Here is a 71,016-nt window from a genome sequence, read left to right on the forward strand (position 1 = left end):
TTCCTTCTTAATTTATTTTCGAAATCTTCACCTTTTTTACAATACTTTACTTTCTTTGAAGTTCTATAATATGTGGCCTTTATCTCGAATTCATATAGTATGCCTAAATAAACTTTTAATTTTTTTAAATGCAGATCCTTTGTACGAGGTAGATTATTTTACCATTAAAATAACACACGGTGGTTTAATGAAACTCAAGCCTACAAGGCATTATGTTGGGGGCAGAATGAACTTTATTGACTATGTCAATGGGGATGAACTAAAGTTGTCGATATTCAAATCTATGGCTGAATTATGCGGTTATGGGAATGACTCGGTAACTTTTTGGCACAAGCCCGAGAGGCTAAGTGACAAAATGAGGCTAGTTTCAACTGATAAGGAAGCCGCCGTTGTTGCAAAAAATTAGGGTAGTTGATGTGTACTTTGAACATTTGGATTCGTATATAGAAATGGGTATTGAGAATGCTATATATGAGGGACAAAGCAATTCAAGGAATGATAATCATGTTATTGTTGAAGAATATCAAAAAGAAGTTGGAGGTGAAAATTCTTCAAGTAGTGAAGATTTTGAAGATTCAGAAAATGACTTGTTAGATGAAAATAATTTATCAGAAAAAATTAGAAATGAAAAGCATAGATATGAGGTTAGTGAATAGCTACAGAGAAAGTTGAATGTTGAAGATGGGGAGTCGGACTGCTGCAAGTCTGATGACACGTTGAGCTTACAAAGTGATTCGGATACCGAAAGTTTAAACTTTCCAAAGTTCAACCCCAAAACAGAAAGTCCATTGTTAGATAAACAAAAAGATTTGATTGAAGCATTTAATGAGGTGTTGCTATTTGTTAGTCACAGATTTTGTATGAGACATTTGCATAATAACTTTAAGAGGGCGGGATTTAGTGGTATCTCGTTGAAGAATGCACTTTGGAAAGCCGCAAGGGCATCAACAGATAAGTGGTTTAATACTTGCATGGTTGAGATTTTTGATTTAGACTCTGAAGCTGCTAATTGGTTCCGAGACAAATTACCAAGTGAATGGTCTAGATCTCACTTTTCTGAAAATGCAAAATCTGATATCCTACTTAATAACATGTGTGAAAGTTTTAATGGAATGATCCTCGAAGCTAGAGACAAGCCAATAATGACTCTATTGGAAAAGATAAGGTATTTACTTATGGCTAGAATGGAGGCAAATAGAGATAAGGCTGCCAGGTGGGATATTGGTGATATATGTCCTAGGATTAAGGATATATTGCATAAAAATCAAGCGGGTGCTGCGGAGTTCATTCCTAGAAAATCTAATGAGTGAAACTACGAGATTATAGGGGCAAGCATACATGATAAGTGGGCTGTGGACTTGCTAAACAAAATATGCAGTTGTAGGAAATGAGATCTGACAGGAATTCCTTGCAAGCATGTCATTGCTGCAATTTAGGCTAAAAAAGATGACATTAATTCCTATGTTCATGATTCCTACAAGGTGGAAACATATAGAAGGGTCTATGACTTTGCTATTCTTCCTATGAATGGTCAGCATATGTGGCCTAAGTCCAGCAACGTGCCTCCTTTGCCTCCACAACTAGTAAGAACAAGCACAAAAAGAAGAAAGCAAAAACTAAGGAGAAAAGAACAAGATGAAGTACGAGCAAGTAGAACTAAAATGAAAAGAAAGCAGAATTCCTTGCTTTGTAGCTTATGTCATAATGCTGGTCACAATAAAAGAACATGCAAATTTAATATTGTTCAGCCAGATTCCCAAGTTGATGAGTCTTCATCTTATGCTCCTGCCTCGTCAACTCGTGCAAAGCTTCCGGTATCAATAACTTACAATTGAATTCTGTTTATTAAGTTATTATAATATGAACGAGTAATAGTACCATATATTTTGTTTGCATGTAAGAAGAGGACATGTGGCGCATGAACATATGCAATGTGCTCAAGAATTTGATTCTTAACATGACTGAAGTTCTGATATTGTTGCTGCTGAAATATTGGTATTTTGTTGCTGAAACGGTGATATTTTGCTGTTGAAATGCTGGAATGAGTACTTTTGCCGCTGAAATGCCGAATTTTTGCTGTTGACATGCTGATTTTCGCTGCTGAAATGCTGATATTTTTGCTGTTGAAATGCTGGAATGCTGTATTTTTCCCGCTGAAATACTGATTTTTGTTGCTGAAATGCTGATTTTGCTGCTGAAATGCTGTTTTTTGCTGCTGAAATGCTGATTTTGCTGCGGAAAAGCAGATTTTGGCTGCTGAAATGCTGATAGCTTTGCACTTTGAATGCTTTTTTACTGCTAGAATGTTGGTTTTGTAGTTGAAATGCTGATTTTGGGTGCTAAAATGCTGATAGCTTTGAACTTTGAATGTTTTTTTACTTATAGAATGCTGATTTTAGCTGTTGGAGTGCTGATTTTTGCTGCTGAAGTGCTGATACCTTTGCAGTTTGAAGGCTTTTTTATCATTGAAATGTTGTCCATGATAAAGATTATTTTTGTTGTTGCAAAAAATTATTTTTCTTCTGTTAAATACTCCAATTCTGCTGAATCTGTTTCTTTTCTTCCTTTTTTTATAAAGAACATTCTGTTAGTTTTTTAACTAAAGTTATTTTAGGTTTCTGTTAGTGAGAATTTTTAACTGAAGTTATAATTTTCTGTTAGTGAGAGTAAAAGTGCTCAAGTTTTGTAAACTTAAAGGACAAATAGTGCTAAGGGTTATATTAAGAGGACAAAGTTAAGCCTACCCCTAAAAATAAGGGATAATTTTGGCTAAAAACTAGAAAACATTTTCCTTGGCACCAAACACACCCAAAGTGAGGAATAGTAACTAGTAAGATGTGATACTGGAAGTACAGTGTCAAGATAAAATCGAGACCCATCATTGTTTAAGAAGTTAGTAATATGAACTTGAGGATTCCATTGTTTTTTGCCTACATCAAGATTGTCATAAAAGAGGACGACTTAGCTACATCTGAGTTTATACTAGTAGTACTACTGTTACTAACGTTTTGCCTTTTTTTTTTGACCTCTCTCTGCGTATGAGTCACGAAAAATTACCAGACTTTTCACTTCAATCATAACTATCCCAGGCCCCAGCATTTAACTAAGCAACAAGGTTCACATACTAGTTGCTTCTCAATAATTTCATGCATTATTCCCTTTCAGCATTGAAGTGCTCTTTGGTTTTCTCCACTCCATTTCTTCTTGATCTGGGAATTCAATAAAGGAGCTTTCTTGGAATAATTGAATCTACAAATCCTTTTTGTTATTGCTCAATTAATGGCTTATGCTTCCGTTGTTTCTCTTGCTCAAACTGCAGACCAACTCAGTTCCAGAATCCCAGGTTTGCTTTCTGACCCAACAATAGAATCGCTAGCCGGATCTCTTGAATATTTCAAAGGCTTTCTTGATGATAGTAGCAAGAGAAGTTATCACCAAGAAAAAGTCACTTTTTGGTTAGAAAGTTTAAACATGTACTAAATGAAGCTGAAGATATTATTGAACTAAATATTTGTGAAATTCATGAAAGGGGAAGTTTGAGTGGTATTGAAAAAGCAAGTGAAGATTTACTAGCAAGTTTACTACCAGTAGTACAGCAAATTGAGTAATAAGGAAAGAGTTGGTGCTGAGTCTTGAGACTTGCACTAGCCATGGCCATGGCATTGAACCTGCTGATGATCATTTCAAGACTCGGGAATCCATGCTTGGAAGTCCGTCTAGAAGTAGTTTTAAGACAAATGCTGTTGTGGGTCTTGATGATGATTTGGAAAAGATCATAGAAAGACTACTTGGGTCCTCATCCGAGAGAGAAGTTATTGCAATTACAGGTAAGGTTAATTTGATGTATGATCATTGAACTTTACCCACTATAATAGTAAAGTCACAAAACTAAATTTTGGTCATGATAAAATTATTATTTTACCCACTATAATAACAGTCACTAAACTATTTTTTGTCACATTAAAGTAACTACATTTAGCCACTGTAACAGTAAAGTTACCTTGACGGCTAGGTTTTGTTCTTATAGTAGGTAAAATTTAGTGATTATGTTCAATTATTTTAATGTGACAAAAGCATTGGCGAAGCCGGGAATTTTCCCAAGCCTATTCAAACTTTAAAAAGGTGGACAAAAATTCCCCGATAAAGGGTGTTTAATATATGTTATATACCTCTAAAACTTAATATTTTACCTATATATACAATATAATTTTTCTGCGAATTGACCACCCTTGATAGGCTGTAGCTTCGCCCGTACAAAAGTAGTTTTGTGACTATTGTTATAGTGAGTAAAGATAAGTGACTTTACTTTTAGTGGGTAAAGTTCAACTATTTTATTTTTGAAATGGACAAAGTTTAGCAACCATCTGTGAACCCTTACAGGTATGGGTGGTATTGGCAAAACGACACTTGCTAAAAAAGCTTATGATCATCTTCAAGTTAGGTCTCGCTTTGACATTCATGCGTGGGTTACAGTATCTCGAGAGTATGAAATGAGAAGATTGTTGTTAAGTCTCGTCTGTTGCATTCCAGGCATGGCCGATAAATTTCTAGAGAAGACTGAGGATGAATTAGCAGAGTTGTTATATAGAAAACTAAAGGATCGAAGATATCTGATTGTCGTTGATGATATTTGGAGTACCAAAGTTTGGGATAATGTAACAAGATGTTTTCCAGATGACAACAATGGGAGTCAAATCATATTAACAAGTATGCTTAAGGATGTGGCTGCTTATGCTAATCCTGATAGCCCTTTGCATGAGATGGGGGTATTAAGTTTAGATGATAGTTGGAAATTACTTTCTATTAAGGTTTTTGGGGCAAATGATGTTTGTCCTTCTGAATTGGAGGATAATGGGAAGCAAATAGCAGAAAAATGTGGTGGACTTCCTTTGGCAATTCTTGTGGTTGCAGGATATCTTTCTGAAACTGCTAGGAGAAGAGAAAGTTGGATTATTGTTGCCAAAACTGTAAGTTCAGTTGTTGCTAATGATCCTGATAAATGCCTAAGAGTGCTTGGTATGAGTTACAATTACCTACCAAACCACCTCAAGCCATGCTTCCTCTCTATGGGAGCTTTTCCCGAAGACTTTGAAATAAAAACTCGGACTTTGATCCAAGTTTGGGTTGCTGAAGGGTTTCTAAAAGCCGAAAGGCTCAAGAGCTTGGAAAAAGTTGCAGAAGAGTGTTTGGAGGATCTTAGTAGTAGAAATCTGATAATGATAAGAAAGAGGAGGTTTAACAGCGAGATCAGAAGTTGTGGCATACATGATTTGTTGAGGAACTTGAGCTTAAGAGAAGCTGAAAAAGAGAAGTCTCTGCATGTGACATCAATTCATTATGTCTCAAACTTTCTAGCTCAAAGGCATGAGCGTCGTGGCTTTAACTTTCTTTCCGACATTTCTCTGGATGATTCTAGTGAGTTATCATCTCAAGTTGTTCGATTGATGTTTTTCTGGGGTAAACTATTAATACATGCTCCGCCTCATAGGAAAATGTCCTTATTCACAAGCTTCAAACTTATCAGAGTGCTGTCTATTTTTTCTCATTTGTTTTCTTCGTTCCCAGTTGAGATAACACGGCTAATTCATCTGAGGTACCTTTGGATTCGATCAAATGGTAATCTTCCTGCATCAGTGTCTCAGCTTTATCATCTGCAAACATTGGTGCTTCAACAGACGGAATTATTTTATATGTACAAAACTTTAATTTTGCCTCGGGAGATCTGGAACATGACACAGCTGAGGCGTCTGCGTCTACTGAGTAGAAACTATTTGTCTAAGCCTAAAAGAACTGATGAGGGAGCAACAGAGAGTGTTTTGGGGCTAAGAAATCTAGAGGAACTTTCTCATTTATGTTTAGCTAGTTGTACAGAGGAAGTCTTTTCATGCCTGTGAGCACGTGATTTTTGCCTTACGAAAAACTACTCCAAAATAAATCAAAATAAATTTCTTTTACTGTGTAATTTCTGAATTTGCGTGATGATAAAATTTGTTTATGTACGTAAAATGTTTGCTTTGTCATAATAAATCAAAAAATAAAATAAAATACATATTGCATGCATATAGGATTTAATTATACATTTAAGAGATAATTTAATTAAAATCACAAAAATATGCGTTTGTTCTAATTTTAATGTTTCATTGTGTGATTGATGTTTTGACTATGTGTTAAATAATTGTTATGAAGTAATTAATATTTTTGTGTAAGGTTAAAAAATTGTTTTATAATTTTTATTAGGATTTTTTTTATTAGAAAATATATGTAATTGTGAAAGAATATTGGACCTGGATTAAAATCCAGGCCCAAGTGAACTAATTACCCCAACAGCCTAAACCAAATTACCCCCTTTTTAGCCCAGGTCCGGTCCAGTCCGAAGAGAGTCAATACGACAGCGTTTAGTCATGGCTCAGCATGGACCGTTTGATCAAATCCAATCAACGGACGAGATCTTCTACCCTTACCCGAAACCCGTAACCCGACCCTTTGACCCAATACAGGCCGACCCTGAACTTAGACCAAACGATGTCGTTCGGATTAGTGGATTAATCCTGGCCCTTAATCTTACTTGATCGGACGGATAACATCAGTCCACCCCAACCCTATATAAATCCCAAACCCTTACCCCGACCCCTAACTAAACACCCCCCCATCCTCTCCTGTTCATCATCTTCTCAAACAGACCCCTAACCCTAGCCGCCCCTATTCCCCTTCGCCTGAAACCCGGCGGCATCAACGCCGCCGGTCACCAAAGTAACACCCCAGAACCCCCTGAGCCTCCTCTATCCAAATATGTTATCTGCTTGGTTCGAATCTCCCTGAAGGTTCTCGAATCTTCATTTGAAGATTCAAGCCAAGTTCAGATCTAAACCAAACAACACCTAGTTAACACCATAGCTTCCCCTAGTCATCCTGAGTATGGATCTGTTGGTTGTTTGGATCGAATCAGTTCTGAACTTCTCGAATCTTCTTTTGAAGATTCGGACCAAACAAGGACGAACTCAGATCCATTTCAAACTAACACCAAATGACCCCTAGGCTACCCTCACCCTTATATCATGTTTGATTCCTTTCGAATCTAACCAGAAATGATTAGGTCCCAAATCGAACCTTCAGGAAACCTAGAAATACCAAACTTCTGGATTTTTATCCAAATTGATTAAAGGATTGAGGTTTAATCGACCTTAGTCGAAGTATTTTCAGTGGAAAATACTTCGACTAAGGTCTGTTTGATTTCAAACAAAAAGTCCAAATCCAAGTTGAGTTCGAGTCGGAATAAAATTGAAGATTCGAAGGTATTTTTCTATTTATTTTTTTGTATTATACGTGTATTTTTGTGTTTGTTCTAGTCTGTGTCAATAGCTTTTTAATTTTTCATATTTGTTTTGATCAATTCTGTCATTTCTGTCTACTTAATCCGAATGTGAATTGTTTCTGTTGGTTGTGATTGTTTACAATGTGTGTAATCGACTCGATTAGGTTCGTCGATTAGTTATATTACGAATTTTTCATTTCTGAAAATGTTAACTAAAACAGTCTGCTTCTATTGTTTTAGACTAATTATTGACAAATGTTGTAAATAGTCAATTGATTAATGCTCGTCAATTAAATCATGATTGTTTGTGAATCAGTGAATTCAAATGTATGTTGTATATGTTATTGTCTGAACATTAAAGTTTCAGGGCATTGTCAGTATTGACAATGATCCTGTGTGTGTTTGATCTTGGTTTAATGTTAAGTCCAGTCTGAATTGTTATGATAATTTCAGAAATATGCTGTTATGATGTTAGTTCTGAATTCAGTATAATATTGCTGTAATATCAAGTTTGAATTCAAGTTTACAAAAGTTGTTCAAATACAATTGTGTTAGGAGGTTAATAGGATTGGTTATAGCTGTAAATCAGAAAGATAATTAAGTTTATACAGATTTTAGAATCTGTTTTACAGAAGGTTCTGATTTTTCAGTAATGACATCAGGATTTCAGGGGCATTTCTGGGAATGAAACAGTAAAAACAGGGTGTTAGTGCTAGTGTATTATAATGTAATGTTAGTGACTATTAGTTAATGATACTAATGGGGAACAAGGGATAATGGAATGCTGGAAATCAGGAAAAGTTCACTTAATGGGATTTAAAGTAGTAAAAGCAGATTTTAATAGAATTTTTCTGTTTTTAAAAGATATAAGGGGTCCAAGAAGCACTTAAATTGCTTAGGACCAGCCCTGTATAAATACAGGAGCTGGACAAACAGTTAAGGGGGAGAGTTTCTTTTCAGAAAATAAAGGCAGTTTTTCAGAGAAAGAGAGTTAGAGAAGATTTTAAGAAAGAAAAAGAAAAGGAGAAGGAAGAGATTTTTAGGATTAAGATTCTAAAAAAAAAGAAAAAAAAAGAACTCAGATTCTGTTTAAAAAGGAAAGAGAGGAAGAAAACAGAAAGAGAAATAGAAAAGAGAACATTCGCACACACACACACAATCTGAAACAGAAAAAATCAGAAATAAGGAATCCACAACAGAAAGAAACTAAAATCTGAAATGCATTCTTTCTGGAATCTGTCCGTTGTTTGCCTGTGAATGTTATTCAGAAAATCTGAAATTTCCTTAAGTCTCTGTCACTGTTCATCTGGGTCAACGGGTCTTGTTCAGGCTTGTTGTGTTATTGGTATATTCTACTGATTTTGTTATTGCTGCTACTGCTGAAATTTACTCCTCCTACCTTCATTTTCAGGTACATGTCTTTTAAATTTTATGTTGGAAAGAGATTCAACATGACAAATAAATAGAGTTTGAATTGTAATACTGTCTTCTACTCATTTGAGTTCTTTAGTTGAAAATTTCAGCTTTGGTTTCATGTTGGTTAACCAGTAGTGAGTTCGACTCGATGGCTACAAGTTAACTGTTTTATTTTTGAAATTCATATAAAACTTTGTAATAATGTTATTCATGTCAAATTTCATTAGTTTAGTTATCTATGAGTTGTGTAAATAGGAAGCCTGCAGAAAGTTGGCTTTATTTACATTTTTTGCGGTATTGTTAGATAGGTATAGCATAATATGGAAATATCAAGGAAAATATGCTATCAGTTTATTTTGTTAGATAATTAATTGTTGTTTAAAGCTAGATAATGATTGATTGCAATTAGCTATCTTTTGGCATAACATTGGTTGTGTTCATAATCCACAGTTGAAAGACGAGTTAGTATAGTCCATTATGTTTATGATGTCAAATATGGTAAGTAATATTGTATGCAATATTCATTTTTATTTAGTCAATTAGACTTGTTCTCTTTCTTAATAATAAAAGGGTTTATGAACTTATACGATGTAAAAGTTAATGGTTGTAATAATTCATATAGATCTAGAATCAAATGGGTTTGAATTATATATATAACTCAATCATAGGCATAATTAATTAAGTTAATTAGGCCTATTAGATTAAAAGCAAGCATATAAGAATGAAAAGAGATGTATAAGCATAAATTGCCACACTTCATATCAATGATAATTAGAAGTAGAATTTGCATTAAGTAAATAATGAAAATTCTCGGAAAATATTTCCTTCCTTTATGAATCATTTATTTTCAGTTTCATATGCAATTTATTCTTTGGCATATATATATATATGTCATATTTGTTTAAAAATAGTATTAATCATATTTTTATTCTGTTCTTTGAATTTGAATAGTCTTGGATAAACATGTTATATACGGAAATTATAATCAATGGGCAACATTCAAAAATTGTGAATTCTTTTTCAAGAATTAAGGATATCTAAAAATGAAGATTTCTCATAATGTAATAAAACAATTTATGGAAAAATCCCTAATATCATTACAAAAATGTCGCGCAATTAGGGATACGTTCGCGTACCCTGATTATATTTTTAAAAGCTAAATTCGAATTATGCGTACGCGCAATTTCGAACGAATATTTAATAAAAAGGATTTTTCCCGAGGACGTTAAATTAATTTCATAAAAACCCGAGATGTGCGGTTCACTATTTAAGAAAAACAAATATTCTTGATTCGACACAATTTCGAAAAAATGATTGTTTAATAAATATATTATCAAAAGTTATCGTGTACACGTACGCGTGACACAATTCCGCATTTTTAAATTTATAACACGAATATACGTACGCGTAATTCGATTCAAAGAAGGGTCCTCAATCACAATAAGTATAAGCGGTAGTAAAATCATGTAACATCAATATATTTAATAAAATCAAGATAATTAAGCCAATAATAAAAACAGTTAAGCGACCGTGCTAGAACCACGGAATTCGGAAATGCCTAACACCTTCTTCCGGATTAACAGAATTCCTTACTCAGGATTTCTGGTTCGCAGAATAATAAACAGAGTCATATTCTCCTCGATTCAGGGATTGAAATTGGTGACTTGGGACGCCTTAAAATTCCCAGGTGGCGACTCTGAAAATAATTAAATAAATCCCGTTTCGACTGTCCTTTAATTGGAGAAAACTCCCCACGCGCCCCCGCGGGCGCGGCAAAAAGGAGGTGCGACAGCTCTGGCGACTCTGCTGGGGATAAAGTGTTATTGTAACCCAGAACCATTGGTTCAGGGTTTAAAGAATTCGAGCTTAAAATATCTGTTTTTATTGGCTTTACTTACTATATAATTTTCAACTGTTTATATGCTAATATGCTAAATGTTTTTTTTACCGCTTTAATATTATTTGAATTGTGAATATATACAACTGCTACGAAACCCCCTTCTTTCTGAGTCTTCTGAATTTATGGTGTACACGTGCGCGTGACCCACCTTTCTGTTAAAGTCATACCAAATAAGACGGAGTTGGGACAAGTAACTAGGCCGGGCAGACTTTCGTGCTCCCGGTACGTTGCCCCCGCTTCGGCTCAAACTGTCTGTTTGGGTAAGCCAGGTTTAGAACAATCAACCTCAGGTTTTACACTTAGAATAACTCAGCCATGTACCGGATCCCTAGTAGGAACGAATATTTGCATCATATGCATTTGGCCTTGGAGACTCAACACAGGGGTTGGGTCTGTCTAGGACAGGTGAACCAAAAAATTAAAAGACCATCATGATGCATCCTACTTGTTACTTGTGCATTCATTTGCCTCGAACATGCTTGTTGACCAGCTTAAATAAAATCATGGTAAGAAGCAAGGAATAAAATGGGTTGCTTTAAAATTTTCGAAAAAATATAGTTCTAAATTTTGAAATAAAAGTATTTAATAAAAAAAAATATTCGAAAATGATTTTTAGTATAAATTTTGACTTTATTAAAATTAAATTTCAGATACAAAATGAGCACTACACAAAGCCCCTCATCCACAAGTACGGAGGAATTTCTATGTCAGCTTCAAATGTGGTGGTATGATTTAGGCGAAGACGGTCAAAAATGGGTCGTCAAGCATTTGGGAAATCTCACGGACATTATGAAAGTTGAGCCTCGGGATGATCTGATTAAGGCATTAGTAACTTTCTGGGACCCTGTTCACAATGTTTTTCGTTTCTCTGACTTCGAGCTTACTCCTACATTAGAGGAGGTAGCTGGCTATGTTGGTTTTGACGGAAGTTTAAGAAATCAAAGCTTGATATTCACAAAGGCTCCTTCAATACATCGATTCTTCGGTCTTCTGAACATCAGCAGTCAAATCAGGAAAAGCAATGTCATCAATGGATGTTGTTCCTTCAACTTTTTGTATTCCAGGTTTGGAAAGTCAGATGGGTTCGAAATTCATGAGAAAGGCCTTACTAATAAGCAAAACAAAGACACTTGGCAGATGCACCGTCGATTTGCTTTCATGGTGGCTTTTCTAGGAGTCATGGTCTTCCCAAATAAAGAGCGAACAATTGATATTCGCACCGCAAAAATTGTGCAAATCCTCACCACTAAAGAAAATCACACCCTTGTCCCCATCATTCTATCAGATATTTATCGGGCTTTGACTTTATGCAAATCAGGAGCGAAAGTTTTCGAAGGATGCAAAATTTTGTTGCAAATGTGGGTGATTGAACATCTCCAACAACAACCCAAGATCATACAGTATGGGTCGAACAAAGCTAATTGCATCGAGAGCTATGAGGAAAGAACAAAAAATTATCAAGCTCCAGAAGGGATAGAAGCATGGGTATCTCATCTAAAGGCTTTAACGGCAAATCAAATTGAATGGACTCTGGGATGGCTCCCGATGAGAGAAGTAATACATATGTCAACCTCAAATAGTTATCTACTACTATTGGGATTGAGAAGCATTCAGCCGTATGCACCACTAAGAGTCCTAAGGCAACTAGGGAGATATCAAATAGTTCCTGATGAGGAAGATTTGAGTATGCAAGTAATCGAGTTACACCCAGAAGCCACTATTCCCGAAGCTTCACTTCAGCAAATGTGGAATGGGTGCCGATACTTGAAAAGTGATACTCAAGTCCTAGACACTACCAAGGGTGAGATAAATCCTGGATATGCGAGGTGGTTCGAAAAGCGGTCTCGCGTGGATGATGTACCAGAACCTGAGCTAAAAAGGCCAACAAAAAGACCCCATGTTCAAAACTTCAATGATAAAATCCAAGAACGGTTAATCTGGGGAGAAAAAGAAAAAGGGTACAAAGCCACTATCCATGCCCTAAAAGAAAATCTAAGAAGCCTCAGTTTGGAGAAAGATTTGCAAGAACAAGAAGCCAAAGGCGAGAAAAAGAGTCTAGCTTGTGAGAATGAAAATCTTCATGCTCGATTCCTAAAAATGAAAAGAGTCTCTGAAACGCCAAAGAGAAGCTGGAAGGATCAAAAAATCATCGCCAATCTCTTCGAAAAAATGCAAGATTATGATTCCATTCTTGCGGAAAACGAAAGGGCATTGAGCAAAGCAAAAGAAAGGATCCAACAATTAAACGAAGAAGCCAGATCTAACAAGGAACGCCAAGATAGGCAATCCGAAAAAGACAAGGCTCAATTCAAGAAGGAAAAAGACTATTGGATGCGATCAGAAGACCAGCTTCGTGCACAACTAGAAGAGGCAAGAAGATGCAACAGAGAATACCAACAAGCAGACCTCGACAGGGAAAGATCGCAAGCAAGATTAGAGCAGGCCAGACTCCGAGCTCTATTAGAATCAGCTTTAGATCGTGAAAACCGTGTCAGAGACATAGCCACCACTCGTCAGCAGCAATTGCAAGACCAAGACCAACGTCTCCAAGGTTTCAGGGCACAAATCCACGACTTGGCAGTCTTCACATCTCAAAGTTATGTAAACTGCCAAGGAATGGATTATGAAAGGTTTACAGAGCATGCGCCCACTTTTGCTCGTCATCTAGCAATGGAGTTGGAAAGGATGTATCGTACGCTGGGAGGCCATCCAGGTCAAGCCCCACATTGAGCAGATAATCCAATATTAGAGAACAAAAGTGGAAAGTGGGGCATTTTGTGAGATGTTATGAATTGTATCTTTTATTTTGATTTAAGTGTGTGTGTTTCAAGCTATTTTCTTAAAGTTTTCAAATGTAATTCCATCTTTGTGTAATAAATAAACATGATTGACTTTGGTCCGAACTACGCAAGGTCTAATTCATATTTGACATGATACGATTCGACCACCACGATCAAGATATATATAGTAAATAAATGCAAATGACAATTTTTCAATTTCAAGAAAGCTGGGACGACACAAGCAACCGAGCGAATGCATAATAGAAAGGGATTATTTGTCTAGGAGCATTGCATCTCAACGTGTGATTATATATGTGTTAAACTCTCAAAACTAACAAGTTTGTCCATTTTCAGAATTCAACCAGTTAGTTTCTCTAAAGAGTATACTGGCATATTATCACTATCATACAAGATCAAAAGGACCAATACCCGAAAGTATGTCTATCCCAGATGTTGACACAGGTATGGAGATAGAAGAGATGGATGTCGGGAAAATGAAAGAAGAAATGCTTAAGCTCAAGCAGCAAATGGCTGAAATGTACCAAGCTTGGTCTACAGGACAGTTACCCCCATCTTACCCAAATAACCCTGCTCCATCAATGATCCAAACTCAGGATAATATCACCACTGAATTATCCCCAAGTTTCCCCATTTATCAGCACTACCGAGGCACCACCTCTCAGACACCGCAGTCTCCACCTCCAAAACCAGTTCCGTACCTTCCTCCACCTATGACTCCTGTTTTTGTAGCACCTCCCCCTGCTACATTTCACAAATCTCCTAGTGAGCCTACATTTCAGGCCCAAGACAACCAATATTACCCCCCGGAGCCCACCTTCAAAGCCTCCGAAATCAATTCACCTGCTCCTCGGTTTGATCTCCCAACCGAAATTGACAAGCCAGCCAAAAATGCTGAACAAGAAGAGATGTTCAGGAAGGTCAAAAGTCTAGAACAGTCGTTCCGAGACATGCGGGGATTAGGTGGGCAAGTCAGTGTAGCCTACAAAGATTTATGCTTATTCCCTAATGTACAATTGCCATTTGGCTTCAAGATGCCCAAATTTGACCTATACAGCGGGCACGGCGACCCAGTAGCCCACTTAAGGGGTTTCTGTAGCAAGATGCGAGGAGCTGGGGGAAAGGATGAATTATTGATGGCTTACTTCAGTCAAAGTCTAAGCGGATCAGCTTTGGAGTGGTATACACGCCAAGACCATGGAAGATGGTACACCTGGGATGACCTGGCACAGGCATTCGCATACCATTTCCAATACAATCTGGAAATCATCCCAGATCGATTATCTTTGACCAAATTTGAGAAGAAACACAATGAAAGTTTCAGAGAGTATGGTTTTCGGTGGAGAGAACAGGCAGCAAGAGTGGATCCTCCTATGAAGGAGAGCGAAATGGTAGACTACTTCCTCCAAGCCTTGGAACCAACTTACTACGCCCACTTGGTTTCAGCGGTTGGAAAATCATTCAACGAGGTAGTGAAGATGGGAGGTATGGTGGAAGAAGGCCTCAAGACAAATAAAATTATGAGCTATTCAGCAATTAAGGCAACTACTCAAGCTATTCAAGGCGAGGTAGGAGGAATCGGAAGAAAGAAAAGGGAGGAAGCAACCGTAGTTGATTCAGGAATTTGGCCGGGACCCAGGGGTTCACCGCTTTACTATAATCAGCAACGACCTCGCCAATCAGCTTACCACCATGATTCATCCCAACATTACTATCACCCTTCAGAGCCTCATTTCGCCATTAACCACGCTCAAGCATACAATCAGCCACCTGTTCACACCAATTGGCGTGCTCCTGTCACACCAAATACCTACCCCCGAGCTTATCCCGGACCAGGTTTCAGGCCTAGGCCAGCATTCAGGGGAGAAAGGGAACAGAAAAAGAAAACTTACACTCCATTGGGAGAGTCTTACACTAGTCTGTTCCACAGGCTGAGACAGTTAGACATGTTGAGACCAATACAATCCAAGCTACCCAATCCTCCACCAAAGAATCTGGATTACACCATTAGCTGTGAATATTGCTCCGGTGCACCAGGCCATGATACGGAGAAATGTTGGCATTTGAAAAATGCAATACAAGAGCTGATTGATACTAATAAAATCGAGGTTCAAACCCCCGAAGCTCCAAATATCAATAGAAATCCAATGCCAGCCCATCAAGAGGCTAATATGATAGAAATCATACAAGCTGATGGGGAGACAAAGAAGCCGTCACAAACTGTCATGATGATCAAGTCTCATGAAACCAAGCCAGATAAGCAGTTAATGGAGGAGAAGCCGGTGTCTAAGCATAACAAGAATGGTGGTGAACCGTCTATGATAGTCGATGAGGGATCATCAAACAAAGTTGCCACAAGACAAGAGAGGCCGAAGGTGATAGTACCAGGGGTTGCTAACAAACCCGTTGTATTCGTAGAAGGAGCACGTACAGATCGGGTTATTATTGCACCTGTAATCCAGCTGCCAATCATCAACAACAAAGCCATCCCATGGAACTATGAACGGGTGATCGTAATGTACAAGGGCAAAGAAATCAAGGAAGAAGTGTGTGAGGTACAAGGCTTGACTCGTTCGGGAAGATGTTTTACTCCCGAAGAGCTGAGAAAAACTAAAAACAATCCAATGCCAACAAAGAAAGCTGTGACGGAAGAAGAGGCGGAGGAGTTTTTAAGAAAAATGAAGCTCCATGATTATTCTGTTGTGGATCAATTAAAGAAGACCCCCGCTCAAATTTCATTGTTGTCATTACTGATCCATTCAGAGGAACACCGTCTGGCGTTGATGAAAATCCTGAATGAAGCTCATGTTCCTGAAAAGATCTCTGTAAATCATTTGGGCAAAATAGCCAACAGAATCTTTGAGACAAACAGGATTACATTTGCTGATGATGAATTACCTGTGGAGGGTACCGAGCACAACAGAGCTCTTTACCTCACCGTGAAATGTGAAAACTCCGTAGTAACCCGGGTATTGGTCGACAATGGGTCCAGTGCAAACATATGCCCTCTCTCCACTTTAAACAAATTAAAAATTAAAGAGGAGAGGATCCAGAAAAATAGCATCTGCGTACGAGGATTTGACGGGGGAAGCAGAGATTCATTTGGCGACATAGTGTTGGAGCTAACTATAGGGCCAGTTGAATTCACAATGGAATTCCAAGTGTTGGACATATCTGTTTCCTACAACTTGTTATTGGGTCGACCATGGATCCATGCTGCTAAAGCAGTCCCGTCAACACTACATCAGGCTGTCAAGTTTGAATGGGACCATCAAGAAATAGTCGTGCATGGAGAAGAAAGTTTAAATGCTCACAACAGCACCATTGTACCAGTCGAGGGAGCAGAAATTGACCAAGGACCATGGGTGTACCAAGTGTCCGACACAGTGTCAGTAGAGAAAATTCCAGAAGGGAAATACCTTCCGAATCCAAAGATATCTTCTGCATCAGTCATGGTAGCTTACGAAATGTTAAAGAATGGCTTTATACCCGGCAAAGGTCTGGGCTTATCTCTGCAAGGAATTGTACAACCAGTATCTCTCCCCGAGAACTGGGGAACATTCGGTTTAGGGTTCATACCCACTGCCAATGACGTGATAAGGGCCAGGAAGCTGAAACACCAAACATGGGTTCTTCCAAAACCAGTCCCACATCTGTCAAAGTCTTTTGTCAAGACCGGCGCTAAAAATCGCCCGGTAACAACAATTCCTAAATCCCAGGTCAATCCTGAGGAAGAATTAATTGAAAGGTTCGAGAAATTGTTTAGTGATGTGAATATGTTGGAAGACGGAGAAGGGTGTAGCAACGCAGAAGTTCAATTCGTTGGACCGAAAACAAAGCTCAATAATTGGATAGCCACTCCTCTCCCAATTCGAAAGGAGTCTTGGTAGTTTATTTTGATTTTTCTTTCAGTTTGTTTGGGTTATTTCAAGGTTGTAATCCCAAAGTTTATCTTACAGTTGGTTTGAAATGTGCAAAACCTTGTTATCTTTCATCATCCAATAAAAAGCAATTTCCTTTTTATTTTCATTCCTAATAGCTTTCTTTTCTTTTTCTTCTTTTCTATACAGTTCCTTTTACGCTGGCTCTAGTGATATGGCATGCATGAGGAATCCTCAGCCCAGTCTTAAAAATCAATCTGGTTCCGAAGTAATAATTCAAGAAATATATTGTGATTATGAATCAGAATATGATGAAGATGAGGTTTTTGAAGAGATTAGTAAAGAGTTAATTCACTTTGAGGAAAAAATCAAACCTAACTTGAGTGATACCGAGGACGTCAATATAGGGGACACGAGTAATGTCCGGGAAACTAAAATAAGTGTCCATCTCGAACCAAAGATCCGAGAAGAGTTAATTAAAGCACTCATAGAATTCAAAGATGTTTTTGCATGGTCGTATGACGACATGCCGGGCTTGAGCACTGATTTAGTGGTCCACAAATTGCCCACCGATCCAACGGTGCCTCCTGTCAAGCAGAGGCTGAGAAAATTCAAGCCTGATATGAGTATGAGAATTAAGGAAGAAATCACCAAACAATTGGAAGCAAAGGTCATTCGAGTCACTCGATATCCTGTTTGGTTGGCTAATGTCGTTCCTGTGCCAAAGAAAGACGGCAAAATTAGAGTATGCGTCGACTATCGCAATCTCAACAAAGCAAGTCCAAAGGATAATTTCCCATTACCCAATATCCATATTTTGATCGACAATTGTGCCAAGCATGATATAGGGTCTTTCGTGGATTGTTATGCCGGGTATCATCAAATTCTAATGGATGAAGAAGATGCAGAAAAGACGGCATTCATCACACCATGGGGAACTTATTGCTACCGGGTAATGCCATTCGGTTTAAAGAACGCCGGAGCAACCTATATGAGAGCAATGACCACAGTGTTTCATGATATGATACATAAGGAGATTGAGGTATACGTGGACGATGTGATCATAAAATCAAAGCATCAGGCCGACCACGTTGGAGATTTGAGGAAGTTCTTCTTAAGACTTCGCAGGTACAACCTCAAGCTTAACCCTGCCAAGTGCGCATTTGGAGTTCCATCCGGAATTCATAGTCAGTCGACGAGGCATCGAGCTAGATCCATCAAAGATCAAAGCCATCCAAGAACTACCACCCCCAAGAAACAAAACTGAAGTAATGAGTTTGTTGGGAAGGTTAAATTATATTAGCAGGTTTATTGCTCAGCTCACAACAACTTGTGAACCAATTTTCAAATTGTTGAAAAAGGATGTTGCGGTCAAATGGACTGATGAGTGTCAAGAAGCGTTCGATAAGATAAAAGGGTACTTGTCGAAACCACCCGTGTTAGTCCCGCCAGAGCCAGGAAGACCTTTGATTCTTTACTTAACGGTTTTGGAAAATTCATTTGGTTGTGTATTGGGGCAACATGACCTCACTGGCAGAAAGGAACAGGCCATCTACTACCTTAGCAAGAAGTTCACAGCTTATGAGGTTAAGTATACTCATCTGGAAAAGACATGTTGCGCCCTAACATGGGTAGCTCAAAAATTGAAACACTACTTATCATCCTACACTACTTACCTCATTTCTCGGTTGGATCCATTGAAATACATTTTTCAAAAGCCTATGCCAACGGGAAGACTTGCAAAGTGGCAGATATTGCTCACGGAATTCGACATCATCTATGTGACTCGAACTGCAATGAAGGCTCAAGCACTGGCCGATCATTTAGCCGAAAACCCGGTCGATGAGGAATATGAGCCGTTGAAGACTTATTTTCCTGATGAAGAAACAATGCATATCGACGAGGTGGAACAAATTGAAAAACCTGGCTGGAAACTTTTCTTTGATGGGGCCGCCAACATGAAAGGAGTCGAAATAGGAGCTGTAATCATTTCTGAAACAGGGCATCACTATCCTGTTACGGCTCAATTACGATTTTATTGCACCAATAATATGGCTGAATACGAAGCTTGCATTTTGGGGTTAAGGCTAGCTGCAGACATGGGTATCCGAGAAATCTTAGTCATGGGAGATTCGGATCTTTTGGTACATCAAATTCAAGGAGAATGGGAGACCCGAGACTTAAAGCTCATCCCGTACCGGCAATGTCTACATGATCTTTGTCAGCGGTTTCAATCAGTGGAATTCCAACATATTCCAAGAATCCATAATGAGGTAGCCGATGCATTGGCTACTTTGGCATCAATGTTGCACCATCCGGATAAAGCTTATGTAGATCCAATACATATTCAAGTCCATGATCAGCACGCTTATTGCAATATGGTTGAAGAAGAATTTGATGGCGAACCATGGTTCCACGACATCAAGGAGTATATCAGAATGGGGATATATCCCGCACAAGCCACAGGAGACCAAAAGAGGACCATTAGGCGATTGGCAAATGGATTCTTCTTAAGCGGAGGAGTTTTGTATAAAAGAACACCAGATCTTGGATTATTAAGATGCATAGATGCCAGACAAGCTACAGCTGTCATGTCTGAAGTACATTCAGGAGTTTGCGGACCCCACATGAGTGGATATGTGTTGGCAAAGAAAATCCTCCGAGCTGGTTACTATTGGCTTACCATGGAGCGAGATTGTATCAGTTTTGTGCGCAAGTGTCATCAATGCCAAATACACGGAGATTTGATTCATTCTCCACCATCCGAATTGCACACAATGTCGGCACCATGGCCATTCGTCGCTTGGGGCATGGATGTGATCGGACCAATTGAACCGGCAGCATCCAATGGACACAGATTCATTCTGGTAGCTATTGATTATTTTACCAAATGGGTTGAGGCCAAGACATTCAAATCAGTGACCAAGAAAGCTGTGGTCGATTTTGTCCACTCAAATATCATATGTCGATTCGGAATCCCGAAGGTGATCATCACAGATAACGGTGCTAATCTTAACAGCAACTTAATGAAAGAAGTATGTCAACAGTTTAAGATTACACATCGTAACTCTACCCCATATCGGCCCAAGGCGAATGGAGCAGTAGAAGCAGCCAACAAAAACATAAAGAAGATACTTCGGAAGATGGTAGAAGGTTCAAAACAATGGCATAAAAAATTACCATTTGCATTATTGGGATACCGCACTACTGTTCGCACTTCAGTAGGAGCAACTCCTTATTTGTTGGTATATGGCACCGAAGCAGTAATCCCTGCAGAAATTGAGATTCCTTCCCTTCGGATCATCGCCGAAGCAAAGATTGATGATGATGAATGGGTCAAAACCAGTCTGGAACAGTTGAACTTGATTGACGAAAAACGATTGACCGCAGTATGTCATGGTCAATTATAGCAAAGAAGAATAGAAAGAGCATACAACAAAAAGGTGCGTCCCCGGAAGTTTGAAGTAGGTCAGCATGTGCTGAAACGCATTCTTCCACATCAGGTCGAAGCAAAAGGCAAATTTGCTCCGAATTGGCAAGGGCCATTCATTGTGACCAGAGTATTATCGAATGGTGCACTATGTTTAACAGATATTGAAGGCAAATGCATAGATATGGCGATTAATTCTGACGCGATAAAGAGATATTATGCATAACTTTTTGAATGTTTATATTTAGCACTATTTCGAAGATTGAAATGACAAAGGCAATTTATTCTGCTATCCAAACACTATAACATTTGCTTCCCCTTTGAGCCATACTTGTTTATTTCCTACCCTCTCTTGGAATCAATAAGAAAAAAAAAATCAAAATCTTCACTATTATATGGTGAACTACGTTTGACCTGATTCCTCAAAGAAGGATACGTAGGCGCTTCACGGCTCGGTCATAGGGTGCACAATATACGTAAAATGTGCACAAAAAGAAACATCGAGCGACCCCAATCAAGGAACTGGGGCAAGAATTGTATTGGAAATAAGAAAAGATTCCAAGAGTTGTAATTTTAAACACATACCAAAATTATTTAGCTTTTCCATTTCTAACCCCATACCAGAAAGACCTTTCGACCAATCTTAGAAAAATGCTAAGTCAAGCAAAAGAAGATGGTTCATAATATTCTGGTACAAACAAGAAAAGAAAGTAAAAACGAGAGAGTCTTATAGGTGAAAACCCAAACGGGCACCATAAGGCGACGGAAGTTGAGAGAAAAGTAAAAATGAGAGAGTCTTATAGGTAAAAACCCACACGGGCACCATAAGGCGAAAAGGAAGTGAAGAAGTGAAAAACGAGAAAATTTATCGATGAAAACTCCTTGAGATAATTGAGAGGAGATTGATTAAAAGACTGGGTTGATTAATCCGAAATGCATACCCTGATCATTGGTGCCAGTAATTCCAATCAGATAAGTCCTTTATTCCTTTTCCAACAGTCATCCAAAAATTGGATTTTTCTTTTCATTCTATAATTGTCGAAATCAGCGTATTTCGTTACTAATAATCTTACTTTCTCCAAGCTTTGAGATAAGTTTTATTCCAAACAAATAAGAAGGAATGTCAAGGTATACTACCAAGATTCAAGGTTACAAAATACAGCCACGAAAGGTGGGAGATAAAATACGGGTGTAAGAAAAATGAAATCAAAAGTGGATCAGCAAAGTCAATAGAGGCACATGATTACAGTTGAAAGGTTTTGAAGGAAAACACACAGAAGGGAATCCTATAGTCAAGGATCAATTACAAAGACAAAACAGTCTTTTCAATCATTCCAAGGCAATAAAGAGAGACGAAGAGAAACATCACCATCTGCAAGAATACCACAGCCAACCACCCTGCTTTAAACTAACGAAGTTTTCTTTGATTTAAAACAGGGGCAAAAACAATATTTGTGTTAGGAAATACCTGGCAAAAGAATTAAAGAATTCAGGCGTCCACCTGGAGAATGAGGATGAAAATTAAAGAAATCAGGCGTCCACCTGGAGAATGAGGATGAGAAAAGAAGAAATCAGGCGTCCACCTGAAGAATGAGGATGAAAATTAAAGAAGTCAGGCGTCCACCTGGAGAATGAGGATGAAAGAAATCAGGCGTCCACCTGATGAATGAGGATGAAAATTAAAGAAGTCAGGCGTCCACCTGGAGAATGAGGATGAGAATTAAAGAAATCAGGCGTCCACCTGGAGAATGAGGATGAGAAAAGAAGAAATCAGGCGTCCACCTGGAGAATGAGGATGAAAATTAAAGAAATCAGGCGTCCACCTGGAGAATGAGGATGAGAATTAAAGAAGTCAGGCGTCCACCTGGAGAATGAGGATGAGAATTAAAGAAATCAGGCGTCCACCTAGAGAATGAGGATGAGAAGTCAGGCGTCCACCTGGAGAATGAGGATGAGAATTAAAGAAGTAAGGCGTCCACCTGGAGAATGAGGATGAGAAAAGAAGTCAGGCACCCACCTGGAGAATGAGGATGAGAAAAAAGAAGTCAGGCGTCCACCTGGAGAATGAGGATGAGAATTAAAGAAATCAGGCGTCCACCTGGAGAATGAGGATGAGAAAAAGAAGAAGTCAGGCGTCCACCTGGAGAATGAGGATGACAAAAGAAAAGAAGCAGTCAAGGCACCCACCTGAAGAACGAGGGAATGAAATTGAAGTGTTGAAATCAAAAAGCCCGCTCATATGAGAAAGGAGCACACTTAAAATCAATAAAGCAGAGGAGTCCAATAGAATCCCCAGCAAGAAACAACAAGAGCTTCAAGAAAAATACGAAATAAGCCAAATGCCCAAGATTCACCAAGATATCAAAACAACAAGAAACGCAAGGGCATGATCTAGATAAGATTTTATAATTCATGTACCATAGTCTAGTTTAATTTTGTATTTCCTTTAAAGTAAGGTGTAATAAGGAGGTCAGCGAGCAGTAAAAACAGCACGAAGCAGCAGTAACATCACAGTCCCGTGGTAGTCCCAGCTACCCAAAATTCCCGAACTACATTGACCTGATTCCTTTATAGCCAAGGATATGTAGGAAACCTTTGAAGCAGAGGTTCGGTCAAATATTTCCAAAAAATGCTTCCCACGGAGTATTCGAACGGGCAGAAATCGCTCGTGTCCGCTCACTTTATCTTTGTACGAAAACTCTTCGAGTTTCCGCACAAAGAGGGGCAGCTGTGAGCACGTGATTTTTGCCTTACGAAAAACTACTCCAAAATAAATCAAAATAAATTTCTTTTACTGTGTAATTTCTGAATTTGTGTGATGATAAAATTTGTTTATGTCCGTAAAATGTTTGCTTTGTCATAATAAATCAAAAAATAAAATAAAATACACATTGCATGCATATAGGATTTAATTATGCATTTAAGAGATAATTTAATTAAAATCACAAAAATATGCGTTTGTTCTAATTTTAATGTTTCATTGTGTGATTGATGTTTTGACTATGTGTTAAATAATTGTTATGAAGTAATTAATATTTTTGTGTAAGGTTAAAAAATTGTTTTATAATTTTTATTAGGATTTTTTTTATTAGAAAATATATGTAATTGTGAAAGAATATTGGACCTGGATTAAAATCCAGGCCCAAGTGAACTAATTACCCCAACAGCCCAAACCAAATTACCCCCTTTTTAGCCCAGGTCCGGTCCAGTCCGAAGAGAGTCAATACGACAGCGTTTAGTCATGGCTCAGCATGGACCGTTTGATCAAATCCAATCAACGGACGAGATCTTCTACCCTTACCCGAAACCCGTAACCCGACCCTTTGACCCAATACAGGCCGACCCTGAACTTAGACCAAACGATGTCGTTCGGATTAGTGGATTAATCCTGGCCCTTAATCTTACTTGATCGGACGGATAACATCAGTCCACCCCAACCCTATATAAATCCCAAACCCTTACCCCGGCCCCTAACTAAACACCCCCCCCCATCCTCTCCTGTTCATCATCTTCTCAAACAGACCCCTAACCCTAGCCGCCCCTATTCCCCTTCGCCTGAAACCCGGCGGCATCAACGCCGCCGGTCACCAAAGTAACACCCCAGAACCCCCTGAGCCTCCTCTATCCAAATATGTTATCTGCTTGGTTCGAATCTCCCTGAAGGTTCTCGAATCTTCATTTGAAGATTCGAGCCAAGTTCAGATCTAAACCAAACAACACCTAGTTAACACCATAGCTTCCCCTAGTCATCCTGAGTATGGATCTGTTGGTTGTTTGGCTCGAATCAGTTCTGAACTTCTCGAATCTTCTTTTGAAGATTCGGACCAAACAAGGACGAACTCAGATCCATTTCAAACTAACACCAAATGACCCCTAGGCTACCCTCACCCTTATATCATGTTTGATTCCTTTCGAATCTAACCAGAAATGATTAGGTCCCAAATCGAACCTTCAGGAAACCTAGAAATACCAAACTTCTGGATTTTTATCCAAATTGATTAAAGGATTGAGGTTTAATCGACCTTAGTCGAAGTATTTTCAGTGGAAAATACTTCGACTAAGGTCTGTTTGATTTCAAACAAAAAGTCCAAATCCAAGTTGAGTTCGAGTCGGAATAAAATTGAAGATTCGAAGGTATTTTTCTATTTATTTTTTTGTATTATACGTGTATTTTTGTGTTTGTTCTAGTCTGTGTCAATAGCTTTTTAATTTTTCATATTTGTTTTGATCAATTCTGTCATTTCTGTCTACTTAATCCGAATGTGAATTGTTTCTGTTGGTTGTGATTGTTTACAATGTGTGTAATCGACTCGATTAGGTTCGTCGATTAGTTATATTACGAATTTTTCATTTCTGAAAATGTTAACTAAAACAGTCTGCTTCTATTGTTTTAGACTAATTATTGACAAATGTTGTAAATAGTCAATTGATTAATGCTCGTCAATTAAATCATGATTGTTTGTGAATCAGTGAATTCAAATGTATGTTGTATATGTTATTGTCTGAACATTAAAGTTTCAGGGCATTGTCAGTATTGACAATGATCCTGTGTGTGTTTGATCTTGGTTTAATGTTAAGTCCAGTCTGAATTGTTATGATAATTTCAGAAATATGTTGTTATGATGTTAGTTCTAAATTCAGTATAATATTGCTGTAATATCAAGTTTGAATTCAAGTTTACAAAAGTTGTTCAAATACAATTGTGTTAGGAGGTTAATAGGATTGGTTATAGCTGTAAATCAGAAAGATAATTAAGTTTATACAGATTTTAGAATCTGTTTTACAGAAGGTTCTGATTTTTCAGTAATGACATCAGGATTTTAGGGGCATTTATGGGAATGAAACAGTAAAAACAGGGTGTTAGTGCTAGTGTATTATAATGTAATGTTAGTGACTATTAGTTAATGATACTAATGGGGAACAAGGGATAATGGAATGCTGGAAATCAGGAAAAGTTCACTTAATGGGATTTAAAGTAGTAAAAGCAGATTTTAATAGAATTTTTCTGTTTTTAAAAGATATAAGGGGTCCAAGAAGCACTTAAATTGCTTAGGACCAGCCCTGTATAAATACAGGAGCTGGACAGACAGTTAAGGGGGAGAGTTTCTTTTCAGAAAATAAAGGCAGTTTTTCAGAGAAAGAGAGTTAGAGAAGATTTTAAGAAAGAAAAAGAAAAGGAGAAGGAAGAGATTTTTAGGATTAAGATTCTAAAAAAAAAAGAAAAAGAAAAGAACTCAGATTCTGTTTAAAAAGGAAAGAGAGGAAGAAAACAGAAAGAGAAATAGAAAAGAGAACATTCGCACACACACACACAATCTGAAACAGAAAAAATCAGAAATAAGGAATCCACAACAGAAAGAAACTGAAATCTGAAATGCATTCTTTCTGGAATCTGTCCGTTGTTTGCCTGTGAATGTTATTCAGAAAATCTGAAATTTCCTTAAGTCTCTGTCACTGTTCATCTGGGTCAACGGGTCTTGTTCAGGCTTGTTGTGTTATTGGTATATTCTACTGATTTTGTTATTGCTGCTACTGCTGAAATTTACTCCTCCTACCTTCATTTTCAGGTACATGTCTTTTAAATTTTATGTTGGAAAGAGATTCAACATGACAAATAAATAGAGTTTGAATTGTAATACTGTCTTCTACTCATTTGAGTTCTTTAGTTGAAAATTTCAGCTTTGGTTTCATGTTGGTTAACCAGTAGTGAGTTCGACTCGATGGCTACAAGTTAACTGTTTTATTTTTGAAATTCATATAAAACTTTGTAATAATGTTATTCATGTCAAATTTCATTAGTTTAGTTATCTATGAGTTGTGTAAATAGGAAGCCTGCAGAAAGTTGGCTTTATTTACATTTTTGCGGTATTGTTAGATAGGTATAGCATAATATGGAAATATCAAGGAAAATATGCTATCAGTTTATTTTGTTAGATAATTAATTGTTGTTTAAAGCTAGATAATGATTGATTGCAATTAACTATCTTTTGGCATAACATTGGTTGTGTTCATAATCCACAGTTGAAAGACGAGTTAGTATAGTCCATTATGTTTATGATGTCAAATATGGTAAGTAATATTGTATGCAATATTCATTTTTATTTAGTCAATTAGACTTGTTCTCTTTCTTAATAATAAAAGGGTTTATGAACTTATACGATGTAAAAGTTAATGGTTGTAATAATTCATATAGATCTAGAATCAAATGGGTTTGAATTATATATATAACTCAATCATAGGCATAATTAATTAAGTTAATTAGGCCTATTAGATTAAAAGCAAGCATATAAGAATGAAAAGAGATGTATAAGCATAAATTGCCACACTTCATATCAATGATAATTAGAAGTAGAATTTGCATTAAGTAAATAATGAAAATTCTCGGAAAATATTTCCTTCCTTTATGAATCATTTATTTTCAGTTTCATATGCAATTTATTCTTTGGCATATATATATATATATATATATATATATATATATATATATATATATATATATATATTATATTTGTTTAAAAATAGTATTAATCATATTTTTATTCTGTTCTTTGAATTTGAATAGTCTTGGATAAACATGTTATATGCGAAAATTATAATCAATGGGCAACATTCAAAAATTGTGAATTCTTTTTCAAGAATTAAGGATATCTAAAAATGAAGATTTCTCATAATGTAATAAAACAATTTATGGAAAAATCCCTAATATCATTACAAAAATGTCGCGCAATTAGGGATACGTTCGCGTACCCTGATTATATTTTTAAAAGCTAAATTCGAATTATGCGTACGCGCAATTTCGAACGAATATTTAATAAAAAGGATTTTTCCAAAGGCGTTAAATCAATTTCATAAAAAACCGAGATGTACAGTTCACTATTCAGAAAAACAAATATTCTTGATTCGACACAACTTCGAAAAATGATTGCTCAGTAATTATATTATCGAAAGTTATTGTGTACACGTACGCGTGACACAATTCCGTATTTTTAATTTATAACACGAATATACGTACGCGTAATTCGATTTAAAGAAGGGTTCTCAATCACAATAAGTATAAGCGGTAGTAAAAACAGATAACATCTATATATATTTAATAAAATCAAGATAATTAAGCCAATAATAAAAACAGTTAAGCGACCGTGCTAGAACCACGGAATTCGGAAATGCCTAACACCTTCTTCCGGATTAACAGAATTCCTTACTCAGGATTTCTGGTTCGCAGAATAATAAACAGAGTCATATTCTCCTCGATTCAGGGATTGAAATTGGTGACTTGGGACGCCTTAAAATTCCCAGGTGGCGACTCTGAAAATAATTAAATAAATCCCGTTTCGACTGTTCTTTAATTGGAGAAAACTCCCCACGCGCCCCCGCGGGCGCGGCAAAAAGGAGGTGCGACAGCGCCTTCCCAATATACGTAAATTGAGTATTCTCGATGCTGCTTCAGATGATGCATCTGAATACTTAAAATATCTCCTTTTGGAGAAACTTGAAACGTTGAAGTGCGTCTGCTATGGTCAAAAGCGGCTCTCCTTGTCAAACTGGTGTGCTTCCCTAACATATGTTAAGAGGTTAATATTATCTGGTTGTCTTCTGCTTTCCGAAGACATGGCAAATCTTGCTACATTGCCAAACTTGAAGTGCTTAAACTTAGAGATAACGAGTTTGTAGGTCAAGAATGTAGACTAAGTGATGAAGATGAGTTCAACCAGCTAAAGTTCCTACTACTTGCTGAGCCACGTCTCGTGAAGTGGGAAGCTGGTAGTGTTAACTTTCCAACTCTTCAAAAGTTAGTTTTGAGGAAATGCATCCGTCTTGAGGAAATTCCGATTGATATTGGGGAGATATGTACATTGGAGGCAATTGAATTGATCTGCTGCAGCGCTTCTGCACAGAATTCAGCAACAGAAATTCAAGATGAACAAGAGAGCATGGGAAATTCTTGTCTTGATGTTCGTGCTTATGGTAAGTTTGTAGAAATATCAGCTCAATATTAAGCATTAGTTTCAAATTCTGACTGCTCTTGATATGAAGTATTTCATGAAATCACTCCTTGAGATGCTCAAAATTCTACAAACTAATCATGATTAGATTATGCCCCTAATCCTTGAGTAGGCTGTTGCTACCTTCGGATCTTCTATTTTGCCCCTCTCCTCATGCTATAATAGGCTTTTCTACTTTTTGGATCTTCCATTACTTGCTGTTTACTGACTGATGAGTTTCTCTCTTGCAGCTAATGATGAATCTTCGTCGTTGTTCGACTTCTGGAGAGCTGTACTAGATTGAGCTTGAGAAATATATATATATATATATATATATATATATATATATATATATATATATACTAAAGATTGAATGCACCATCTTGAAAGGGAGTCTTGGAGCAACGTAAAGTTGTCTCCCTGTGACCTATAAGTCACGGGTTCGAGCCGTGGAAGATTGTCTACATCACACCCGTGCGGCCCTATCCTGGACCCTGAGTGCACATTTTCTTATCCTAATCATAGGATGTGCCTATAGGATGCGTCTGTTGTGCTACATACTTAGTTATGTGCATTGCAATGGTTGAAATATTGTAAATGACTGGATGTTGTTATTGTCTATGTTTTGGATACTTAATTAGTCAAGGATCAATAAATTCCTCAATCCAATAATCAGTGAAATCTTTAAGGAAAATAAATCACACATTACAATTCGAATCAACATATACATAACACATAGTAGTAGTTATATCTATCTGAAACTCTTCGATTCAAATTATTAATATCCATAAAATTATTAATTTACTCGAGATTGAACAATTGGTATTGAATACATAGCTGTATATAGATATAAAAGTGTATATGTGTATTGTATAATAAGAGTTGGTTAAGTGGTTAGTGGGACAGCTGTCAACCACTAACCAACAATATAAACGACCCCCTACTGTAACAGATCAATAGAATAGTAACATTTTCTTTTCTTCTTCCTCTCGTTCAGCTTCTTCTCTCCATCAACTTCTTCTCTCATTTGCATGTGATTTACAGTAGAAGCTAGGATGAATTTCTTCATGGTATCAGAGCTCCGATCTTAAGATCTACAGCTCAGATCTAATCGCCACCAGAAATCAGTAACAAAACAGTCCAGATCTAAGCTCATTTGAGCATCCATGGCCGGAAACGATGTTGCTTTGCTTGGCCACAGTCATCCGCTATTTTTACAAGCTGGAGATGCTCCTGGACTCGTGTTGATACCGCTCACGCTCACAGGGCCAGAAGATTATGCCCTTTGGAGTAGAGCGATGAAATTAGCACTATGAGGAAAGAGCAAGCTTGGTTTTGTAGACGACACTTGTGTGAAACGCAGTTACAAAGGAGAATTAGCAGAGCAATGGGAAAAATGCAATGCTATTGTATTGTCATGGATTGGGAGCATTGTGTCGAGTGAATTGATGTCAAGTATTGTATACGCATCAAATGCAAAGAAAGTTGGAGCGATTTCCAGGAGAGATTTGATAGATCTAATCTCACCAGGATTTATCACCTATGGAGTGCAATTGCGAGTCTTAGGCAAGGTATGGATTCTGTCACTAGTAATTACACGAAAATGAAAGATTTATGGGATGAACTTAATGTATTAGCTCCTATTTCTTCTTGTGATTGTGAGGAATCTAGACCTTTTGTTGATTATCTGAGAAACATAAGGCTATTGCAATTTCTTATGGGACTAAATGAAAGTTATAGCAATATACGCAGTAATGTGTTGGCAAAAAGGTCAGTTGTGACTGTTAATGAGGCTTACGCCATAGTTAGTCAAGAGGAGAGTCAGAGAACCTTAGGTGTCACAGATACCCACAGAGATCCACTCACAATGCTAGCAGGGAAAGGTCAAGACTTTAGGCCTAGGAAGCCTGGTTTAATATGTGATTATTGTGGATATAAAGGACATCAAAAAGAGAATTGTTTTAAGGTAATTGGATATCGACCTGATTTCAAAAGCAAAAGGAAGAATCAAACAACTGCAACTAGAGGGAAAGCATATGCCAATAATGCAAGTGCAAATGCAGTTGCTGTTAAGGAAGATAAAACATTGCCAAAAATGCAAGCACCAGGACAATTTTTCACAGAGGAGCAGTACAATCAGTTGGTAAATCTGTTGTCAAAATCTAATGCAGGGGAGTGTTCTGCAAACATGACAGGTATAATTTCTCTACTGTCTAGTGCAGATAAGTGTGATTGGGTAATAGATTCAGGAGCAACCCATCATGTTACTTACTGTAAGGATGTTCTAAGGGACATTAAAAATGCTGATAGCCAAGGAATACAGGTACCTACAGGAAACAAATCTAACATCACTCACACAGGAAATACGACCATATTGGAAAATAAGACAGTGAAGAATGTATTGTATGTGCTAGATTTCAAATTCAATCTGCTGTCAGTGTCTAAGCTCACCAAAGAATTGTGGTGTTGTGTCATTTTTTTCCCTGTTTTTTGTATATTTCAGGATCTTTACAGTGGCAGGGTGATGTGGATTGGTAAAGAGCACAATCGGTTATATCTGCTAAAGGAGAACATAACACTAGCAGCTGCAGGATTTTTTGTGCAGCAAGGAGTCAGCAGTGAACTTTGGCACCTGAGACTAGGGCATGCTTCAATAAAGACAATGGAAAACATACTAGCTCTTAGGAATAAAGTTGATTCTCAGACTCAACAAGATTGTGTAGTTTGTCCATTGGCTAAACAATGTAGGTTGAAGTTTCTTATTAGCAATAGTAAATCTACTAGTTGTTTCCAATTAGTCCATCTAGATGTTTGAGGGCCTCACAAGGTTACTACATATGACGTAAAGCATTACTTTGTCACCATTATGGATGACTACAGTAGGTACACTTGGGTATGCTTGATTCAGTCCAAATGTGAAGTAGCTCTTGTAATAAGAAACTTTGTTGCAATGATAAGAAATCAATTTGATATTGGAATCAAGGTGCTCAGGATAGACAATGGTACTGAATTTTTTAACTCTCAATGTGATGAACTATTGGCTTCTCTTGGAATCATAAACCAGAGTAGTTGTCCTTACACTCCACAGCAAAATAGAACTGTGGAAAGAAAACACAGACACATTCTGCAAGTTGCAAGGGCCCTGAAGTTTCAGAGTGCAATACCTATTAGATTCTGAGGTGACTGCATTACAACTGCCGTGTATTTGATTAACAAGTTTCCCACTAAGGTCTTAGAGAAGAAATGTCCTTATGAGATGTTGCACAACAAACCTGCCAAGCTGGATCACTTAAGAGTTTTTGGTTGTTTATGTTTTGCAAGCAACCTACCTGTAGGGGATAAATTTACAGCCAGGGCAAGGAAATGTATTCTTGTAGGATACTCAAAGACTCAAAAGGGGTACAGGTTGTATGACCTTGACTCCAGAAAAGTGATAGTGAGTAGAGATTTCACATTCAGAGAACATCTTTTCCTTTTAAGGAAGTCACAGATGCAAATGAAGACTTGTTCCCTTGTGAGCCAGTGGGTGCTAATTTTGAAGAGACAACTTCATCTGTTGACCATAGCAACAATACTGATACTGCTAACCCTACAGAAGCTCATGCTCCTGCAGAAACTCCTGAGCAAGTTACACCAGCCTCACCAGTGGAACCTTCTTCATCACCAGTCTTGCAGGCACCAGATGCAGTAGAACCTTCTTCATTACCAGCAGAATCAACAGTTTTCTCAGAAGAAACACTGGCTGAAGAGCCAATACATCAAGACCATCCTTTGCCTACAGTGTCTACTAAAAAGTCTAGTAGACCTTCCAAACCTTCTATTTGGCTTAAAGATTATGTGACTGCAGTCAAATCAACCAAAGATACACCTTACCTTATATCAAATTTCATCACCTATGATCTTCTTTCTGAGAATTACAAATCCTTTCTAGGATCCTTCTCAGAACCTACTGAACCTAGATCATTTAAGGAAGCTTGTCTTGATAAGGCTTGGGTGGAAGCAATGGAAGCAGAAATTAAAGCACCTAAAGATAATGCAACCTGGGAGGTGGTAGATCTTCCTCCATGGAAGAAAGTTATAGGCTCAAAATGGGTGTTCAAAATAAAATATAAAGCAAATGGGGAGGTGGAAATGTTCAAAGCAAGGTTGGTAGCAAAGGGATACACACAACAAGAAGGATTGGATTATCATGAGACCTTTTCTCCTGTTGCAAAAATGGTCATTGTCAGGATCATCATTAGTATGGCAGCTTCAAAGGGCTGGAACCTATTCCAAATAGATGTTAATAATGCCTTTCTATAGGGTGATCTTTATGAAGAGGTCTACATGTGCTTGCCTCAAGGGTTCCACAAGCAGGGGGAGCATAAGGTGTGCATGCTGCTAAAATCTTTGTATAGGTTGAAGCAAGCATCGAGGCAGTGGAATATTAAACTGACTGAGGCACTTCTAGCAGGTGATTACACACAAAGTCCCTATGATCATTCATTGTTCACCAAAAGAGTAGGTCCAGATATTGTCATTATTCTAGTCTATGTAGATAACTTACTCATTACTGGAAGCAATTCTGTTCTTGTAGAGGCAGCTAAACAAACACTACATAGTTCATTCAAGGTAAAAGATCTAGAAGAGCTTAGGTATTTCCTTGGGATTGAAGTCCTAAGATCTAACAAAGGGGTGCTTCTTACTCAAAGGAAATATGCATTGCAGTTAATATCAGATGTTGGATTGGCAGTTGCCAAACCCATCAACACACCTATTGAGTTCAATCAAAAGTTAACAACCATTGATTATGACACACATGTTGGACACACTCGTGATGCAGAGTTGCAGGATGCAGGTAGCTACCAAAGACTCATTAGAAAGCTTCTCTACCTAACAGTTACCAGGCCAGATTTGTATTTTGCAGTCCAAGTACTGAGTCAATTCATGCAGCATCCCAAACAGTCCCATTGGGATGCAGCTCTGCGAGTGGTTAGATATGTTAAAGGTACTCCTGGCTTGGTATTCTTCTACATAGTTCTCCCATAAGACATCTTTCCGTATATTGTGACTCAGACTGGGCAAGGTGTCCAAATACCAGGAGATCAATAACTAGTTATATTGTCAAACTTGGGGATTCATTGCTCTCATGAAAGTTAAAGAAACAACCTACAGTTAGCAGGAGTTCAGCAGAGGCAGAATATCGTAGTCTTGCAGCAGCAGCTGCAGAAATCACCTGGGTTCTAGGATTACTCAAGGAGTTACAAGTTGATGTAGATGTTCCAGTCAACTTATATTGTAATAGCAAGGCAGCTTTGCAAATAGCTGTCAATCCAATATTCCACGAGCGAACCAAACACATCAAGATTGATTGTCATTTTGTTCGTGAAAAGATCAAGGCAGGGTTAATTGGTCCTCTATACATCCCTACAAATTTACAGCTAGCTGATTTGATGACAAAAGGCCTTGGTTCTGCACAATACCAATTCCTTTTATCCAAGCTTGGAATGTTTGATCCTTTTCACCCTCCAGCTTGAGGGAAGTATTGAATACATAGTTGTATATAGATATAGAAGTGTATATGTGTATTGTATAATGAGAGTTGGTTAAGTGGTTAGTGGGACAACTGTCAATCACTAACCAACAATATAAACGACCCCCTACTGTAACAGATCAATAGAATAGTAACATTTTCTTTTCTTCTTCTTCCTCTCGTTCAGCTTCTTCTCTCCATCAACTTCTTCTCTCATTTGCATGTGATTTACAGTAGAAGTTAGGATGAATTTCTTCAATTGGTTTTGTGAAAGTATAGTTATAAAGTCTAGCTTCCAACAAATCAAACCGTTCTTGATTTGGATATATGTGATCATTTACCTCGAGGCATACAATGTTATCGTTGGTCGGGGCGGAGTATGATATGTAACATATATTCCTACCAAACTCTAAATTAACATATATATAAGTTGTAAACTTTGGTGAGGTTATATCGTTAAGACTACTTTCCAATAAATTAAGCAAGGCACGATTTATACATTCTTAGTTCCCTTCATGTGAGCAAAATTAGCAAAGATCAGAAGAAAATGTGATCGCTAAACATATATTCTACCTAACTCTGGGTTAATCTAGAATGAGTATGTGGTCGTTTAATATTTAGATTGTCTTTGCAGCAAATTAAAATGTTCACCCTTTGAAAACTTGCACTTCACTATACAGAACGGTTAAGAAATGTCAAAAAATGAACTTTCCACGCCACGATGTCGGTACTCTAATTGATTTTTCATTTCATAATCAAATTCATGGAAACATTGGAGCAACGATAAAGTAATTTTTATGTTATTTATAGGTCACAAGTTCAATCTGGAATTAGATTTTCTTTGAACGTTGTGTCAACATTAGATGCTTTATCCACAGGGATTTTTTTTTTTTTTTTAATAAGTAAATTCATCCATCACTTAAAATATACCTGATGGTCAATGTTTAGGATGATCATTTTAAAATGGAAAGCAATTGTCAACTAAGATTTGCTTATGTCTCGAATAATTCTGAAAAACTCCTCCTTCCAAAAATAAGTAAACAAAGTTACCTTTTTGGGCAAGAAGTCCAATTCATAGCAAAGGTTGGCCCGTGTTTTTCTAAACGATTGACATAAAAGAGAGAGTAATAAGCTCGACCACCTGGTACATTGTTTCTTGATTGTAAAAAATCTCCAGTCAAACAATTTTGGACCTCAGAAAAAACTACATAAAAATCCCAAAATACGCTTTCAAGAATCTACATCAGAAGATTCAGCCAGCTCCGCCACTGCCCACTGCTCTCCACCCCATCGATTTCCCATATTTTCAACCCCCAAAACAAAGACCAAAAGAACACAATGGTGGGAACTATATATGGGACTGGAAGGTCATTGCCTGAAACTCACTCTTCTCCATGTTTATGCTTGAATCCTATTCTTAACTCAGGCAGCTTTAATTTCAAGACTAATGGGGAATTATCATTGGGTTTGTGGAGAAGCTTAAAGAGGAGGAAACAGTTGAATTTAAGCAGCAGTTTTTTGGAAGCATGGTGTGATTGGAAATTATCTGCAAAGATGATATCTTTGGCTGTAAATAGGGTTTCAAGAAAGAGACAGAAGCTTGGGAAATTCACCGTTGTTGGTGGGTTGGAAGTGGAGGATGATGATTCAGGCGAAGATGTTAAAAATGTGAGAGCTTTGTTGTAAATTGTTTACTTTTATTCACGTTTATTACTACTACTATTACTACTGCTCAAAACATGACAATGTCTATATTGATGAAAAATAGCTTCTCTTGTCACTGATATTAATAGATTGTATAAAGAACAATCTTGTCTAAATGTTGAAAATTTCCTGGTTTTCTGGTTGCTTATACATCCTAGGAATAAATGTGAACAGATAGAATGTAGATATAAGTGAAGTAAGGGGTATGGTCAAACGGGAAATTTATTGTTAAGGGGCAGCCCGGTGCACGAGCATCCCGCGTTCACACAGGGTCGGGGAAGGGCTGCACCCCAAGAGGTGTGATGTAGACAACCTAGCCTGATGCAAGCATCAATGACTGATTCCACGGCTCGAACCCGTGACCTATAGGTCACATTGAGATAAACTTTATCATTGCTCCAAGCTTCCCTTCGAGAAATTTATGGTTGTGTTGTGTAAATTGAAGGTTTTTACATTTGATTTTAGATTGCTCTCATTGGGCTTTTGCGAAAAAAATTGCCAATTTATACTTTATAACATCAGTTTGAAGAATGTTTTAAATGATTAGGGGATAAGGTAGCTCAATCTTTTGTATGGCCAGACTGATGGAAGCTCAATAAGATAACTTCATTGCTTAAATTGTCTTCTGGCCTTTTTTTCAAATGGTTTTCACTACTCCTTTTGTTGCAGAGCCAATCGATTCCTCTACAGGTGTAGTTAGCTATAATTGGGAAAAAGTTAATCTTCTTTAAAGTAAAAGATATCAACTGGAATTATGTCAGTAGTTATCCTGAACATTGACTAATTACTACGGTGCTCTCTTTGTTGAATCTATCACTTGAATTTTTGGTTATCCATTAAATAAAAACTGTTGAAACTGTTTTGTCCTCATTTTGCTGTAACTATAAGACATCAAGGTGAACTGTGTCCAAATTTTTTTGTAGTTTCGTTTTCTTTTGATTCATATTCAACTCCTTAAGTGATTGGCGTTTGCAGGAAATAATCAATGTTATCACTTACAAAGCTGTACGGACTGTTCTTCAACAACTCTATGAAATGAACCCGCCACAGTACACATGGTTTTACAAGTAAGTTTAGATCTCTTTTCCTCTTAAAGGTATCCACTATCCAGATAAGATGATCCTCTGGTTTTAGCTCAATGATTCAAGTTAGCACTTAGGCTGTTGATGTTATAAAAACTGACAATTTAATCCTATTTAATCTAAATTATACGAGGAGAAATAGATGCAAAGGCCAGGACTGCAGCTGAGGCAGTTGTATGCTTCTCTCGTTTTCCTTTGCTTTTCTATTTATTTATTTATAATTCTAGGAGCATTTTATCTCTGAGCTTTTCTATTTTTCCCCTTTGCATTTTATTTTTCATTTAACATTCTTCGGTTGTCTTGAAACTGTTTTCTTCTCTTCTCTTTCTTCCTTTGCCAAGATATCTATTGATCTTGATTTCAATGGAAATTTGAAAATCTTGTCCGAGTTTGCTTTTCCACTTGAAACTAACACTAAATTCTCCTGAAAACTCGTATTTTAAATCAGTCATTCCCTTGAGAATACCTTTTTAACTTGGATTATACTACCACTTTTGCCAATGTAAAACTTAGTATGCTCTGATTTGGAGCCACCAAAGGGGGTGACTTAGTGGTCGAAGAAGTGGAGTAACAACCTTGGGAAGCTTGATTCAAATCACAGTAGAGGCGATACTAGGTAAATTATTTTCGTTTGTCCAAGCCCTGATGGACAAAGTTGAGTTACCCAATATATACCTGCTGGTGGGATTAGTCAAGGTGCACACAAGCCTAGACACCACTGTTAAAAGAAAAGAAAAACAAAGCTCCAAACGGGAAGCACAGGGTCTAGTGTGTATCACCTTATAAAAGGTAGCAAAACTGCTCTTTCTTGAAAACATTTTAAGTCTTTGTCGAAGAATCTTGTTTGTTCAACGACATTGAGAGATATGAGTCTTTTGATAGTTTTGTTCACTAGTTGTTTCACTAATTTCTCTGCCCTTTTTTTTTTAACAGTTTTATAGTAAACCACGTGCCTAACACCGGGAAAGATTTCCTTCAACAACTTTTCAAGGTAACAGTAGATAGTGATAAATCTTCTTTCTATATGGAAATTGGCAAAGGTGATATGTGGCAAGGATTTCCCCACATGTCTTCCGCATCCAATAAAAATATGTTTCGAGGAAATAGCACCATAATAATGTCCCTTTAGGATTAAGGATAACTAGTCTCATATTAGCTGAGTTTTGCCTTTTGTCTTTATTGTTCTATGTGTCTGATAGTTTCTAAAAGTTTTGCAGGAAAAGCGGGAACTTGCTGAGAGGGTGATGATAACGCGTCTTAACCTTTACAGCATATGGATGCAGGTATGCCACCTTCATTTTAGCTGCTGCTCGATTTAAATGTTTTCGCTCCTTCAGAAGTACGGCATTCATGAATTATTATATCTTTGTTCAAAAGCACTCTATTGACAATCACCATGCACCGCTTAGTTGGAGTTAGTTCTTTATGACAAGCTAATGGTTTAAGTCATGGCAAAAGGAGTACTAATCCCTATTTTCTATCTATCATTTGTCTATGTTGTGTCGTGGACAAGTGGAGATTTACTATGTCTAAAAAGTGAAACCCGGTACATTTTCAACTGCAATGATGTAGAGAAAAGCTAATGAATATTCTCGGTTGGATGTAGAAATGTGATCATGCTGAATTATACAATAGAATATCTGATCAGAACGTGGAACTGATGCGTGAACGCCTCGCTCAAACTGTTATATGGCTATCTGAAGATGATGAGATTGCTGGAAGTTTGGATTGATTAATGGGAGTAGCTCTCTTTGGTGGTTTTGCCCTTCCTTAATCCTTTAGTCTTGATAGGCAAAACTGTTGTCGATCGGTGGTTGTCATTGGTTTAAAGTACTAATTCAGCTCCGGATGTGTAACCATATTCTCGATAGAAGGTTGTTGCGAGTGGGCGGAGAGGAATGGAGGATGTGCAGTGCGTCCTGTTGAGAAATATATCATGCTTTGATCTATACATCATCCATGTATGACCTGAACTTTTATTGTTCTAATAGGGATGTTATGTACACCTAGCCTTTCTCAAATACTTCCCTTTTTAGCCTCTATGTATACTTAATAGTGTTAGTATGTATTACAAAATATGTTATCAGCAGTCTTTACATTGCTTTAAATATTGATTTGCATAGTGCATTGGTAAAACCTGCTTACACAAACTCTGTTGAAAGAATATACAAATGATATGAAGCATACATACTTTTGTTAAGTCGATCTTGTTCTACAGTTCCATTGTCCTATATATAGACTAGATTTAAATGCAAACCAGAACAAATAGAAACTGACAAAGAAAGAAGTAGCTGTTGTTACATGTATGCTTGAGGTAAGCAAGTGATAATTACCGGTTTACTCCTTGAAGGCTAAGAGAGAGGAGGAAGCTAAGGGAAGGGTTTTGCTGTTTTTCTTTTTTCCTTGAAATTATGTTTCATAAAAAAAAAAATTGACACATGTCATTCCTTGATTTGTTCATCTCGGCGATTATTCATGTACCCAATTGTAAAAGAAAGTAGTTTGCTGCAGCTAACACTTCCACAACGTAACAGTTCAATTTTGACGTTGCTTAAAACCAATTCGTCATGGACAAGCACTGAAAGGCCAACTGGGGATGTTCTTATTTACATATATGTGTTATATATACCATGGTTTAGGTCTAAAAGCGTCAATGCGAAGTCGAGATTTACATCTGTTTATTTCGTAAAAGAAGTCATCATCAGTTTACTCACTTCCTAGTTTTAGTACATACTTAAGAGAGAAATCAACTTGCGAATTGCCTAGCTCAAAGGAGTTTAGAAAGAAAAGTTTATTGAAAAACTTTGTACTATGATTTCTCACCGACGACAACAAAAAAAAATAGCTCTATGTGTGTACAAGACCGTCAAGACGTAAAACGGACCAAGTATACTATCGACTAGTCCGGATTCTTGTACTATGATCCTAAAAAATAAAAATAAATTTAGTTACGAACTTCTTTGCTAATATATCATTAAATTGTTCTAGCTATCAGAATTTTTTAATAATATATTATTAATTATTCACTAAATAAAACTAACGACAAATTTTTCTATTTAACTATAAAATTTATCCGTCGCAAATTCTTATTTGTGAGTAGTATAAAGCATATAACAAGGAAAAAAAACAATATTTATTCTTGGCCGCCTGGTTTGTTACGTGATAAGAACAATGTTCGTCCTATAACGCTGATTTGGCTCACGTAAACAAACCAATGAGCGCATGGTTGTTGATTTAGAACCTTCAGGGGGTACTCTTGGGAATCCAATGGCACGAGTGGATAACCTGACACAAAAACGTGAGTTTCATCCATATCTACTGCATGCAACCTCAAACGTGTCAACACAACATAGATACCAAAACATCATCATATCCCTCATTAAAACATATTAGAAGTTGTAACGTGTCAAGTGCCAGTTGCTCTTCTTGCATCCTCCCACGTATCCCCTCCCCCACTTTGCTCTCGCCGCCTAAAACAAATACTAAAACCCCTTTCGCTCCCGCGAGTTCTTAACACACAACACAAAGAAGACAAGGAAAAAGAAAGCAGGAGTTAAAAGAAACGAAGAAGAACATGGCAACTGTGGAAGAACCAATACTCTCTAGACTAGACAGACTTGACAATATTGTGAGTATACAGCTTACATTTACTTCTATATATTTTCTGTGTCAGCTTCTGGCTAGGCTGTACTACTTGTTGAGATTTTTTGGTTTTAGGCATTTTTGGTATTGATTATAAGGGGATGCAATTTAATTTTTGCAGTATTTCTACGCTTGCCTAATTAAGGCAAGTTATTAGAAGTAGCAAGGCCATGAATCGTTGTTTTCATTTAATTTCCTGCCTCTAAGGTGGTAGATAACCTGTGTTCCGTAATTCTTCTAGGCTGATTTCAGAAAAAAGAGTGGAACGTCTTTGAATTAAAATTATTAATATAAAGAATAACTTAGTACTTAAAAGTACCAAACCGTGGCAAAAACGTGAGGGATAAACTAAGATTTGGTTGGCTTCCGATATACTTAAACTGGTGTGTTATGTAATTTGATAATCTCTATGATTCCTCTAAGTACAACATGTAAGTAAATCTTTATCTACGAAAAAAACTTTTCGACATACCAAACATCAACTTGTTAACGTGCCCTTATAAATTATTCTAAATTCACGATTGAATATATATAAGTTATATACACATCAACAGTGTAAATATTTTACTTTTATCAGTGAATTTTAATAGAGTATATAGATAATAAGTTACTCCTATTTTAATAATATCGATTAATGCTTAACTATGAACGAGAAGTGTGAACTTTTATACGCGAGTATACGAAACTTGGAAGAAGGGAGGGGGGGTTACAATTTGAATAGAAAAAGATGATCCCTCGATTTATGATATATTTATATATGCATTCAGCTCAAGAAATTGGAGGAAGTTAGAGGAGGTGACCATTCCCCGAAGACTTCAACAGCGTCAAGCGAGACACTAACGAGCGACGGGCAAGCTTCGTCCCTCGATTTCTCACCAAGAAGCATGGAGAAGCATTGCCGGCCCATAGACGACGTGATTACAGAGACAGAGCACAAGGGGACACTCATCGAGAGGCTGGTGAATGTAGAAAACAGGGTGTTGAATATGTGTTTGCAGTTAGAAGCAGAGTTGGAGATTATGAAGAAGAAAAGAGAAGAGAATCTTGTTTCAGAGGAGAAAAAAGAGGAAAATGTTGCTGTAGAGGAGAAGAACAAGTCACCTTATAAGAAGGGTCTCAAAAGCTTTGTTAAATCTTGTGTTAAGGGGAAAGGAATAGGGAAACATAAACATAACAAGGAGTGAGATAATCTTCGTGGAATTCCAATGATGTTTTTTTTCTCTACAAATTTCTTTGTTGTGGTTTTTTTTTACTCCAAAATAGTTGGACAATTTTGGCTGTTTGACGCACGATCGATGGTTTTGTAAAATTCTCAAGTTCTGCTGTTATAAGTTTGAATGAGCGTATTTATATTTAATTTGATGCGCTTTATTGATTCCTAATTATTTATATATATAAAAACATATGGTGGCTATTTTTAGTTTGTTGGGCTGCTATTTGCAGGGGCGATTTTATAAGGTACTTTATGGGATACGCTAAAACTCATGGTCTTTGCTTTTTTTTTTAAAAAAAAAAAATATTAATTTAATATTATTCGTTGGCACCTAGTTCTATAAAAAATTGGATGATATATTTGGTTGACTACGAGTTACTTGCTTAAAGGAACATGAAATAATTTTTATTTAATATTTTATTTTAGTGGTGCGTCAATATTTTAGAAAATTTAGATGCTATTTGAGTTAATTATAATGTTTAATTTGGGGTTGGGTAAAGCTACTATGTCAGATACCAAAGTATGGGCGAACGGCACAAATAGCCAATAAAAGCTGTGGCTTTTATTTTAAAGCCACTGTTTTTAAAGTATTTAGACTTTAGCCACTCCTTTTAAAAATTTATACCTGATTGGACGAAAATACCCTTCTGGTATAACTTATACCTACGCTATCAACACAAGCAGCAGTTACACAAAGAGAAGAAGCGAGCAACAACAACAGCGGCGATCAATTGAGGACGAACCACCATTTCTCTTTCCGATTTCAAAAATTCAGCAAACTAATCCAAAAAAACAATATAGATAAACAGTAAGTTGTAATTTCATGTGTTTCTATCAATTTTTATTTCGCTATAGTTATACTTTTTTAGATCTGTATTGACTTGATTATATATTAGATAAGAATTTGATTTTTTTTGAATTTCTGGATTGATAAATTTATAGACACTGCCTCCTATGATAATTCTGTATTCCGGACATAGTGTCTTCATTTTGGAAATTGAATTCAAAAAAATAAGAACACTATGTCCTTAACTTTGATTCTACTGGCCTCATTTTGCAAATTGAATAAAAAAAACTTAAGGACAAAATGTCCTTCACTTTGTTGTTATTCTTCTGTATACAAAGTCCTGTAGCTTGAGTTTCAAATTGTATGTTTTAATTTCTGGTTCAAATGTTAAGGACTGACAGTCCTTAACTCTTAAATACATGTTTAAATGTTAAGGAGTAGCAGTCCTTAACTTTTAATTCCATGTTTAAATGTTAAAAGACAGGCAGTCCTTAGCTTTTAATTTCTGGTTTAAAAGTTAAGGAATGGTAGTCCTTAACTTTTAATTCCATGTTTAAAACTTAAGGACTGGCAGTCCTTAACTTTTAATTTTAATTCCATGTTTAAATGTTAAGGACTGACAGTCCTTAACTTTTAATTCCATGTTTAAATGTTAAAGGACAGGCAATCCTTAGCTTTTAATTTCTGGTTCAAAAGTTAAGGACTAGAAATCCTTAAGTTTTAATTCCATGTTTAAATGTTAAGGACTGACAGTCCTTAACTTTTAATTCCATGTTTAAATGTTAAAGGACAGACAGTCCTTAACTTTTAATTTCTGGTTCAAAAGTTAAGGACTAGCAATCCTTAAGTTTTAATTCCATGTTTAAAACTTAAGGACTAGCAGTCCTTAACTTTTAATTCCATGTTTAAATGTTAAAGGACAGACAATCCTTAGCTTTTAATTTCTGGTTCAAAAGTTAAGGACTGACAGTCCTTAACTTTTAATTCCATGTTTAAATGTTAAGGACTGGCAGTCCTTAACTTTTAATTTCTTGTTCAAAAGTTAAGGACTGACAGTCCTTAACTTTTAATTTCATGTTTAAAACTTAAGGACTGACAGTCCTTAACTTTTAATTCCATGTTTAAAACTTAAGGACTGGCAGTCCTTAACATTTAATTCCATGTTTAAATGTTAAGGACTGGCAGTTCTTAACTTTAATTACATGTTTAAATGTTAAAGGACTGATAGTTCTTAACTTTAATTACATGTTTAAATGTTAAGGACTGGCAGTCCTTATCTTGGTCTTGCACTTACAGTACACCTGTTCTTAATTCTACAAGGATTGTTTTATAACGTATGTCCTTTGTTTCCCATTCTCTTGACTTGTAGGATGGAAACAATATGCATAATAGTTGCTTTTAATGGTAGATGGACTGATGACTATAAATATCTTGATCATCAAACAAAGCTTTTCCTAGCACCTGAGTCAATTCAGTTTGAAGATTTCGTTAAACAGATTTTTGAGCTTATTGAATTGGATAGTGAAAAGTTTGAAATAGTGATATGGTTTGATATTAACCTTGGAACAAGCAAAGGAATGCTTGTATCCAAAGATTTAGATCTTCACACATGTATAGAGTTGCTAAAAACTCATTCACTCTTCAAGAGCTGTCGTTTCATAGTTGATATTTCGGAAAGAGTTTTTGCATCAACAAGCAATGAACATGCCAACACAAAAACTCAACATGACAATCAAGAGCGATGCCAACAGATAGTTGAAGTAGATATGGTTGAAGCTCAACCATTAAATGAAGAGGTGCATCAAACATTTGATTCTATTCAAGTAGAAGGACAAAGCATTATAGAGATTGACAACGAACAAGCTTTGGGTATTCAAGTCTTAGAGAGTGCACCGGTAATCGAAGTAGTTGCTGACAAAACCTGCACTCAAATAACTAAACGAAGATCAAATTTGAAACAAAAAGAATCCCCAACTACGATATTAAGAGAAAATGCTTCTTTGGATCAAATAAAAGTCGGATCAGTATTTGACAAGAAGAAGAGCATAATTAATTGTTTTTCTAATGTAGCAATCAAAGGACATTTTGAATTCAAAGTTGTTAGATCAAGCTCAACAAGATATTCGTTGACATGCAATGATGATAGGTGTCGTTGGTGTGTGCGTGCTTTCAGAATTAAAGACTCAACATTATTCAAGATAGTAAAGCTTGAGAAAAAGCATGACTGCTCTGTTAACACTAGGAAAGCAGATCAAAGGCATGCTACTTCAAAGTTGATTAGTGGTTACATTATCGATAATCTTCGGGACCCAAGATTTGAAGTTACACCAGCTTTTGTCATGGCAGAGATGCAAAAATTGCATGGACTAGACATTGGATATCACAAGGCGTGGCGTGCTATTCAACATGCTTCCGCTTTAATAAGAGGAAGTCCCGAAGAAAATTATGAATTATTGTGTTCATACTTGTATATGATGACAAGTAAAAACCCGGGAACTTATACTAACATAAAGATAGACGACAACAACAGGTAAACAATTTAGGACATGCTGTCTTTAGCCTTGTTAACTTTTGAGTTATAACCAGAAGTTGAGGACTGCCTATCCTTAAGTTTTGAACTTGTAATTAAAAGTTAAGGACTTCCAGTCCTTAAGTTTTGAACTTTGAAATAAAAGTTAAGGACAACATGTCCTTAACTTTATAACTTGTAAATGTAAGTTAAGGACTGACTGTCCTAAACTTCGGGTATTTTAACCTTGTTTTATATTGTATTTTCAGGTTTCTTTATATGTTTTACGCATATGGATCATCGATAGCTGGTTGGAATCATTGTAGACCAGTGATTGCTATTGATGCGACTTTTTTGAAGTCAAAATATCGTGGTGTTTTAATGATTTCAGTTTCAAAAGATGCAAATAACCAAATTTTCCCATTAGCCTTTGGAATAGCAGAATCTGAAAACAACAATTCCTATGAGTGGTACTTTAGTCAGCTTCGCAATGCAATTGGGAGCCGTGAGAATTTGATTTTTTTATCAGACAGGCATCAAGCTATTGCAAATGGCATTGTAAAGGTATATCCTGAAAGCCATCATGGGATTTGCATCTATCATTTGGAGCAGAACCTAAAGCGAAGAAAGGTGAAAAGTGAGGTCATAAAACTTTTCCAAAGTGCTGCAAGAGTATACAAGCGTAAAGAATTTGACATATACATGTCAGATATTGCAAATGTAGATAAGAAAACTTATGACTACTTGATGGAAGAACCACCGGAAAGATGGGCACGTTCTTGTAGTCCACAACGAAGATATGACATGCTCTCAACAAATATAGTTGAGTCGATGAATTCAGTGCTATTAGAAGCAAGGGAGCTTCCTATACTAAGAATGATGGATTTCATTCAAGTGAAGCTACAACATTGGTTTTATGAAAGAAGAAATAAAGCAGAAGGAACATTTTATGATGTTTCTTGTTGGGTAGAGGAGGAATTGAAGAACAGAATAGATTTAGCATTTACTTTGAACGTAAGTATTATGTTTTATGTTTATATTATGATTTTGACATTTTTTAACATAATGTACTCACTTATAATTTTTCAACATTGAAGGTCTTCCCTGTTGATTCATGGCGTTCTAGAGTTGAAGAAGAAGGAATAACTTTCTTGGTGGACTTAAACAAAAGAACATGTGATTGTTTTCAATTTCAACTTGATGAATTACCATGCATACATGCAATTGCAGCTATCGAGAAGAGAAACATCAAGAAGTCTGACTTTTGTTCGCACTGGTACTTAAAGGAATCTTGGCTGAAAACATATGAAAGACAAATACATCCTGTAGGACATACTGATTCATGGATTGTACCAGAGAGTGTTAAGTCACAAATTGTTAAACCTCCAGATTTCAAAGTGCCACCAGGTAGAAGGCAAAAGAAAAGGCATATTCCTGCTACCGAGCCATCAAAAATAAAATTCAAATGTGGTCGTTGCAGAAGAATTGGTCATAATAGAACAGCTTGTATATATTCTCCGGCACTCCATCCATTTTCAAGAAAGCATAGAGAAGAGTAGAAATATACACTTATGTTTATCGACTCTTTTAAGTTTTTGCTATAGATTGTATTCATTATTATTCTAATTTGAGCGGATGCCTAGATTTTCAATATTTATATCTTGTTACGTTCTTTTAATTTCTTTTGAGTTCAACAATTAAAAGTTATTAACAGGAGTCAGTAAGTTCAACTTGCAATTTTGAAAACGTAATGACTGTTTGTCCTTAACTTTGAATTTCAAGTTCAAAAGTTAAGGACATGAGGTCCTTAAGTTATAGTCTCATGTTAAAAACTTAAGGACTGTCTGTCCTTAACTTTGAATTTTAAGTTCAAACGTTAAGGACATGAGGTCCTTAAGTTATAGTCCCATATTAAAAACGTAATGACTGTCTGTCCTTAACTTTGAATTTCAAGTTCAAAAGTTAAGGACATGAGGTCCTTAAGTTATAGTCCCATGTTAAAAACTTAAGGACTGTCTGTCCTTAACTTTGAATTTTAAGTTCAAACGTTAAGGACATAGGTCATTAAGTTATAGTCTCATGTTAAAAACTTGAGGACTGTTTGTCATTAACTACAAGAGTCCTTAAGTTTGAAATACAAGTTAAATACTTAAGGACTGTCTGTCCTTAACTTTGAATTTTAAGTTCAAACGTTAAGGACATAGGTCCTTAAGTTATAGTCCCATGTTAAAAACTTGAGGACTGTTTGTCATTAACTACAGGAGTCCTTAAGTTTGAAATACAAGTTAAAAACTTAAGGACTGTCTGTCCTTAACTTTAAATTTTAAGTTCAAACGTTAAGGACATGAGGTCCTTAAGTTATAGTCCCATGTTAAAAACTTGAGGACTGTCTGTCCTTAACTTTGAATTTTAAGTTCAAACGTTAAGGACATAGGTCCTTAAGTTATAGTCCCATGTTAAAAACTTGAGGACTGTTTGTCATTAACTACAGGAGTCCTTAAGTTTGAAATACAAGTTAAAAACTTAAGGACTGTCTGTCCTTAACTTTAAATTTTAAGTTCAAACGTTAAGGACATGAGGTCCTTAAGTTATAGTCCCATGTTAAAAACTTGAGGACTGTCTGTCCTTAACTTTGAATTTTAAGTTCAAACGTTAAGGACATAGGTCCTTAAGTTATAGTCCCATGTTAAAAACTTGAGGACTATTTGTCATTAACTACAGGAGTCCTTAAGTTTGAAATACAAGTTAAAAACTTAAGGACTGTCTGTCCTTAACTTTAAATTTTAAGTTCAAACGTTAAGGACATGAGGTCCTTAAGTTATAGTCCCATGTTAAAAACTTGAGGACTGTTTGTCATTAACTACAGGAGTCCTTAAGTTTGAAATACAAGTTAAAAAGTTAAGGACATGAGGTCCTTAAGTTATAGTCCCATGTTCAAAACTTAAGGACTGTCGGTCCTTAACTTTGAATTTCAAGTTCAAAAGTTAAGGACATTTGGTCATTAACTTTGAATTTGAAGTTCACTTACACTTAGTCATGAACAAATACTAACAAACTCAATGGACAAATCAACAGTTGAGAGAAACAACGAAATAAATAACAAAATGCCTTGACATAACTTTTGAAATTGTAATTTTGCATAGCTGTTACAAAAAATTACGCTATGCCAACAAAACAAAATATAAGTGCCTTTTCACAAATTTACAGAATATTTCAGAACTATCCTAAACTGGCATAATTCAGATGTCACCTTTACAGCAATTTTATACAAAAATAACACCACAATTTCTTTACAACTCCTTTGGACAGAATGTTTCATTTTCACTCTCATAATCATCACCAACATTTTCTGGTGGAGTATCATAACCAGAATTTCTTTTCCATTCACCATGTGCCCAAAGATTTGCAGCAAGTTCTTTTCGAAAGTCTTTTATGTCTTCGGGTTGGAATTGCTGCACGTCCTTTCCAATCATCAGCAACTCGGCAAATTTGATCAGGAATGCACCACAATCAGTCCTAAGAGAAATGTAAGATATGCAGTGAATTAAACAATAAATCTTAAGTACATATAAATAATATAACAAATAATAACACGTACGATCCAGTTTGGTGTGGTGATCTTTGCCACTGTATATCAAATTTGTTGAAGACATTCCCAAAAGACTTGTGATTTTTGTCAAACTGTGAGAACTTTAGCAAATGGGGGATCATGCGTGCATACATTTGCATGTAGTTCATTCCTGCTTCATATGGCTCACTGTATATGGAATCATATACATCAATCTTTTTTTGATTCAAGTCCAATACTCCCAACAAAAAGTGTGTCACAGCTTCATCATCTTCTGAAGGAAGCCGACATGGAAAAAAGATTTTGTCAACCTCAGTCCATGCAATTCCACATCTACGGTTGTCCCCCCACACATATGGTGTCAGAAATAACTGATTATCACCAGCACACCAAAACTCATCACTAGCATCTTCACTGAAATCTTTATACACAAGTTCCATATAATTATCAAAAAGAACATCAGTAGTTGTGCATCGAAAAGGATGATCGCGAGGGTGGTAGCATTCCTTCTTTCTCAGATAATAGAGAGCAATGTCAATATGCTTCATAAAAAGGCAAAAAATAAAACAAATCAATAACAAATCAGTCATAAAATAATGAAAAAATGATAAATTAATAATAGAAAAAATAAATGCCTTGTGAATTATCTAACCTTATCATCAAGAACAAATTTGCTATCTGAAAGCTCAAGGAAAAACATTTTGCTACTGATTTTTTGATGATACAATTTGTATGGTTTTTTCCTCAAACTATTATCATCAGCATATAAATCAATTTGTCCCCTGAAAATTTTGAAAATGTCAAGTTAGAATTTTGAAAACTTTAATCTATAACTTAAGGACCAAGTGTCCTTAGCTTTTGAATTTGATACTCAAACTTAAGGACTGCATGTCCTTAGCTTATGAATTTTGAATTCAAACTTAAGGACAAGAAGTCCTTAAGTTTTAAACTTGAATCTATAAGTTAAGGACAGTTAGTCCTAAAATTAGTCTTACAATCACAGAAGTTAAGGATGTAGTGAAACACATTAAGAGACTTACTCTTTTTTGCGACCTCTCCTTTTCTCCTTGCCCAACCACACAATGAATTTCTTCACTAATTTTTCATCTTCTTTGGCATAATGAAAAATACACCTACGAGTATAGGTTGATTTTATCCAACCTGAACTCTTCAGAGTATTTTGATTGTCTGCCTTGGAACTTACTGCTTTTCCTTCCTTATCAAAAGGAGATTTCAACTGCCAGCTTAACTTCTTGTTCCTTTTACCTCGACCAAGTTCTTCTTCAACATTTCCTTCACCCTCCATAGTCAAAGTCGCATCAATGTCCATTTGTATACTTCGAGGAGTAGGAGTAAGAAGAGAAAATGACGGACCATCATAACCAATACTGTCTCTCTTTCTTTTCCTTGTATATTGGTTAAGATTGTCATCATTGGTGTCCTGTTTGTTTTCCTCTGCTGGCGACACTATATATATATATATATATATATATATATACACATATTCATATTAGTTTTCTGCAACAGGTCAAATGAAGAGACAAAATTTCAATTGTACATATAATAATTAGGGCACAATCAGTACCTGTCTTCTCCACAGTACCTTCTTGTGTTTTTTCAAGAGATACAATATATAATGAAAATTTTATCTAACCTTGACTAGAACAAGTTTGAACTCCAAATTTTTCTTTGTATGACAGCGGTGTAGAGAGATCATACGTTCCTTCTAAGCATTTGCATACAATCTCGCTGACACTTGTCCCCAATGGACTTGTTAAATCCTCCTGTGATTGCAATCCACAAACTCTACAAATTTTCTCCGGCACTCCACAAACTTCTGCATGCACATGCATAGTTTATATGTATTAATCTATTGAATATACATTTCAACGAAAATCAAAATCAAAATCTATAACTAACCTTTCCCAATATCAGTAACATTTTCAGTTTCATCATCTAGATGTGCATCTCTAAATTCTCTTTCATACTGACCCTCTGCATGCACATCCATATAATCACGTTCAACACCACCTGCATCTTGGTTGAATATGCCAGTACGCTCAGTAGCACGACAATGATCATCAACTCCATATTTTCTAATTGGAACACTAGATTCTCTATCTGTGTTCATCTGATCAGCTTTCCCAAACATGTTCATCAAAGTATCAAGCTTTGATCCTAGAGTTTTCTTTAAATCCTGAGAAAGCAACTAAGTTACAAAGAGAAGGACATGTTTAAAACTTAAGGACAGGCAGTCCTTAAGTTTGAACTTAAAGTTCAAAACTTAAGGAAATGCAATCCTTAAGTTTGAACTCCAAGTTCAAAAGTTAAGGACAAGAAGTCCTTAACTTTGAATTCCAAGTTCAAAACTTAAGGACATGATGTCCTTAAGTTTCATTTCAAAGTTCAAAAGTTAAGGACAAGAAGTCCTTATCTTTCAATTCTAAGTTCAAAATTTAAGGACACAAAATCCTAAAGTTGGACTAACTGAAATTACCTTGATTTCGTTCTCAATCTTTTTTCTGATACAACAATTTTCTGATTAACTCTGGTAACTTCTGCTTGCAAATCCTTCTTAAAACTCTCTGATAATCTCTGAATCAAAAAACATAATATCAAAAAAAGGTGTTCGTAAGCAAGAAATAATCAAATAAAAAACTAATACTATTCAAAGGCAGAAACACATACTCTAACAATTTCCTTAAGTACGCCTTCGTCAAATTGTGTGGAAGAAGACCTTGAGCCTTGATCTTGTGAAACTGGCTCCTCCACACAAAGAGGTTGTGTATCTTCTTCTTCCACGGGAATAAAGGGTGACACCTCAATCAACTTAAACACCTATTATATAAGAAAAACTAAACATAAGTATACATAACTAAAACAAATAAACAAAAAAAGAGATAGTAATTACATTAACTTACTTTTTTATTATGGAAATATTTTCTACAAAGAGCATCAAATTGTGGAGACTTCATTTCAGAATAACATAACATTCGAGGATAACCAACTTCTTTGAAGTTCACAAATTGTTTCTCTTGGAAAATAGGAAGTACTTCCATAATCCAGACACAAAACGCAAAAGGAAAGCCAACTAAAGTGTAGCTATCAATATCTTTTTCTTTCTCTTTCTCCTTCTGAACATCATTCTCATTTGATTTCAAGCAACTCTTCAATGATTTTAATAGCGTCTCATAAGCAAGAGAGCCCCAGTTGAAGGAAGCGCAAAGTGCATCATCGTCAACAATTTTCATTATTTGCTCCGACACATTCCTATTTTTCCTCTTTCCCATCAAAACCGACTCAACAAAATAGAGTGTTGCCAACTTCAAAGCATCATCATCACTGCCAGCAAATGATGAAGTTGTACCATGTGGGCGACTAGAAATAAAACTATACAAATCAGCCAACTCAATTTTGTCCTTTCCAGGGAAATAGACTCTTAAAAGCCTATTCTCTTTCTCATTTAAACCTTTCATGTCAAGCGACGAATAAGACTTCAAACCAGTAATAATATGGAATGCATCACGAGTAAACTTAATATCGCGGTCAAATACCTTGAAGGTCATCGAATCAGGTTCATTACTAACAATTTCAGAAAGCAATACACAGTGCATAAGTTTACCCGAGAACTTCACACTTTGTAATCTGAAGAAGTTGCCAAAAATACTTTCCCTCAATTTCTTCCATTGGCCATTCGACAGAAAACTTTTAATTGTTTCCTTATATTGAAAATCTCCTTTCCAATATACCAGAAAATTACGCCAATCGTCAAAATCAAAAAAATGATCGCCTTCCATTATAACACTAGAAAAGAAGGAAAAACAAACAAAGATTAGGACTTAACTTAAAATTTCAAGTTTAAAAGTTAAGCAAATACAATCCTTAACTTTAAATTTTAAGTGCAAACGTTAAAGAAATACAGTCCTTAACTTATACTTTCAACTTCCAAAGTTAAGGACACTTAGTCCTTAACTTCAAGTTTCATGTGCAAAAGTTAAGGACAATAAGTCCTTAACTTTAAATTGTAAATGCAAAGGTTAAGGAAATACAGTCCTTAACTTATACTTTCAACATCCAAAGTTAAGGACACTTAGTCCTTAACTTCAAGTTTCATGTGCAAAAGTTAAGGACAATCAGTCCTTAACTTTAAATTGTAAGTGCATAGGTTAAGGAAATACAGTCCTTAACATATACTTTCAACATCCAAAGTTAAGGACATTTTGTCCTTAACTTCAAGTTTCATGTGCAAAAGTTAAGGACAATCAGTCCTTAACTTTGAATTCCAACTACAAAATTTAATGTCGTTTCTTCCTTACATTTAATGAACACAGTTAACTGAAAATTCATAATCACAGTAAGCTTATGAATTTCTACGACTATTTTTATGAAATATACCTACATAATCAAATATATTGAATCAACCACAAACACATTTCAAATTTCACACACTAAAAATTTATCAAAAACAGAATCACACAAAATATACTACACTGAATCAACATATAATGCTAATTTTTGAAATTTCACACATACTTCACACGGCATTGAACCAACTTACAAATAAAGAAAAACGAAGATGACGGAGAAGATGAAGGACAGAAGATGACGGAGAAGATGAAGATGAAGATGACGGAAGATGACGGAGAAGATGAAGGAGCAGAAGTTAATTGCATACGAGGAAGATGAAGAAACGCAGAACTCTGAACGAATGAAATAAGGGTTTTCGTCGATTTTGGGATTATACAAGAAATAGAGAAAGAGTAATTGTGTCTTTTCCCCCTTAGTAATGGCTATTTTTTATAAGCATTTTAAATAGTGGATAAAAATTAAATACACCCTTATTTAGTGGCTACTACACGCCATTTTCACCCAAAGTATGGCGATCTGGTCTTATGTGTTTGTTGAGCTTAGGTCCAATTGATAGGGCTTAGCCTGCAATCAACAATTCCAAATTTTTATGGATGTGGCAATCAGATCTACGGGCCAGGCCTGTGAGAGTAGTGGATTTTGCTTTCTTGGGCTCTTGCTGTTTTGGTGATTTTGCAAGGTTTCACGGATGTGGCAATCAGGTCTGGTCTTAGATCAAGAAAACTCTAGAAGTGAAGTGAAATAAGTCGCGCTAATTTGGTAAAAATTACACGGGCCCATTTAACTTATACATATTTTTTTTAAAGTTTTAACTTGTATCCACTTTTTAAACAACTTCAGCTTCCTTTCTCCTCCTTCGTTTTCTTCTTCTTCTTCTTCTTCGTCTTCTTCATCTTCTTCTTCTTCTGCTGTTGTTGGTGCTGCTATGAAACTTCAATTCATGGGATGATTGCCATAAATATGTTTATCAGATTATTTAAAAACAAATTATAAATAATTACGTAAGTTAGTGGACAACAATTTGTGAATATTTTCACGTACGTAAGTTAGTAGATAATGATAATTTTGTTCTTTTCACGTTTATTGTTTCCAAAATTTATGATTTAGATACTGTTGACAATCTGATTATTTATCTAGTATGTTAGAAAGCTTTTTCAAAAACTTCAGCTTATATAGTGCTGAAGTTTTTACAAATGAACTAAATAACTTCAGCATCTTATGATGAAGTTTTTGAAAAAGCTTTATGACAAAACTAATGAATCCATGACAAAAAAAACTTCACCTTTTAGTACTGAAATTTTTACAAATGAACTAAATAACTTCAGCATAAGTTTTTGAAAAAGCTTATTCGGGACAAAAAATTTCAGCTTATTTATTGCTGAAGTTTTTATAAATGAACTAAATAACTTCAGCATCTTCTGCTGAAGTTTTTGAAAAAGCTTAATGACAAAACTAATGAATCCAGGACAAAAAAACTTCAGCTTATTTAGTGCAATTACAAACAAAAACTTAGCAAATAGAAAACAAAACTTCAGCTATTATGCTTAAGTTCAGCAATTACAAACAAAAACTTCAGCACACTTGGGTAAGCATACTTGCTACTTCAGGTTCGTCTACTAGAATGCTGAAGTTTTGCGTGATTGTCTTTACTACTTCAGTCCCGTATGCTGAAGTTACGCGAAAAAGTGGGTACGTTTGCAATTTTTTTTTACAAAGCGGGCACAAGTTAAAACATGATTCAAAAAGCGGATATAAATGCAAATGCCCCGTGCGAGTGGGCTTGGTGTTTGTCCTTTCCTTTTCCATTATTCAAGTTGTCGGTGCAAATGAGGCAGTTACCAAAGTTTGAGGACTTAGAGTCTTGAGATGGAATTTAATATTGTAAAGCCGGAGATAAGATTTTAATTTTATGGCTTTTGGACTTTAAAATGTCGATTTTAAGAGCTATTAAATGGGTTCTAAATATAGTATATGCAAATATATAATAAATATTTTAATACAAATACATTGTTTGAGTAAGAGCTGGTGGGATAGACCGAACCCACACTTGGACTTCTAACTCCGCCGCTGCTCTTCAATTACGAGTTTATAGATTCATAACAAGTTCTATATTACTGCCAATTCAATACCAATATAGATGAGGTGAGTCAGGCTTAACCATTTAAATTACGTATAAGGTTTATATTAAGTTCACATGGAGGACTATTTCCTAGCATGCAGTACTATTGTGTTGCATTTGTGGCATACAAGTTATGGCTCTTTGTCTAAGGAGGTGTACGTTTAGCTCGAAAGTAATATTATCCTCGCCCTTCATTATACTCGAGTTTTGAATCTAAAAGTGAACATCACGAAACCAAACATGAAGAGACTAAGAGTGGTTCGTTCAATAGATATAAGTATATAAAAACGTATTTCTGTACATACTACAACAACAACTACTAACGCCTCAATCCTAAGCAAATTAGGGACGGCTATATAAATTATCATTCTTTTCATTTTTTTCAATTTATCATCTGTATGTATTATGAGGATTGATCACCATGAATTGATAAGTTTTACTCTAACTGTCACCCTATCGCAATTTTACTTCTTTATTCGGGCTTTAGACCGACAATATGAACAAGCTCACACTGACGAAATTAAACGTATTTCCGTACATCATGAGCGCAAATTCCAATCCACCTAACTCCTTGGCGCTGAACTATATATTACCAAGTCTTAGAAGGTCTTTGAAAACCTTGAACCTCTTACGAATTACTCCCTCCGGTCCAAAATAAGTGATTTTTTGGCTTTTTTTTGTGGTCCAAAATAAATGACTTTTTCAGATTTCAAGAAAGAATTAATTATTTTTTTCCTATATTGCCCTTGGAGTAAATAATGTTGAAGTATGTGTTAAGAGTATTTATATGAAGAGATAGTAAAAATTAATATGGTCAATTTCATAGCTAATTAATGTTAAAAGGTAGATTTTTTAATATGTGTGAAAACAGCTAAAAATCACTTATTTTGAACGGTGGGAGTATTGATTTTATAGCCTTGGAAGCAGAGGTAATTTAGGAATTGACCGTTACGAACTCTGGTTCGGAATTATAGCGTATTATATTTAATTTATTGAGTTTGAAATCTGTTATTTGTATTTCTTTAATTCAGTGATTTTTGATACATCCGGGTTTGAGCCACCACTGAAAAAACTCAGTCTAGTTGGTCATAAATACTGAGTATATTTTAGTTTTTGCGATAGAATATGGGTTTAAATGTGCATTTCAAGTGAAATGCTGGTTAATTTTCACTTGTAAATCCTTTCAACTTCAATTTCAAATGTTTTTTTCCCCTCAACTTCAACTCAAATATTGTCCAGATGCTTACTCTTCACAAACTTGTACGTAGTTGTTTTCAACCTCAAACGCCTGCGAATTTTCACTTTAGTTAAAAAGGTAATTTTAGCGCAGATAATCAGAATATTTAACAAGAAAGAGATGAACAAGAAGTGAATATATGATGGGAATTCTTGAGATTCTCCACCCAAAAATATGCTCTTCTTTTTTTTTTCTAAACCCAAAATATATATATTCTATGCCCCTTTTTTGGTCCCAAGAGCCAAATGCTGGCATTCAATTTTATTTTCCTTGAATATTCTCGTGGATTGTTTGAAGGGGAAAAAGAATGAAAGTGACAAACTGTTTTGTTTGACTTTAGAGATAGGTACCAAAATTCTTTACTCTTTATCTTTTTATCACTTAATTTGTGCACTTTCAAAGAACAACATTATTTCAGGTGTGGAATTTAGTGTTGAGGAGGTAAACATTTTTCTAAAACTGATTTTATATCAAATCAGCAAATCTTAGACCCTTGACCTATTGAATTATTGTGGTTTTGCATCATTAAAATATATGTATACCAAAACCATCAAAGCTTGGAAAATTCATGAATTCTTGCCCAACTAATTACTCTGTTTAAAAGGAGTACTATGCTTTCTGTCAGAGTAGGGAGGTATAGAAGATATTTTATTATTTATTTTGTTTAAAAAAACTGCTTTAAAAGGGTACTATATTTTTCCTTCTTTTTTGCCAGTTTTAATATTTTATATTAACATCGTAAAGACAAAAGATAGCAAGGAATGACCTATATTTTTTTTGTTTTTTTTTTGTTTAGTATGAACAAAGTAGCATCCACGTGTTAGATCACTGGTTTTATTATAGTTAATAGGGAAAAAAGTTATCTCAATTATAATATGGGTCTCATCGAGTAACTATTTTTCTAAAAAAATACTAGAAAACTTTAATTTCTTAAAGTTGCAATACTCTCCTCCCTTTCACGTTTTAACTAATTTCTGCGAAGACTATTTGAGAACTGAATCACCACGATTAGATTTAATTTCTATCTTAGCTTAACTCATACTATTAAGATATTTACTAACGCAATTGATTCGGCTTCTGGATCTCTAATGAAGACTGAACGAATTTCAAGCATCTCATTACACTCTTTCGTAATTAAGAAATTAATTTTAATCTGGGTTGCCATGAATATCACCACATACCAATACGTCATGCATTTTTTCTTTTTATTTATTTATGAAAGATCCTTTTTTTTCCTTTTCATTTTTGTATATGCTGGTTGTCATAAAGTCGGGCTAGTTCCACAGCATCACGTCAATATTGGGCGGCAATGTAAAGCACGAATAATGCTCTATCTTTCTATAATTCATCACCGTCCATAAAACAACATTCGTTCTGCTTCATCTTCTTCTTCTTTTCTTCTTTCTTTATCCTATTTTCATAATAATACCTTAAAAGACTTTGAGAAGTAGCACTTTCCCTTTCCAATTGGGCTATGCTGGTTAGGGGTGTACATAATTCGGGCTGGTTCAGATTTTATAATTATCAAAGCAAACTAATTATATCGGGTTATTAAATTTAAAGACCAAATCAAACCAATAAAAATTGGGTTTTTTAATCTCGATTTTTCTCAGTTTTTTCGGATTATTCCGTGTTATTTAATAAACATAATATAAAAGTACTAGTCATGCTAAAATAAGTATGACTAATAAGTACTATTAATTACATGATTAAACACTAAAGAAAAAAATAAAAATAAGTTATGCATTTTATCTAAACCATGGAAAAACTATTGTCATTCCTAGTATTGAATTAAGAGAAATTTTCATAAGCACTATCTTTTAGTGGTAATTAGCTATCTATAGATATCATTTGCTATATTACGGATTGTAGATACATTTTCTGTTGTTATAAGATGTATTAAATGTATTTAAGCTATTGTATTCATGAATACAGTAGCAAAAATAGGCGTGAATCAGGGAAGTCCATCTAATCAGTTGTTGTATTCGACTGTATTCATGGCGTGAAATATGGGATTACAGCTGGACAAATTATTGTATTCGACTGTATTCACGGCGTGAAACAGGGAGTTACACTGTTTTTTAAACGGAAGGTGAATCAATTAACATAATGGACTCCTAATATAACTCAACAAACTCAATTATAACACACAAATTTTGTATTTTTCAGTTATAAAAAAGATTCTCAACCGAATAATACCCCAAAAATATAGCAATCTTCAGAGAAATTATATAATATATCTGAATACATAAATTATATTAGTTAAAAAATATATGAATGCATTCATGGCATATAGCGAGACAGTAAATACAATAAAATACATAGAATACAGCGGGATACATTGAAATACAATAAAAAAAGACAGTGAATACAATGAAATACATGGAATACAACGAGATACATTGAATTACAATGAAAAAAAGACAATAAATACAATGAAATACATAAAAATATAGCTTGATACGTTAAAAATACATTGAAATACAGCATGATACGTTGAAAGAGTAAACGACAAAAATCTGTTGTGTTTACTTAGTTAAGAAGAAGAGATGATTGATTGAGAAAATCCATTTACAATTAACAACTCCACCTACCAATCTCCAAAAATAAACGACAAAACACCGTCGTTTTAACCTTCTCCGATCACTGTTACAGTGGTGAACGGTTACGTGCAATTACCAACTGGGTTGTTGAATAAACTCATTAAACAAAGTCTCTGTTTGAAAAGCTGAATTTTTCAACTGTTTGGTGAAAGCAAAAATCTTGAATAGCCGATCCTAACTAATTTTTGTCACACCTCCTTTTCACTACCGCAAGGGGTATAAGGGAGTTTTTCCAATTAAAGTGACAATCTAAACGGGATTATCTATTTATAATTCAGAGTCGTCATTTGGGATAATTTATGGTGTCCCGAGTCACCGGTTTAAATCCCGAATCGAGGAAAGATTGACTCTGTTTTACAGTCCACAAAACACAGAAATCCGGGTAAGGAATTTTATTAACCTGGGAGAAGGTGTTAGACATTCTCGAGTTCCGTGGTTTTAGCACGGTCGCTCAACTGCTATTATTGGCCTATTATCTGATTTTAATACACTTTTAAACCTATGTGCATTTTTACTTTAAAACCGCTTTTATTTATTATTTTTTAGGAAGATTCAACGTTATTTAAAATACGCCTTTAACCACGCCACATGAAATGCACCCATGGCCCAGGACACATTTTATTTAACGTTGTTGAGAATTGGAGTTGGGTCACATGAAATGCACACCCGAGTTTAAGGAAATTAATTTAAATAGCGCGCCTAAAGCGACTGCGCACTTCCAAGTTTGCGAGGGCCATGGAAAATTCAACTAATGGCACACCTCGATTTCTAAAGAGTTATTATTTTTCTAAGTTAAGATTATTGTAAGTTACGAAGGATATGGAATTATTGTGGAAGAAATGAGTGATTTTAGCTATTATGAATTTATTTTAAAAGATACTTAAAACTAAAGTTATTGTTACAACCCAACAATTCACGCTTATATCTTCTTACTAATTGAAATACATTGTTAAAGCAAAACACTTATTTTAGTTAAAAAAACTTTTAGCATGGGAAATGATTCACTGCTTAGAAGAACAGATGCAAATATCATATAAACTAAACAAAGCTTTAATGACACACCCGAACATGAAATAAACCAAACGAAAAGGATTTCCACGCCAAACCAATTAGCATTCTTCATTTTTATAGTTTTGGGGTTAAAAAAATTAAGCGCTTACAATCCTTAACAACAAAGTTAATGGAACACATAATATTCCACCACACAATACGATAGAAATTTACCAACACAAACAATCCGAAAGACAACCATAACAGATTGAGAAATTTAACCAAGCATGATCTTCCGAGCAAAATAGTAAAGAAGAAAACAACGGACCTTTGAAACCTTTTAATATATTAAAGATCTTCCAACTGGTTTACAAGAAGAACGCGACATGTAGTTGAACATGAGCAGACCGTAAGCAGGAGACCACAACGGAACCTCGATTCTACCCGTAAACCTCAAACTACGACCTCAAACGACATCAACACCTCAATTTCGATACAACTCGGCAGAAACAAATTTCAGCAGTTTCGACGACTATCGCTGGTTTTATGTTCATTCGACGTCGATGGTGTGACTCTGGCAAAACAAAGAAGTCGAGGGGAAAGAAAGGTCAGAAACAGCGGCTAAGCACAAGAGTGACAGTCATAGCCGTCGCCGGTCATCACCTCCGGCAACGGCAACCATGGAAAGAGTGAGAGCTGGCTGGTTTCCGGCAACGACAGCTAAGAAGCTTGAAAGTCTGGTGTGTCACTGTTTTCTGGCGTTCTTTGTGTGTGTGTACGTTTATATGGGTGTGTGTTGTTTTGGGTGCTCAAGGTTTGAAGATGGTGAAGATGGTGAAGAACGATGGGGGAGGTCGTGTATCTGATTCTCTAAAGAAGAAGTAGGACGATCGGAAGGGATCCTTCTAAAACGGCGGATGATTTTTTTTAGTCCTCTTTTAGAGTCTAGGTCTAAGGTGTATATATTGTGTATTTTTTGCTCTTAGGTCCTTAGGGGCTTTTTATTTATATTTTGTTCCCAAGAAGAGTCTAGAAAGGTCCCTAGGGTTAGCTTGAAGGGTATTGGGTGTTGAACTTAATGGGCTAATATGAATAGGGTCAAAAATTGGGCTCTAAAACTCCTATAATTGTGGTCTAACACCTTAGTTAACTCCATTTAATAAAAGATAAAAATACTACATAATGTAAAAACTAATTTTAATTAATTACTAAACTATGAAATTATATTTTTTTTGTATTTTTTCAAGATTATATAAAGATAAAAATAGGGTACTATTTTGTATTTATTTATTTAAATTTATGAAAGATACGTGAACGTTAATATTGTAATTTTCATTTTTTGTGACGAAATAAAGTAAAAGAGTCAAAATTAGTTGAAATAAAGATATTAGGCCTAAACTAAATATTTACATGCTAAAATATAAAAAATCTTGGGGAGAGTCAAAAATCACATGTCTACAGCTGCCCTTCTTTGACTGGAAACACGAAGTATTTTCAGACAAAGAATGACTTTTTTGACCCGATCCTTATTTAGAAAGACTAAAACTAAGAGAAAAGGGGAATGTGACCGGGCCCTGATATCTGAGCTGCCTACATATCCTTGGCTATAAAGGAATCAGGCCACGTGTAGTTTAGAAGTGAATGAGGTGATGGAGTATGCCGAGGTGGAGAGCCAGTCGAGGTGCTGTTCCGTCGAGGTTCCAGTCTGCGGTCCTGTTATTACATCAAAATCAAATATGAAAAAGAATAACTAAGCCTGTCAACTATGAGTTACAAGATTCATATCTATAAGTCTTCTGAAGCTTGATCTTGGGTCTTGAATGGTTCTTCATGCAGACTTTGGATTTGAACCTTGACACTTGCTAGTTGCAGGTGCTAGTTTATTCTTCTTCGGATCAAGACCGGGCACATTGTGCTTGTGACTTCAGTCATATCTTGAGCGGCCCACATCGTTCATTAACTTCTGCATTTGGATTCACTTCTTATCTTTCTTTTTTTTAATTCCGGATTGTGACTAACTTCCGTTGATCATCTCGGACTATTAACTCGCATTCTTGCTGCGAGTTTCTTTTGTTGCTGCCTTGAATTGCATTCTGAAGTGAATTCCTTTTTTATCTAGGTGGCGCCTGAGTGCCACCATTTGAACCGTATTCCCTTGCTCTCCAGGTGGGCGCCTGATTACCAGAACTTGAATTGTATTCTCTATGTTACTTTAAATTGTTTCCCCTTGAAACCTGTGCTGTCTTCCTTTGATACTTGAACCATTTCCCTTGCTTTCCAGGTGGGCGCCTGATTGCCAAAACTTTAACTGTATTCCCTTGCTCTCTAGGTGGGCGCCTGATTGCCAAAACTTTAACTGTTTTTCCTTGCTCTCCAGGTGAGCGCCTGATTGCCGAAACTTTAACTGTATTCCCTTGAAACTTGACTTGTTTTCCCTTTGTTCTCTAGGTGGGTGCCTGATTGTTTGAGCTTGAACCGTCTTCCTTTGAACATTGCTGCTTCCCTTTGTTCTCCAGGTGGGCTCCTGATTACCAACATTTGCATTGTTTTTCCTTGAGACTTGAATTGTTTCCCTTTGTTCTCCAGGTGGGCTCCTGATTACCAACACTTGAATCGCTTTCTGTTTGTTCTCCAGGTGGGCTCCTGATTATTGACACTTGAATCGCTTTCCCTTTGTTCTCCAGGTGGGTTCCTGATTACCGACGCTTGAATTGCTTTTCTCTTTGTTCTCTAGGTGGGCTCCTAATTACCGACACTTGAATTGCTTCTCCCTTTGTTCTTCAGGTGGGCTCTTGATTACCGACACTTGAACTGTTTTCCCTTTGTTCTCCAAGTGGGCTCCTGATTTCCAACACTTGAACTGTTTTCCCTTTGTTCTCCAGGTGGGCTCCTGATTTCCAACACTTGAACTGCTTTCCCTTTGTTCTCTAGGTGGGCTCTTGATTTTCAACACTTGAACTGCTTTCCTTTTTGTTCTCCAGGTGGGCTCCTGATTTCCAATACTTGAATTGTATTCTCTTTGTTCTCCAGGTGGGCTCCTGATTACCAACACTTGAATTGCTTTCCCTTTGTACTCCAGGTAGGCTCCTGATTACCAACACTTGACTTGCTTTCCCTTTGTTCTCCAGGTGGGCTCCTGATTACCAACACTTGAATTGCTTTTCCCTTTGTTTTCCAGGTGGGATCCTGATTACCAACACTCGAATTGCTTCTCCCTTTGTTCTCTAGGTGGGCTCCTAATTACCAACACTTGAATTACTTATCCCTTTATTCTCCAGGTGGGCTCCTGATTACCAACACTCGAATTGTTTTCCCTTTGTTCTCCAGGTGGGCTCCTGATTTCCAAAACTTTAATTTCTCTTCCTCAGAACTTGATTTGTTTTCCCTTTGTTCTCCAGGTAGGCTCCTGATTGCCGAACTTGAACTACTTCCTCTTGCGACTGCTTTTCCTTTGAACTGTCTTCCCTTGTTTCTACAGGTAGGTACCTAATTGCTCGACCTTGGGCTACTTTCTAATTCTTGAAACTCGTGTTGTTTTCCCTTTCTCTCTAGGTGGGCGCATGATTACAACAGAATAGACAAAACAAGGAAAATTTTCTGCCCTAGTTTGGTAGTTGGGCGCATCTGTGAGTATTAATTGAGTCATGTTATAAAGTATCTCTAAGAATTTGAAAGCTAGATCCCATTATCCAGGAGGGTCCTGAAAATTCTTAGTTAATTGACAGTTTTTTAAGCTAAATGATATTTCCTAAAGGTATGACTTCCGCTAAATCTTATTATCTGATGGAGGTCTTAAACTAAATCTCATTATCCATGAGGGTTCTGAACATTAAAATCAAATCTCATCTTAAGAGTGACAACTTTAAGGCTAAATTATATTTCCCTACGATAGAACTTACGCTAAATCTTGTTATCTAATGGAGGTCTTAAAGCTAAGTCCCATTATTCAGGAGGGTCCTGAAATTTCGAATTGAATCCTATCCTAATAATGGAAACTTCAAAGCCAACTTATATTTCCTCAAGGTAAAGCTTATGCTAGATCTTGTTACTCATGAATATTTTGAATTTTAAACTAGGTCTCATTGTCCAAGAGGGTCCTGAGAATTTTTAAGATTAAATCCCATTATCCAGGAGGGCCCTAAAATTTTAAATTAAATCTCATTATCCAGGATGGTCCTGAAAAGCCGAGAATGAACTTACCTGATCCACGCTTTCTTCCTGGAGGATCTCTGTAGAACGAACTAAATTCCTTGCCCCTGAACCATGCTTTTCCTCATGGAAGGTTCTTGCATATCGAACAAAATTTTCTTTCCCTTTCTCAAACCACCTTTGTGATGACAAAATTTGGGCACGACACTTGAAAACATTCAAACTTCCCAGCTTTGATTTGGACACAATTTTTGTCCCTGTTTCAAACAAAGAAAACTTGTGAGTTTATAAATATGGTGGTTGATTTGCGGCCTTGACTTTGAGGGCGATTGTTCCTTCACTTCCCATGATAACTTCGATTTCAACTCGAAAGACCTTGTTTGTTTATTGACTGACCACTTTCTTTATCACCCTTATCACGGAGAATACCTCTGATCCGTTCAAACCCAATACCATTCATCTGTTGCATTATACTCACGTATTGACATATACTGAACCTTTGTGTTTCACATGAATCCCAAAGCACGTCAATTACCACCCACTCAGCGTGCATGCTGTTCTTTCCTGACTTAAACCACTGGCTTTGGCCTTGAGGTCTATTGCTCCTTCACTTGCCATGATAACTTTGATTTCCTCCTGGAAGACCTTGCTTGTCACTATTTAACCACTTTCTTTGTCAATCTTATCACAGAAAATGCCTTTGATCCATTCACCCAACACCCTCCATCTAATGCATTGTTCATGAATTGACATTTACTAAACCTTTGTATTTCACATGAATCCCAAAGCACGTTGATTGCAAGTTGTTCTTTCCTGACTTATGCCACTTTGATGTGCTAGCCAGATCCCATTTTGTAAAATTGGAAAGTTGGTGGCAAATTTTGAAGTCATTTCTCACTTGTTTTGCCCAAACAGACTCAGGAAGAGGAAGTAAACAGGACAAAAGGAACAGAGTAAAGGACAATGGAAAGAGATGATTCCTAACAAGAAAACTACAAAGTAGAAACTTATCAGATGTGGATACCAACTCTAATGACCATGACATACACATGTAGCCTAATCTGTTAAGCAAGTCTGATGTTCAACTTATACCCCTAAACTGTGAAACGGGGCTTCAATGCTCCGATTATCCACTCTGATTCACGATCCTTATTCGACTTGTAGTGCCCGAAGGGTTTTCACCATCAAGCCTCTCTCATTTTGTTCTTTTCTCAACTCACCATCGTCTTATGCCTGTGAAGGTTTTCACCAATAAGACTTTCTCATCTTATTCTTTTCTTCTTATTTCCTATGATTCTGCAAATGACAAGGCATTAACTATGGTAAAAACATCATATACCCTTGGCATGTTTAAACTCAGCACTCTCAAAGATTATCCGGGAGGTCTTTCTTTTTGGACTGTAATGTGGCTTTTGGACAGGATTAGAAAAAAAGGATATCATAAATGCTCAAAGTAAATATGACAACGAGATTAATTTATTTACAACTTTTGGAATCCATTCTAAAAAATTCACCCCAATTTGTAAAACAAAAGAATTTGATTCTTTTTTTCCTTTTTGTTTTACTAAGAAAGACTGCCTCACTCTCGACTTTATGAGATTATGAAATATTTTATTTGGTATGACCAAACCGTAAGGCTGCCTGCGTATCTTGTAGTGACAAGAATCTGGTCAAAAGTAGTTCACAAGACTACTTTTTGTTACTATTTGCCTTTTTCTTTTTCCTTTTTTTCTCTATTTTTTTCTTCTTTTTTTTTGAATTTTCCTTCTCGAATGAACTTTCTAAAATAAACCTATGGGGACATGATTTTTTTTCGTATGACTCTAACTTGATTCCAAAAAAGAGGAGGTCAAAGAAATCAGTACATGCTCAAAAGGGTATCGAATGGTATAAGTGTTTGGGTAGCTGAAAGAGGGTCTCCCACTCCCTGAAAATACCGAGTACAACACATGCAAATTGACATGAAAAAGGAAGAGCACACACAATATTTCTTTTACAGCTTCGGCATTGATATCACTAATATGCTTTCCACTTTTTTTAGTGCCTTGTCAAGTACAGAACTCTCATTGGATAATTTCTTCTTCACGATGGATGCCCTCCGTCTGTTTGGAGCAAACTCCCTTGACTTTAACTTGTTACTTGAGGTACACTTGAACTCAAAACTGCTCGCTTCAAATTGTCTGGGATGCACTCTCCTTTAACGAATTCTTGTCATCCTATTAACTTCCCAAATTATCTGCTCCAGTTTCACACAGTTCAGGCTTCAAATGATTTCAAAATATCCAAATCTGCACTTATTGCCCTCAAGTGTCCCTATCATCTTCAAAATTGCTTCATTGTTTCATGATTAAACTAACTTTTAAGACCAGACCTAGAATTATATGTGCATGTCATGTCACTAGAGCCAACATGAAAAGAACTATAAAAGGAAAAGAGAACTAAACAAAAATGACTAGAAATTATAGAAAACAGAAAATTGCATTAGACAGATGGTAAAAGGATTTGAACAACAAGACAAGCAAAATAAACTAGAATACAACCTGGAACAAACCGAGAAAACACTAAATGAGTTACGACAACTAAAGGAACTAGGAAAAATAAAAGGATAGAAGGGTTTGAGTCACAAGACAATATCCGAATTACAACCTTGAAACAACTCGGACAACAAAAATGACAACAAAATGAACCACCAAGAATCCTCCCTAGCTAGCCAAGAAAGGAACGTCTTTCCAATTACCAAGCTCGGCATCTTAGCCACTGAATTCCACATCAATATTACCAAGACCATTAACAATTTCAATATCATTAAATTCAGTCAATAAGTCCCAAGAAAATTCTCATGCTGCCTATCACCACGCATCATCCCTACAAAGTGTGCATTATCATGTGCAGGTAAAGGATTATGCGCGATATGCTGGGTGTCATTGTCCTGGATCACAATTATCCCTTCTTGAATCATTCTTTCTATTTCCTTTTCCAAAGCACGGCAATCTTCAATGTTATGACCTTGGACATTAGAGTGGTACATGCACCGTACAGTAGGATCGAAACCTTTTGCATATGGGTCCAGCGTATAGCCGAAGAGCGGCTCAATCAGGCCAGAATATTTTACCTTTTCAAACAAGTTTGTGTAGGATTCTCTAATTGGCATGAAATTATCTTTTTGCCTTTGTTTCCCTCCATGCGCAAGTTTTTTAGGATTGTTGGGTGCTCGAAAATGTTGTGAAGGCGCGCGAGAATTTTGGGATACTGGTGCTCACCCTAAGGAGTGACCTAGTGGTTGGATAGATGGCCGGATGTTGTTCGGAGGATAATACTGGGGTGGATTATGTGGAGTTTGGGGATGTTCATGGGGTCGGTATTGAGGCTGAAAGCGTTTAGCAGGAATACCCCCAGATTTTGTCGTTGGCGAGACTTAGCAATATTTTTTCTATCAATCGGAGGACTGACCCGAGCAGCTTGTTCGTTCCATCTGAACCGAAATTCTCTAAAACCTTCCCTGGGTTTCTTTTCCATCTGAGATAGGGAGGAACGATCTGGTACAATGTCTATATTGTACTGAAAGAGTCGCACAAAATCTTGAGCCATGTCATCCCATGTATGTCACTTACCAACATCTTGACGAGTATGCCATTCCAAAGTTGCCCCAGTCAGGCTCTCACTGAAATATGCCATCAGTAACTCATCTTTCCCGCCAACACTTATCATTTCACTGCAATAACCCCTCAAATGGGCTACTGGATCTCCACACCCATCATACAAATTAAACTTTGGCATCTTAAACCCTTTAAGCTTTTTGGATATCTCATCTTGCTCCACTGTCTTAGCAGGCTTTGCAGTCTCATCGGGAGGCTCAAAATGAGGAGCGTAAGAGTATGGACCCGAGACTTTGAAAGTTGGTTCTAGAGCATAGTGCTGGACATCGGGGATTTTGAATACAGTCTCGCTAGAGGATCGAGAAAAGGTAGCAGATGGATGAGCTACAAAAATATGAGTGGTCAAAGGAGCAGGATATGAAGTGGTTCTGGGGGTGGAGTGTGAAAAGGTTGTGGGGAGATACCCTGGACTTGTGATATTGGCGGAATGGTGACAAGGCTTTCAGTGTAGTTAGTAGGAGCTAATGGTGGAGGACGCCCACTAATCCAGGCTTGGTATATTTCGGCCATCTGTCCTTTCAAACATAAGACCTCTTCTTTCAACTTAGATTCTGATTCAATAATTCCCTTAGACGGATCAATAACCCCTATGTCCAAGTCTTTGCTAGTCATGGCTACCTTGCTCTTTGACTTTGTGTTGTATGGATGAGTTACCTTAAGAACCACAAACCAACCACCCTTCTGCTCAATGGAGATAACAAAAGGAACAAAATGAGGTCATCACGTTAGCGTTAGGGCATTTAACAGCTAAAAATATCACATTGCGTGCAATGCACCTAGCAACAATTAACGGTTCTAGAATGACTTTGAGGGTCACAAGGTCACTTGGCATCATCCCGACTTTGTTTCCTTCAATCTTCTCTTTTCGTTTCTTTTCTAGCACTTACTTGCTCACTTTCCTTCCCCTTTTCTTTCTGATTATCACTATTTCCTTTCCTCTCATTTCTCATGTCCCACAACTTCATCCCTTTTTTCTCTCTCTTTTTTTTGTTCTTTTTCCTCTTTTTTTTTAATAAAAATAAAAAAAATGATTCGGTCGAACCCTATGTAGGTTGCCTACGTATCATGACGCCGCATGAATCAGATATTTGCGTAGTTCGGAAAGATCGGGAATAGATTAAATAAACTAATGTTCTCTTTTTATTTTTTTATTACCTTAATGACTATTCTGATGAGAAAAGAGAAATAAAAGAAGCAAATCTTTTTTTTTTGAATTTTCTAGACTTAATGTTCTATAACCTATTCTAAACTCGAGCATATATATTTTCTCTTTTTCCTTTCTTTTTGAAACAGATACTCTATGAGAAATTATTAAGGAAAACCCCTAGAACAGAAATATTTTTGATTGTTTTTTTTAGGAAGAAAATCTAAAGAATAAACCAAAGAAAAATATTTTGAATTTTCATTTGATATCCCTGAAGAAAGATTGCGAAACAAGAAATGAACAAGATAAAAAAAATATTTTTGGATTTCAGTTTGATTACCTAAGAGAGAAACTCTGAAGATAAACCAAAGATAAAGTATGTTGTTTTTTCTTCTATGTACAATGTCCTAAAGTTCTAGTAAAAATAAAAGATTTTTTTTCATTTTTCATTAGTTTCACAAAGAAGAACCTCAAAAGAAATATTTTTTTGGATTTTTTTGATTAATACTTTAAAGAAACTATTTAAAGAGGTACTAAAAGAAAATTCTTTTTTTTTTTGAATTTTTAGTCATAATATACTAAAGGAAATATATAAAAAAATTATTTCTAGATATTAATTCAGTAAAGGAAAACCACCTCAAATGATTTTTTCCTATTCCTAGAATTAGTATTCTGAAGAAAACTTCTAACGGAAACATAAAATGCAACATCTTTTTTTTTTTTTTGGATTTTTGATTTATAACACACTTTTTCAAATGCAAAATAGAAAGTACAATAATAATAAAAAAAAAAACTCGATATTACTGTACAAAACTAGAAGGTAAAAGACGACATAAAAAAAACAGATTCAAAACATAAAAAAGAAAAGAAAATCTTCTTTTAATCCACTCCTGAATGAGCGATCCTGACTAGATGGTCCTGGGGCTCTGTCATGCTCAAACTCCGGTAAGTAAATCCACATCTGTATGATAAAATTAAAACCAAATAAGTTAAAGACTTAGAACGCTATGTGAGACAATAACCCTTCTTGTTGGACATATGCAGGACATGATTGAGGCTATTTTTGCAAAATGGCTTATTTGGCCAAAAGATGGTTAGAAGTGCAAAATTTGGCTAAGACACCGCAAATCCAAGAACCTAAACTCACTAGGAAGACCGGACCCAATGTGGGTTGCCTACGTATCATGCCCTGAAAGACGAGAATCAGGTATACATAGTTCAGGCAGATTGGATACGGGCAAGAATTAAAAAAACAACTAATTTAGAGAAAATATATTTTTTGTCTTTTCCATGAAAATGATAAAACATGTAAAATCTTTTTGGATTTTCTTTTCTATTTTTTTGATATTTTTCCTTTTTTGTAAAAAAAAATGACGGGGAAAATGCAAACTCTTTTTTTGGATTTGTTTTTCATTTTTATTTTTATTTTTTGGTTTTTTTTAAAAGGTGTGCAAAAATTATAATTGGGCCCCACTTGCTTCATTTTTATACTTCAACCTCTTTTCTTTCTCATTTTTTTTCTTTTTCCATTTGCCCTCAACTATCATTGATCCGCCAAATGACCCTTTTACCCTTGAAGAAATGCAACATGTAGCACATAGGATACATCAAGATGGTCTGTTATTTTGGGTACACCTGTCCTAGACGGACCCAACCCCTGTGTTGAGTCCCTAAAGTCAAATGCACATGATGCAACAAACGTTCCTACTAGGGATCCAACATGAGGCTATGTTATTCTAGGTTTAAAAATCTGGGTTTATTTGTTCTAGAGCTGGCTTACTCGAGCGGACAGCTCGAGCCGAGGGGGGCAACGTACCGGGAATACAGAAGCTTCGCCGGCTTTGCAACTTGTCTGAACCTCGTTCTAAAATTGGAATATGACTCTAATAGAAGAGAAGTCACAGGAAGTGCACACTTCTCAGATGACTTAGAAGACTCAGAGAGGGGAGGGATTCCTAGCAATTTATATACAGTCCAACAATATCAAAGCGGTAAAAAGTAATATTTAGCATAT

At 36.2% G+C, this 71,016-nt stretch overlaps 7 protein-coding genes across 7 annotated transcripts; 5 read left to right on the forward strand and 2 right to left on the reverse strand.

Annotated features, from left to right (window-relative positions):
- Positions 1–3,279: 3,279 nt before the first annotated feature.
- On the forward strand, positions 3,280–29,023 carry LOC104226599 (putative late blight resistance protein homolog R1B-14). Its single transcript, XM_070157755.1, has 6 exons — positions 3,280–3,455; positions 3,649–3,827; positions 4,381–5,457; positions 5,566–5,890; positions 28,344–28,702; positions 28,971–29,023. Exons 1-6 carry the CDS (start codon positions 3,280–3,282, stop codon positions 29,021–29,023), a joined length of 2,169 nt encoding a protein of 722 aa, XP_070013856.1.
- Positions 29,024–30,322: 1,299 nt separating this feature from the next.
- LOC138878098 (uncharacterized) lies at positions 30,323–31,534 on the forward strand. Its single transcript, XM_070157756.1, has 2 exons — positions 30,323–31,042; positions 31,223–31,534. The coding sequence occupies exons 1-2, from the start codon at positions 30,323–30,325 to the stop codon at positions 31,532–31,534; spliced, it is 1,032 nt and encodes a 343-aa protein (XP_070013857.1).
- A 3,840-nt stretch (positions 31,535–35,374) lies between these two features.
- Positions 35,375–39,153, forward strand: LOC104226598 (chaperonin-like RbcX protein 2, chloroplastic). The gene is made up of 5 exons (XM_009778629.2): positions 35,375–35,899; positions 36,911–37,002; positions 37,951–38,008; positions 38,235–38,300; positions 38,624–39,153. The coding sequence occupies exons 1-5, from the start codon at positions 35,570–35,572 to the stop codon at positions 38,747–38,749; spliced, it is 672 nt and encodes a 223-aa protein (XP_009776931.1). The 5' UTR covers positions 35,375–35,569; the 3' UTR covers positions 38,750–39,153.
- A 1,259-nt stretch (positions 39,154–40,412) lies between these two features.
- On the forward strand, positions 40,413–41,859 carry LOC104226597 (uncharacterized). Its single transcript, XM_009778628.2, has 2 exons — positions 40,413–40,645; positions 41,427–41,859. Exons 1-2 carry the CDS (start codon positions 40,592–40,594, stop codon positions 41,841–41,843), a joined length of 471 nt encoding a protein of 156 aa, XP_009776930.1. The 5' UTR covers positions 40,413–40,591; the 3' UTR covers positions 41,844–41,859.
- Positions 41,860–43,912: 2,053 nt separating this feature from the next.
- On the forward strand, positions 43,913–46,088 carry LOC138878099 (uncharacterized). Its single transcript, XM_070157757.1, has 3 exons — positions 43,913–45,189; positions 45,438–45,949; positions 46,069–46,088. Exons 1-3 carry the CDS (start codon positions 43,913–43,915, stop codon positions 46,086–46,088), a joined length of 1,809 nt encoding a protein of 602 aa, XP_070013858.1.
- A 2,170-nt stretch (positions 46,089–48,258) lies between these two features.
- On the reverse strand, positions 48,259–50,165 carry LOC104223487 (uncharacterized). Its single transcript, XM_070156472.1, has 4 exons — positions 49,777–50,165; positions 49,389–49,518; positions 48,767–49,278; positions 48,259–48,684 (listed from the first exon to the last, which is right to left on the reverse strand). The coding sequence occupies exons 1-4, from the start codon at positions 50,064–50,066 to the stop codon at positions 48,459–48,461; spliced, it is 1,158 nt and encodes a 385-aa protein (XP_070012573.1). The 5' UTR covers positions 50,067–50,165; the 3' UTR covers positions 48,259–48,458.
- Positions 50,166–50,828: 663 nt separating this feature from the next.
- Positions 50,829–51,988, reverse strand: LOC138877095 (uncharacterized). Its single transcript, XM_070156610.1, has 4 exons — positions 51,658–51,988; positions 51,425–51,574; positions 51,234–51,331; positions 50,829–50,933 (listed from the first exon to the last, which is right to left on the reverse strand). The coding sequence occupies exons 1-4, from the start codon at positions 51,985–51,987 to the stop codon at positions 50,927–50,929; spliced, it is 585 nt and encodes a 194-aa protein (XP_070012711.1). The 5' UTR covers position 51,988; the 3' UTR covers positions 50,829–50,926.
- Between the last annotated feature and the right edge of the window lie 19,028 nt (positions 51,989–71,016).

Source organism: Nicotiana sylvestris, chromosome 9 (assembly GCF_000393655.2).
Source record: "Nicotiana sylvestris chromosome 9, ASM39365v2, whole genome shotgun sequence".
Lineage (NCBI taxonomy): Eukaryota > Viridiplantae > Streptophyta > Magnoliopsida > Solanales > Solanaceae > Nicotiana > Nicotiana sylvestris.

Bases quoted from the DNA above. Each gene is read 5' to 3' on its own strand.
- LOC104226598 (XM_009778629.2), top strand. From the start codon at position 35,570: ATGGTGGGAACTATATATGGGACTGGAAGGTCATTGCCTGAAACTCAC. The intron at 35,900-36,910 runs GTGAGAGCTTTG...TGGCGTTTGCAG, and splicing joins CAGGCGAAGATGTTAAAAAT to GAAATAATCAATGTTATCAC. The intron at 38,009-38,234 runs GTAACAGTAGAT...AAAGTTTTGCAG, and splicing joins TCCTTCAACAACTTTTCAAG to GAAAAGCGGGAACTTGCTGA.
- LOC104223487 (XM_070156472.1), bottom strand. From the start codon at position 50,066: ATGGACATTGATGCGACTTTGACTATGGAGGGTGAAGGAAATGTTGAA. The intron at 49,279-49,388 runs GTTAGATAATTC...CTTTTTATGAAG, and splicing joins AATTTGTTCTTGATGATAAG to CATATTGACATTGCTCTCTA. The intron at 48,685-48,766 runs GTACGTGTTATT...CATTTCTCTTAG, and splicing joins TCACCACACCAAACTGGATC to GACTGATTGTGGTGCATTCC.
- LOC138878099 (XM_070157757.1), top strand. From the start codon at position 43,913: ATGTTAAGGACTGGCAGTCCTTATCTTGGTCTTGCACTTACAGTACAC. The intron at 45,190-45,437 runs GTAAACAATTTA...TTGTATTTTCAG, and splicing joins AAGATAGACGACAACAACAG to GTTTCTTTATATGTTTTACG. The intron at 45,950-46,068 runs GTAGTCCACAAC...ATTCAAGTGAAG, and splicing joins GGAAAGATGGGCACGTTCTT to CTACAACATTGGTTTTATGA.
- LOC104226599 (XM_070157755.1), top strand. From the start codon at position 3,280: ATGGCTTATGCTTCCGTTGTTTCTCTTGCTCAAACTGCAGACCAACTC. The intron at 5,458-5,565 runs GTAAACTATTAA...CTTCGTTCCCAG, and splicing joins TCGATTGATGTTTTTCTGGG to TTGAGATAACACGGCTAATT. The intron at 28,703-28,970 runs GTAAGTTTGTAG...TCTCTCTTGCAG, and splicing joins TCTTGATGTTCGTGCTTATG to CTAATGATGAATCTTCGTCG.
- LOC104226597 (XM_009778628.2), top strand. From the start codon at position 40,592: ATGGCAACTGTGGAAGAACCAATACTCTCTAGACTAGACAGACTTGAC. The intron at 40,646-41,426 runs GTGAGTATACAG...ATATGCATTCAG, and splicing joins TAGACAGACTTGACAATATT to CTCAAGAAATTGGAGGAAGT.
- LOC138878098 (XM_070157756.1), top strand. From the start codon at position 30,323: ATGAAAGATTTATGGGATGAACTTAATGTATTAGCTCCTATTTCTTCT. The intron at 31,043-31,222 runs GTACCTACAGGA...TGTATATTTCAG, and splicing joins CTGATAGCCAAGGAATACAG to GATCTTTACAGTGGCAGGGT.
- LOC138877095 (XM_070156610.1), bottom strand. From the start codon at position 51,987: ATGAAAATTGTTGACGATGATGCACTTTGCGCTTCCTTCAACTGGGGC. The intron at 51,575-51,657 runs GTAAGTTAATGT...CTTATATAATAG, and splicing joins AATATTTCCATAATAAAAAA to GTGTTTAAGTTGATTGAGGT. The intron at 51,332-51,424 runs GTATGTGTTTCT...TTTTTGATTCAG, and splicing joins TACTTAAGGAAATTGTTAGA to AGATTATCAGAGAGTTTTAA.